We start from the raw sequence: 72089 nt of genomic DNA on the forward strand, positions 1-72089 counted from the left end.
GTACTAATTTCTCTTGCTTTTGCTGCAAGGTTATAGCAATTAAGTTTTTGTATTGAGATTCTATAGCTACACAGAATATCTGCATTATCTGGTTGATTAATTTTGAATAAAGTTAAAGACAATTTAATTGATTAGGTAACTTGGAAAGTTTACGGTCAATATAACAGGCAGGGTTTTGATTTAAATCAATTGATTTTTACATACAAAAGTTCATACAAAAACTGTTCCGAGTTTTACTGTAGCTGACAAATATTCCCGATAATATTTTTCAAAGACGCACAATGTTTTAAAATTTTCCACCAGGAAGTTTCTAACCGTTTTCAACTCTTTATTTGTGTTATGGTAGGAATTTTTGTGGTGGTCATAGTGACTTCCTGAATGAAAATGTTTGTGTAAATATTCAATATTATACTTCTTTCTTCTAACAATATTCGTCGGAAGGGTAAATGTCAAAATTTAACTTCATAAAAGAAAGAAATATACCTTTAATTCTCTACAATAAAAATACGATAAGGGATTTACAGCGATAAGACGATAGCCTCCAGATGATGACGTCTTGAATGAGCGCTGGGGCCTGAACCTCAAGATGGTCTTGGTATAACGCTCAACTCACTTTTCCTCTATGTTCAAAGAACAAAATCAACGTCAATCATTGGACGAGACAAATAGTACTTTCCTTCATATCTTGGTGCCACTTGGCTCGTACAGTCATGTTCAAAAAATCTGACGCATGGATTTTTTCTAAGTCAAACGTCTTACGAAATTATGTTGGTAGCTCTGAAACAAGGAAGTGTTGTGAAATATACGATCCTCCAATCAGAGTGAAGTTCGATTCGGAGGAGCAGGAGGCGTGACTCACGGTCTTGTCCACAAGAAGTTCAACCAATGCAGCATTTCCAAATATGAGATAACGTCCCCATTGGTTAAATATTGTTTCAATAATGCGAATCGGCAGAAAGATTGCGCAAAAGTTTACTTTGTCGTTTTAATTGCCTTTAATCGTTTCAAATTAGTATTAAATTGTCTCAATTATAGTTCACGAGCTTAATATAATGTATTCATGTATGTGTTTGGCAATCATATATATCACTCATTAGAACAATTTTCACATTGTTTTCACTACGTGAGATGACATTTCATTTACATTTACGATAAAATAGTGGTTTGGGTGTAATAACAGTTTTCATTAATTAATTTAGAGATGCATTTTTATTTGTTGAGTTAATGATTAGGTTAATTCGTTATTTCTCGCGAAAAGAGGGAACCACAGCTGAAAGAAAATACACAACTTCTATTATTGAGGTCAAGAGTTCGTTTTAACATCACTTTTTGCACACATAGGCTAATCACGACTCGGGATACATTTAAATTGGAATCTGAAACATTATGCGACCTGACTGGAACTCGGAAAAGGACACACTGATTACAAGACGTTGATACATTACCAATTGGTCTGGCGAACGCCAATAATAATGAGGGGTTGAGAGGGAGTGGGAGAGGGGTGACGGAAAGTAGAAAATAAATAGTATTTTTGGGGGTATTTAATGTTATGTTTATACACATACAAACCTAAGAAAATATTTATTTTGATACATGTGTGTGGGGGGTGAGGAAGGGGGAAAAGAGAGGGACAGAAAGATATTGGGAGAGATGGGACGAAGAGGTGATTGTGGAAAATGTTTTATTTGACGTTCAGTAATAAAAACAATCAAATCAATGATGATTATCTTATAAATACCATATTTAATGTAAATTTGTTTTGAAAATGGGGACGGGGAGCTGTTTGTTTTACGTTCAGTGCAGGATAACAAGTGGAGACACATAGTGGTTCGTATCTCACTTTAAACTGTAGGCCCAGGCCCCATTAGCCTATCTGTGTATAACGTGGATTTAGAATTAAGTAGAAAATAACGTCGATCTAGTATTTTGGATTTTAGATGCGTTGAGACCACTAAAATGTCCAATTCTTGTAATAAGAAACCTGTCCTCATATTACCATTTTGAAAGAGAGAGATAGTTAATTGTATAATCTTTCGTTGTTAGTTTCAAAGAAGACTAATTCAAATAGTAACAATGGGAACGAATAAAGCTTACGAAAAGTTTTTGCCACCGTGGGGATTTGAACCTAAGACCATTAGAGTGACAACCCAGTGCGATAACCACTACCCCACGAGCTCGTTCCTTCTTACGGCATAATTATGAGTTAAGACCAATTCGTTCAATATGCATTAGAAATATAATCCCCACCCGCCTCTTGATAAACAACAAGCAAATGAAATAAAGGTGGTATGAATGTCACAAAACATTTAAGCAAAATCTACTATAGTTACGACGCAATCGTTTTACATGGAGAGGCTACAGCTTCGAGAATTGAGGTTGTGGTTTGACTGTAATTGTAGGAAACCCTATATGTATCGATAAGGCTCTAGTGTGCACTAGATTGGTTCATTTGTAGTGACGTGCTCAGGAATTTGTAAAGAGGTATGTGAATATAAAAATGTGTTAATGCTTATTTTTTAAACAGTGAACTCATAATTTAATATCTCTCTGTCCATCTCATTATCTCACTTAGGAACTAATTACTATTGCAGGAGTCATACTGAAAAGAAATCTCACGTGACAATGACCAGAAATTAGATTTACGGAAGGAATAGTTTTCATATTTTAAAACCTCGAATGGCCATGGGCTATCTCCCGACTGTCAGTCTCCCTTCCACAATCCTACCTAGAGTTATCTTCAACTGGCAACGATGTGACGTTGATCAGCACGTCGAACCCTCAGCCGTTATAGAAGATATCTGAAACCAGGTTACACCAGTCGCTCGTAGCTCCCCAATTTCCTCACGATGGTGGGTTGCCACCGGTCCTATACAGAACTCAGGACGACTCGAATCTATGCCGTCCCGCTGCAGTCGGAGTCCAAAGCACAGTGTCTTAAACCGCACCGTTACGGAGGAGGAGAGTTTTCATATTTTGTTTCTTATAAATGTCGACAATACATTAAATATATTACGCACCAAAAATTAGTGTCAAAAAATAGCCGGTTCTATAAGAGATTCGAACCTTCGATCTTCACTCAACTAGGCCGCTATTTTTAACAATTTCCCATTTTATCACTCAATAACCTTCGTTGAACGTTTGTCTTAAGAGTCGTTAGCAATCTTGTAAACCGTATTAACCTATCTGCTGTCTATCACAAATGTATTTTACAACCTGGAGTAGATTTTGATGTCTGCAATTTAGACCTTGACTTTCGTGGTAAGTAATTCTCTAACGTCTACTATAATAAATAAATCAAAGTCTACATATCTCATATTTTGTAAATACGAAATGCCATTGTTAAATGTTACACACTATTTCTTATTCCACCGTTAGTTCCAGATTTAGCCACAGCATTCTGGAAACCAGCGTGAAACGTGTTTCCCACACTTCCAAGGTCAGGTGAACCCTTATGAGTTGTATTGAATGCCTGTGAACATGTTACTTCATACGTCATGGTACTGGTGGTGGATTTCTTCCCCTTCCCCTTTTACCTTGAACGGTAGTAATCCCTGACTGGGCACGACGAATCAATCACAGAAAAGCAGACTGTCTACTAAATCGCATGCCATGTATTATTTCGAGCTCCTAGGTTTTGGAAAGTAAAATGAAAAAAAAGAATGTAACATTAATTCATAATGGTTGACTTCTTTGGGTATTATTTCATGACTCTTTTTTACTAACTCCAATGAAACTTTTGTCTACTGTTTTCAGTAGATCAATAGGTGTTTTGAAACATCTACTGTGTTCAGATTTTCAAAAATATATAAATACAAAAAGATAATAAGGGGGTATGAAATTAATATTTACAGCCAAAATATTAAACTTAACATATTATACACTATACTGAATAAATTAATTTCACTTGCAGTTTCTCTACTGTACTGGTTTCAGTAGATCAATAGGTGTTTTGAAACATCTATGTTAAGATTTTTTTAAATTTGAATTACAATTTGTGTGCCTGAAAACTTAGGGTATTTTACACCCGTCACGCTATACGGGGTCCAGCCCCTTATCATGACAAAAATAAAAGCGTGTCTGAAAACTAAAATATCCTTACCTGAGTTAAAAGCTGAGCCTGTAAAGCGACAGACAGTCAGCACAAACAAGGACAACACACACGCAGTCCTACAAAGATTATACTAACAGTAGGTCCAGTCACCAGAGCCTCGTTAGTCTGCAAAATGCAGTTCAGGGTGTACTACATGGAAGTGAGGTTGGTTAAAATTTTAAATAGATATAAAAACAAATTGTTAGTGAGGAGGAATAAAAAGTTATATTTACAGCTAACATGCTGAGCTAAACACACTACAAGGGTGTAAGGGATGACCTTCCACGAAGTATGTACACCCTATTGTTGCTTCCACGTAGTACACCCGGTACTTCAGTTTGCAGACAAACGAGGTTCTGGCGACTGGCCCCATGGCCATTATAATTTTCTGTGTTGTCCTGTGTTTGGTCCTTGTGGGTGCTGAGTGCCTCTTTACAGCCTCAGCTTTTAACCGAATTCAGAATATTTTAATATTTCAATTACAACACGACGTTACAGTTATGTTATTTTAGTTCTGGTAAGGGGCTGGACCCCCGTATAATGTGACAGGTGCAAAATAGCCTAAGTGCTAACGCACCCAAAATTTTCAATTCAAATTCAAACACACTACATGCACTATTACATGTAGTACTGAAGAGAATATTTCACTTGTAGTTCCTCAACTGTAATTACACATTAGGCCTACTGAAAGTGTTCAGTAGGAAATCATTGATTTTGAGTAGATTTCCGAGAGACACAGTAGAGTACTACAATTGATAACAGTAGATTCTGTCTGCTGTAAACAGTAGAAATTACGTAGGTTTATAACGACGATGAGAATGAAACAGAGGTAAAAACAATGATAATGAAATGCAGAAGCGATCTGGAGCAAACAGGAACGTAGAATGTCTGGCAGCGAGACGCAACAGTTGATCAAGCGATTGTAGCTTCAAATTTAGCTTAGAGCTCATAATTGATATTTCTACATGAACTCAACATACAAGTTGCATACAATGAGAGAATTGAATTGAGTTTACATCTCACGTGATATGAGTCGAAACTATTGTTGCACGTTGAACTGTGAAGTGAATCAATATTCAATTCGATTAACTAGTGAATGGTGATGTGCTGAGATTTTGTAACGAGATGTGCCAAATGGCTGACAGTATAATAACTTATGGACACATTGATTTAATATATTTGAACAATCTTATAACGTGCGATTTTGCATGAAATTTTATTACTTGAATCTACATCATTTCATTGCAAAGGCTACAAGGCATTTTATGGGTTGTAAAATTCTGTGTTCGATTCACCGTTCGGTTAACTCTGCGATTGTTATTTCTTATCAAAACCGAAAAATTATTTATTGCATTTTACTTATTACGAAAATTCGTATATTATTTGCTTTGCTAAATGTAGAGAATATATTGTTTTTCACGCTTTTTACAAGAATACAACTATGCATGGTGAACAAAAAATAATGTAAAAAAATACTATTCACAAAAGGATGTCAATAGTATTTATTTGTTTTGTTTCTTGATAATTTTCCCTAAAATAAAAATGTATAACTTTCGCTGTACATGACATTTCGTCGAATATGACACATGGATAATTTTTATGCAAATCCTAGTAAAATGATGAGAAATTCAAAAACATATTCTGAAAAATATTTTCAAAAATAACATTGAAAAATCATTAGAAAGGAGTGTTATTTTTTTTAAAAAAATATATAACATTTTTATTTCTTTAAATTATTAATTAAATACAATACTTAGTTGCTATATATAATAATAATAGGGGTAATCGAACAGAAGTCAAACCTATAATCTTCGGCGTGTAATACTGATAGCCTATCACCGAACCACTTTACCATCATAAAAAAAAATGAAGTTTTTTTTTCTCGGAAATTATTGGCTAGTGCACACCGGAACCTTGCCATACGAATATCTACCCTACCACTACAAGAAACCACGTCACAACCTCAATTTTCGAAGCTGTAGCCTCTCCATGTAAAACGATTGCGTCGTAACTATAGTAGATTTTGCTTAAATGTTTTGTGACATTCATACCACCTTTATTTCATTTGCTTGTTGTTTATCAAGAGGCGGGTGGGGATTATATTTCTAATGCATATTGAACGAATTGGTCTTAACTCATAATTATGCCGTAAGAAGGAACGAGCTCGTGGGGTAGTGGTTATCGCACTGGGTTGTCACTCTAATGGTCTTAGGTTCAAATCCCCACGGTGGCAAAAACTTTTCGTAAGCTTTATTCGTTCCCATTGTTACTATTTGAATTAGTCTTCTTTGAAACTAACAACGAAAGATTATACAATTAACTATCTCTCTCTTTCAAAATGGTAATATGAGGACAGGTTTCTTATTACAAGAATTGGACATTTTAGTGGTCTCAACGCATCTAAAATCCAAAATACTAGATCGACGTTATTTTCTACTTAATTCTAAATCCACGTTATACACAGATAGGCTAATGGGGCCTGGGCCTACAGTTTAAAGTGAGTGAGATACGAACCACTATGTGTCTCCACTTGTTATCCTGCACTGAACGTAAAACAAACAGCTCCCCGTCCCCATTTTCAAAACAAATTTACATTAAATATGGTATTTATAAGATAATCATCATTGATTTGATTGTTTTTATTACTGAACGTCAAATAAAACATTTTCCACAATCACCTCTTCGTCCCATCTCTCCCAATATCTTTCTGTCCCTCTCTTTTCCCCCTTCCTCACCCCCCACACACATGTATCAAAATAAATATTTTCTTAGGTTTGTATGTGTATAAACATAACATTAAATACCCCCAAAAATACTATTTATTTTCTACTTTCCGTCACCCCTCTCCCACTCCCTCTCAACCCCTCATTATTATTGGCGTTCGCCAGACCAATTGGTAATGTATCAACGTCTTGTAATCAGTGTGTCCTTTTCCGAGTTCCAGTCAGGTCGCATAATGTTTCAGATTCCAATTTAAATGTATCCCGAGTCGTGATTAGCCTATGTGTGCAAAAAGTGATGTTAAAACGAACTCTTGACCTCAATAATAGAAGTTGTGTATTTTCTTTCAGCTGTGGTTCCCTCTTTTCGCGAGAAATAACGAATTAACCTAATCATTAACTCAACAAATAAAAATGCATCTCTAAATTAATTAATGAAAACTGTTATTACACCCAAACCACTATTTTATCGTAAATGTAAATGAAATGTCATCTCACGTAGTGAAAACAATGTGAAAATTGTTCTAATGAGTGATATATATGATTGCCAAACACATACATGAATACATTATATTAAGCTCGTGAACTATAATTGAGACAATTTAATACTAATTTGAAACGATTAAAGGCAATTAAAACGACAAAGTAAACTTTTGCGCAATCTTTCTGCCGATTCGCATTATTGAAACAATATTTAACCAATGGGGACGTTATCTCATATTTGGAAATGCTGCATTGGTTGAACTTCTTGTGGACAAGACCGTGAGTCACGCCTCCTGCTCCTCCGAATCGAACTTCACTCTGATTGGAGGATCGTATATTTCACAACACTTCCTTGTTTCAGAACTACCAACATAATTTCGTAAGACGTTGGACTTAGAAAAAATCCATGCGACAGTTTTTGTGAACATGACTGTACCAAACTGCTGAGAAATACGAAATTTTCTGGTTTTACCCACGAAATGTTAGTTAAATAGGATGTATTGGTTATGTACAAAATTACATTTCTTGTAATAGTGTATTTATTTAAGAAAGTGGTACAATTAAAGTACATTTTCAATTTATGACATTCAAAAATATGTTACGTCTTTTATAAAATATAAGTGTAAAAATATACAAGACGCCAAAGTTATGAGTGTTTTTTTTCGGAATCTACATCGTCCTAGTATTAAAGAACATTATAACATTACAGAATTTATTTATCTTCAACCTTAAAATGTCGTGTGTTTAGCTTACTCATATATTTTTTTTACTCGAGTTCTTTCACAAATATTTTATGAAAAGAGAAAAAAACTATTTGATGCGCTTAGACAGTCTCCTTGTTCATCACTTTTAACTTACATCCGAGGTATGTAGTGATATTTTTCTACAACTCGTTATCAAACATTAGTAGCATGGAACTTTACCATATCAAATTTCACAAAATCTGTAAGGGTTCTAAATCAATGTTCTGGCCAAGAATTGCCAAAACCACAATAAATGAACCCATTGAGAAAACTTTTAAAGAATATAATATTCCCTGCAGATGTCATTTCATAAAAACCAGTTAGCAAATTGTACAGTTCGCGCACAAAAAAAGCTCACAAAGTTCAATATTACAATGAGATTCTATTAGTTACTTTCTTAAAATTGGAAGCAAGATGGCTGGTAACAACAGAGTCAGTAGAGACATCTGGTGGTGGGATGGACCCGAGTTGCAACCATCCGTGAAACACTGACATGAAATTTCATTTCGATCCTTGTTATCATTCCTGTAGCATTCTAAACGTGGGTGCTTTTTCCAACCACACTTTCTTATCACCACCACCAGACTGTCTCGGTCCTTAACTGCAAAGAAAAAAATTAGTTTTTAAATAATGTCAAAGCATAGGCAATGATAGAATATTGTTGGATGAGCAAAAAACACTACAAGAATGTACATTCTCCAAAATTTAACTGGCTACACTGAAAACTATCACTGGAAAAGACATAGACGTAAGGGATTCACATTACTGTACGTTTCGTTAAGGTAATTTAAAATTATTAGCAAACTTCACAATATAATGAGTGATGCATAGTCTACTAAACTGAAAACTAAGTATGACGTAAGAACACCATCACTGTTGAATTAAATAATTGAAATAATATTAATATAATTAATTTAACCCTGCCTGTATTGTATGCCCAAGGCCCCCGCACCCACCTAGGACCGACTGAACTCTAGTCCACAGTGAAACACGCACGTAAGCTCACATATACGAGATATTTACAATATAATTTATAGCAGAGCTAGAATCATGCACACGTGAGGAGTTATAAAGAGAAACAAATGAAATGAAGCAAACAGAACAAAAGATAAACAAAGGGAATGAAGCAAACAGAAAAAAGATAAACAAATGGAATGAAGCAAACAGAAGAAAGAGAAATGGAATGAAATAAAAAATGGAATGAAAAACGGAAGAAAGAAAAAATGGAATGAAAAACAGAAGAAAGAAACAAATTGAATGTAAAACAGAAGAAAGAAACAAATGGAATGAAAAAACAGAAGAAAAACAAATGGAATGAAAAAAAAACAGAAGAAAGAAACAAATGGAATGAAATAACAGAAGAAAGAAACAAATGGAATGAAATAACAGAAGAAAGAAACAAATGGAATGAAAAACAGAAGAAAGAAACAAATGGAATGAAAAAACAGAAGAAAGAAACAAATGGAATGAAAAAACAGAACAAAGAGAAACAAATGAAGAAATGAACATTGAACAATGAGAATAAAGGATAAGGAATTGAAGAAATAACTGTAGGAAAGAGAAAAAGAGCAGACGATAAGAGAAAAACAGGAAAAAAGAACAAGCAAAGGAAAAGAGAATTGGAAAAGAGTGACGAGAGATAGAGAAACAGATCAAGAAAGAAATAAGAGAAAGATACAGAGATTTGGAATGTCGAGACCCTACCTATTAGTAAAAGCGAAGATATTCAAATGTATTGCTTGCAAGGAGTTTGGATAAGAGGTTAAAGCAATAATTTATCGCCATTATAGGAGTGTGCACGGGGAGGGGGGGGCAAGAGGGGGCATTTGCTCACCTAATACTCTCACTTAGAAATGTAGTGTAGAGGAATTTTATCACAGTTATTTTTTCAAAAAATATAATGCTCTTTAAAAATTAAGTATTTTCAAACTAACGAAAGTTCGAACTAACTATGTAGGGGCTGCATCATTTCCTGTGAAATTGAACTATCCAACTTCATTCTCTAGCAAATATCTTGTTATTAACTCTCCAACACACTTTATTTGTTAAGATCATGTTACCTCTGTGTGAGTTCAGAATAAATTGCACATACATTGGATTGGAAATCAATGCCAAAACTGAAAGGGGGGGGGGCAAAGGACATTTTACTTTTGTAAAAAAAAAGTGTGTTAACAGCTCCCAAAATGGCCGTAACACTTGGAAATGAATAATTATGCGTAGTTTTGAATCTGCTGTACGGAGACATGTTTACATGTAAAATATAGTCCTTGAACCAAAGAAAGGGGAAATAAAGTAGGAGGCAGAGAACATTGGTGCCATGAAGTTGGAATTCTTCTACCGAAATACAGTGATTTTCTGTGGGTCCGGACATACTCTATATACGCCCCTGTTCAGTGGCGGCGATTGGGTTCCAGAAATAGGTGGGCAAATTGCAAAAAGTGGGTGGGGGAAAAGGACAGTTTACTTTCCCTTGGTCCATAAGGTTAAGCATAGTGCAGGGGCAAAAGTGGCAAAAAGTGGGGGTCAACTGGCCTCCTCGCCCCCACCCCCTAAGCGCCGCCAATGCCCCTGTTCCATGCCCATCAATAAAATAAAACAGATGAAATGACGTTCTCCTATCTCAGATTGAATTTTCATCAAGGCTAATGTGCTCTCAATGCGCAGCACGTGGTATTTGTTTCATACTTATGTTTTTTGTATTATTAATAAACACACTACTTAATAGTACTTATGCTATTTATTACATAGCCTATTATGTAGAAGAAATACAGAACATTGATGCAAGTCGCCATGATCTCTTGATTACGTCACTAGTGTTGCCAGAATATGATACTACATGTTTATCATTAAAAAATCCATATGTTACAGTATTAACTTACTTGTTTGCACAGTTTTCCTGCAGAAAGGCTCTTCACCTTGAAAATCCCCGACGCATTCTCTCGTGAAATTCTCTCTGGTCTCATTGGCCGAAACGTCAAGGCACTCACTTTCGTACAGCGAGTTGCATTGGAGACATGAAATTGCTTCAGCTGGAAAGAAGTAAATTACGAACAAGGAATTAGTACAAAACGTTAAGAAATTAAATGAAATATTGATAACAATAATAAGAATAATCATTATGGCTAGAATTTTCATGACAGCATATTTTTTGGTAGTGATTGCTGCCACAACAGTTTTAAGCAATCCGATTGGCTGACGTGACGTCATTAATGAGGCTCTGTTAGGCTAGGTTGGGTTAGATATAAGAAAGTGTTGTAGTACTAATTCCAACCATATTTTTTTAAGGATGATGTGTTCTATAATCATATAGAAATTCATATTATGAAGAAACTAATTATATTAAGGTGCTTTCTAAGGGCATATTTTGGCATATGTGGCCATTGCTGCGTGATAGAGCATATTTTGATGGTTTTTCGGTCATATTCAGCATATTTTCGCTTTTCAAGAAATATACAGCCATTTTCGAAGTGGATTCGTTCTTACTCCCATGTTCACTCAAGGGTTATTATTACGATATTATTTTATTATTTTTTTTTTTGGACTGCAGCAAAATCTTTTTTCATTTTTATTTGAAAATGTACAGAAGTATTCATTGTCCATTGCAACTCCAGGCCAATAAATTGAACTAAAAATATTATACGTATGTGAAAATCTCAGCATATGTTAGATATTGATGTTTGAAACAGTCCAATTATAAGGGCATATTTTTCAAATTATAGTGCATATTTTGTACAATTTTAGGGTCATAAGAGCATTTTATTTTGCATATTTTGGTGATTTTAGGTCATAAAAATCCTAGCCCTAATAATCATTAATTATTAACAAGAAATTTAAAGTACAAACGACGATTTCTCTTGCACAGCTTGCTAGGCTATAGTTGAGCGAGTTCAAGAAACGGCCGCTAGATGGCAGGAAAGCACTGTCAACAGGTTTCTTGAAATGATGAACAAAATGTGCAAACTCGTTAGGCTTGTTTCATACGCAAAAAGAAACTTGATTAACTTGCAAAATAGCTTTATCTGATGACGACTTACGCCAAAGAAAAAGTTCTCAACTTACTCTCACACTACCTCTCATGGAAATCTTAAGATTGTTTGTTCTTATTATAGCACCTTGTTCTGTTGCATATCGTATTACATGCTCTTAGCATATAGGCTTACATCATTGGTTCATCCTGTTAATACTTGAAAATAATGGTTATTGAAAATTGCTTGCGTAAGGAACATGTAAATAATGGTTATTGATATATGTACAGTCGCAATATGTATGATTCTCTCTAATATTCACTTTTAGATCATATTTTCAAAGTGGGCACAAAGCAGGGTTGTTCAAGGTCCAGGAATGTTAAATAAATTCAATTCCGGTCTAGGACAGAAAATCAGCAAGCGTAAAGGGGTCCTGGACCTTAAAGAACCTTTTTATCTGTAAAGTATTTCAATTCGGTTCAGGAATCTTTTTTCCGTATGTTTAAATACGGTGCAAGAATTTTTTTTCCAAATCAATTTAAATTCGGTCCACGAACCTTTTTTCCGGAAGAATTTAAATACGGATCCGGGACCTTTTTTCCGAATAAGTTTATATAGGGTCTAGGAACCTTTTTTCCGGATAAATTTAAATTCGGTCCAGGACCTTTTTTCCAGGATCCATTTAAATACGGTCCAGGAACCTTTTTACCCTTATCAATTTAAATTCGGTCCTGGAACCTTTTTTCCAGGATCAATTTAAATATGGTCCACAAACCTTTTCTTCTGAATCAGTTTTAAAAGGGTTCAAGATCCGTATTGAAATGAAACAATACCAAACTTGGATCGAATTTTAAATTGTGCGAGAAGAAAGGTTCCCGTCCTATAGAAGAACCCAATAGAATATATGGGTTCTTGGACGTTCAACAATCCTGCTTCTCATTACGGACCTGATAAAAAACGATTACCCACTTGTGAGCATGAATTACTAATCCAGTTGCTGGCTGTCTCGAAAATCTAAGTAACAAGGCCGTTCTTAACGGTAGAAATGGGCGAAACGCAAACGCTGCAGTCAGGTTACCCCTCTCCTTGCAGCCCCATTCTCTCGCGCGTGTTCCTTCCCTTGGCTGAGACCTCTACAGTCCCTACTTGCGCAGAGATTTGTTGTTACCTTCGTTGAAAAAAACGTTTGAATATCCGTCTCATAGCGTTGCAATGTAAATCTTAGGGCAACCAAGTGACGAACGAAATTCCTTAGGGACACGGCAGGGATTGCGTCGGCAACGGAAAATTTGGCAATCAACAGCCCCATTTTCACTGAATTTCCTTGCATAAAGGACAAATTCCTTTGATGTAACAACACTGCCGTCCCTGTTGTGATAGCTGCTGGGAGAGCACAGCAGCCTCACGTTACCTCATCCACGGCTCCTATTGGCTGCTGTTCCTGGATCGGATGCCGGAGGAACAAGTGACGGGTTTGATTGAACTTAATGTGACGTCACACTAATATAGTCCATTGTATTGTGCCTCTTCGACAAGGGAGGTTTCTGAACGTGGCCCATGAGAGAACTGCAGCGTTATGATTTATTGCCTGCGCTAAGGTATCTACAACCGCAGTGTGAGATTCCAATGCAGAACGTGCTCGCGGACATTTATATCAGCAAACTTAAATGAGTTCTAGACAGTGTAGAACCTTTTCATATTTAAAGCATAGCAATTCGGTCCAGGAACCTTTCTTCCGGATCAATGTAAATACGGTCCAGGAACCTTTTCCCCCTAATGAATTTAAATTCGGTCCAGGAACCTCTTTCAATTCCGTCCAAGAACCTTCTTTCCGAAAGAATTTAAATTCGGTCCAGGAACCTTATTTTTTTTTTCAGAATCAATTATTAGAATTTATAGGTTCCTGGACCTTTAACAACCCTGGCACAAAGTGTTCCAACGTAGTAATATTTTGATTCCATGCCTACTAAACAGACTTTAAATTTTTTTAAATAGTTAAATTTGCCCTATGAACTACAACTTCTGTCAGTCCAAAATAAGTAATCAAGTGAACAATCCCTTGGTCCAAAATTAAACGGATCATACTTTAGACTTGCTAGGAAACTTTTCAAATGTTAAATATTTCTAAACGCAGTAATTCTATTCTGTTTTACACAATGAGTATCCAGAATTGAAACAACCAGTGGCGTCTCGTGAAGTAAATCGTTGGGTGTTCACACCCAGACTAGATTAAGAGAAAATCCCCCCCCCCCTGGACCAAGGTGCGCTACAAATACATAGAAGATCAATTGTTGATCACAATCAGAGAGAAGAAAACGGTAAATGTGAGTGACACTGATTAATTGAGCATACAAAAACTTAAATTTTAGAGTACAGGGAAAAAATAAGAAAAACTAAAGCAAGAAATACGAATATCATAATGCAGGTTTTGTGAAGAATACGAACCTGAGACTTTGTATTGTGCTAGCCACTACGCCCGAGCGCCCAGAGCAAATCCATTTACGAAACACAAGTCAATTTTCATTTATTGAGATGTATCGTTTCCGCCCGTCAATACCCTCAAAAACAAGGAAAAATTTCTAAGGTAAACAATGCATTTTTTCCTTTGAATTATTGAAATGTTTAACTTCTCTCCTTATTTAGTGTTGGAAATTATTTTACCTGTTCCTAAGAATTAATCCCGCCACCATTTCCACTAACCACGATACAGAAGAATATATATACACACACACACACACACACACACACTCACACAGGGTGTTTCTAAAGTTCGTTTCCAACGCGTAGGAGACAAAATTTCTGAGTTAACATGAAAAACGATTGTTGGCAACACACACAACGTTATGCAAGATAATGCGTGTTTCAGGATATAGGTGTCCCATTTTCATTGCCGGTGACTATACCTAATCAGCATTTTTCAGGAATCTTGAACTATTTTAAGTTTTTTTGAACCTACTTCAGGATTTTTCCGAGCCTAACTTAAGGTTTTTCGAACCTATTTTAGGATTTTTAGATCCTATTTTAAGAACCTAAAACCACACTTTTTAGAACCTAAATATCCGAGGACTGCACGTGGACCCCAAAGACTCTTCTTGAGGTACGCAGGCACTGACTCAACTTGAAAATATGATCAGCAATAGGTCTGCGCTAAAGTGCAACCCTACATACAGAAATTTATTAGATAAGAAACAAACAAATTAAGGTTTTCATTGACTCTTACTTGAAAATGACCGAAGATCGACCAAACTTTGCGGTAATTGCAAAGAACACAGGATATAGCTATACAGAATAAATAGCTGTAGAAGACCTTCCGAATGAATTCTCCTCTTATCTAGGGTGACCAGATATTTGTTGACCAAATAGAGTATAGTCTATAGGTTGAAGGTGCGCATGCATTTTGATCTTTCACGGAGTCCGCAAAAATCCCGCGCGACTTCTTGACAGTCTAATTATCCTGGAAATTATGCAAAATTAAAACTTCCTTTTTATTTTACACTAATTTTGCACAAAAAACTATATTTTGTGACTACATAATATCTATGTTAATATTCTGATGCAATTCTTGAATATTCTAAAGCAAATTTCTTGTTATGTTGATGCGTATAATTGGAGGAGAATATTTACACATCAATATTGATCAATATTTTGAAAACATTTTAATTATTGCAATTTTCAAGTATCGTTATCGGTGGGAATCTGTTCAAAGTGGTATCTGATCAGCCCTAATCATTATCATTAAATTCCAATGAATTCGAAATATGTTTTGCTTGTTGATGGAATATGAAAATGACACTTGAAATTGTTCATAAGAAATTCTTGAGTCAAGGAGTAAATACTTCAGTTTGTTCACATCTTGACGTTTTTCTTTCTGTGGATTTTAAGGCATTTTTACGCGTAAAATGAATGAAATTAAATAGCAAGGAAAAGAGTATATTTGGGGATTTTTGCAAATTGAAAAGAGTATAGAGTACATGAACCTCTAAAATAGTATGATACTCTTACAAAGAGTATGTCTGGTCACCCTATCTTATCCAGGGATTCACTCAGACGCGACGTCACGTGATCGAAATACAAGAGTACACACATATGGGTTAACCCTCCCCCCTCACATGTTCAGTGTCCTCAAGAGTACAAACGCACACGTGTGTTATCTCGGAATTATCTTTACAATCGATTCTTGTCAACGGGCTGAGTTTCAAATGTGCGTGAAGATAAAACGATAGAGATCTCGTGCTGGCCTCTTATGGTAGATTGGATAGCTTAACACCGTGCGTATCCAGAGGTCCCACGTTCGAATCTTTTACATCTGATTGTAATCGAAATTGGCTAAATGCACTTCCCGGTCGGTGAGCGTGAAGAAGCTTTCAGACCGAAGCGACGAGCGACACGTGTCGTTTGGAATCGAACTCCTAATCAATGCGACCTTTCGAACCGAAGAGACACGATAAGCTGCACGTGTGTTTTCTCAGGAAACTTTCAGGCTGAAGCGACACGGGCTCCTTCGGTCTACAAGCAAGCATTCACAGCGCATGCGCGAACAGACTGAGGCGACACTATACACGGTATTGAGAAAACTGCCTAGTCCGAGCAACACATGCAGTTTGTGTCGCTTCGGTTCGAAAGGTTGCATTGATTACAGAGAGTTTGCTTCCAAACGACACGTGTCGCTCGTCGCTTCGGTCTGAAAATCTCCCTGATGGATTATTTTAGTTCGTATCCGCAAATCGCACCGTAAATTAGACTCCAACTTATTTGATATTTCACTATGTACGAGCACTTGTTTTTAAAGTATGCAATCGGGGCATTACACGAAAAGTGGTCCTACTCCATGACAATAACAGAATCAATTAATGTCGAAATTATTGTTTTTAATTGCATTACGGTTTAAATGTTTGTGAATGAATATAATTTGCATATTTCGCAACAAAAATTTCCAACATCTGTATCCTACGGGCTTCACAGACAAATGAAGTCAAAATTTGTTACATTTTTAGTGTCACACACGTAAGGCACTTTTGTTAATGTTTTTCATGTATTCATTAGTTAGCAGACACCACAAAGTACTTCATAATTTTATAAAATCAGTTCACTATGAACATTTTAATCCAAACTCATGTCTAGAACCTTAAATTTTGTGTAAAATGTCAAAATAAAGCACACTGCACTTCCTACGAACCGGGGCATCTGCCTGCAACTGAATTGTAACCTTGGTGGCGCGCAATGAATTTGACACACAAGACAGCCCGCACAAACAAACTACGATTGCGGAATAAATAACGGTGCCGTGGAGTAACAATGCATTCTAAAAATAACTTGAAACAATGGTCAACACTTTCTCGCTTGGTCTGCATGTGTATTGCGACAAACCTAAAAGTTTCTCGCTAACCAACTTTTTCGTGTCACGGTTTGATGATTTATACAAAATACCCTCTCTCTCTCTCTCTCTCGCTCTCTTTATATATATATATATATACACATATATAACTCCCCTCGTAAGCAAATTAAGAAGAATATCATATCTACAAACATCATAGATCCCGTAGAAAAAAAAACTGGCGAAGTTGTTCAAGCAGTTTGATATTTATGGCTTGTGAAGTATTTACTAGAAAAAATTAAGAGTTTTGCAAAATTGCATAATTATGAAAAATTCAGATCACATGAATTTATGACAAGTTATATAATGCCGTCAGTAAATAGAGCATTAAAAACTCTACAGGATAATGGTTTCACTGAAATTTTTGACTGTACATTTTGTAAAATCTCGCAACGCAGTGGTGGTAGAGAAGGACAGAGCTATTGGCAAAACTCATGTATTAGAGAGAGAGGGAAGTACTCCATTTACTTCCATACTCACTTTTAAGGTTGAGACACTTTTTTTATATACATTTCTAAGTCTAGCGACTGACGTACTCTGTGAACCTAGTGTGAAATATTGGCCTTAGCGATCGTGACCATGTACTATCATTGCTCATCCCTATTGCAGCACTTAACGGACAAGTATGAAGCATGTTCGGAAAGAAGCAGTTCTCGCCCAGACACAATACTTCAACAAATAAGCCAGTCGATGCCAGACGAGATTTCAGAACCAACTCCCGGAAACAGTTTACGCGAAGCACCTCGTGTATTCACTATGGCCTTGGTTCTCGCTTCCTCAATCTCTTCTGTTACCACAAAGGCACGATCAAAGCAAAGCGTTAGACTAGTTATCGCATTCCGTAATACGGAAAAATCAACATACGTTTGCATTATGGCTGAAAGTATCGCTTGCATTTTGTTTACCGATACGAGAACAGGGTCGCCACTCTAGGCCGAGTTGCTAAAGGTCCAGGAATTTTAAATACATTCAATTCCGGTCCAGGAGACAAAACTAGCAAGCGTAAATGGGTTATGGACCGTAAAGAACATTTTTATCTGTAAAGTATTTCAGTTCGGTCCAGGAACTTGTTTACGGACCAATTTAAATACTGTCCAAGTTCCATATTGAAATGAAACAATATGCAACCTGGACCGAATCTACGTGCGTTCATTTCGATCTGCAGCCGAGAGATCGGGAGAAGCGTGGCGGGCGGCGCTGACGGAGATGCCGACATTTGCGGCCTGTAATGCCCGCTTATTTTTATAGACATATGCAGACATTTATATAAATATTGCAAAACGATCACTAACCTGTGTTATAACACGCAAAAGTTCTTCTGTAATTCATCCAAGTTCTGCTCTTATATACACAAAAAAATACGCTTTAGAAACGATGTTAAGAGCCACAGATAATAAAACATTTCAATCATAGTTTTGACCAGTAACGTCCTGCTTAAGTTTATATCCTTGAAAGAGTTTTGTGCCGATGGGGATCGTTTGGAGGTTTCGAATGTGCAACACTGTATCAAGATTACGCTGCAGACGAAACCGTTAAAAGTCAATGGTGTTCGTGAGCTTCCTTGCAATCCGAAATCTCCGAGCTCGAGTTTTTTGTTCCTTCGCGACTAGTTGAAGACAGTTGTAAATATAGTGGCGAGCAATGTAAACCAAGAGCGTGTTAATTTCGTACTGTGCGCAAGAGTGTTATTCTTGGTTACTTGCAGTTACTTGTTTGTGTTATTGTAGTGTGTATGTGTGACGTGTCAGTGAGACGATTGGAATGCCAGCCGCAAGATTCACGTTAGAACAAAGATTTTTTTATGTATGACACGTACCTACGTGAAAACAAACTCGTGTCGAGACGTGTGTAGGTAATTTGTACAGAAATTCCCATGTGTTTCAACTCCACACAGAGATACGGTTAGACATGTTGTCCTTAAATTACGAGAAACTGTATCGTTAAATTTTAAAACACCTAAGCAAAAACGACGGATTCTAACCGAAGCAAAACTCGATGATATTGGTGCAGCGTTAGAACGTTCTCCAAACAAACCTCTACGCCGTGTTTCACAAGAGGTGGGCGTGTCAAAATCATCGGCACATACAGTCACTAAGCTACTAAAATTAAAACCATACTCTTATAACACAGGTTAGTGCTCGTTTTGCAATATTTATATAAATGTCTGCATATGTCCATAAAAATAAGCGGGCATTTCAGGCCGCAAATGTCGGCATCTCCGCCAGCGCCGCCCGCCACGCTTCTCCCGATCTCTCGACTGCAGATCGAAATGGACGCACGGTAAATTGTGCAAGAAAAAAGGTTCCGGTCCTGTTGCGGAACTCAATAGAACCCATTAGAATTTATGGGTCTCAACCTTGAGCAACCCTGCCAAAATGTACATATTTCACACAAAATTTCATTTCAGCCACAGTAATGTGTGTTAATTATTTCAAAGGCGTTGCAGGAACATGATAACTTCAAACTGAAGCAAAGTTTTTTGAGGAGGCAACACTATTATGGGGGAAAATGTGCCTCATTGCCTCCCCCTGGGAAAAGTATTTTGCTTGCCCCTCCGTGGAGAAAATCCTGCAGACCCTGGGACCCTCACAGAAGACCGAGACCTGTGAAAAAGTATCAACTTACATTTCAACTTCCCTTTACCTGTTGTCACATACGCAATTGATAACACCATCCAAAGTTTCACTACAATGAAACGTACAGCACCGAGGCCTTGTCAACCTTCAACATTATCTGAGGCACGCAGCCCGCATGTAATTTTCGGCCTCTATCATGCGAGACACGTTGCAAGGATAACCTTTGTCTGAGTACTCGAAGCAGCGGCGTATTTAAGGCTGCAGCGGGCTTCATCCTCCTCCTCATTCATGCATTTAAGACCAAACTGCTTAGCTGAGTTGAGTTGGTGTTTTAAGTCCACTTTATGCACAGTAAGGCTAATCGGGACTGGACCTACAGTTTAAAGTGGGATCCGACCACTTGTGATTACAAGGCGGCGACGCTACCACTGTGCTATTGGGGAGGCCCACCAAACTGCTTAACAGCAACAGTCTGAAGTACAAAGTTGGTCTTACTTCTCTCCCTGGTAATTTACATTGTATTACAGAAAAAAAATATATTGCTCGCTTCGCTTGCAAGAAAAGTTTTAGATCCAAATTATTGCAAACTGAAAACGATTATTAATGTAATAGGGTGCAGCATTCTCTTTTATAACGTTTTAATTTAGATTGTGCGTCGCCCCCTACCCACGGCTATGAACTTTTACAAATTTACGAAAAAAATTACAAAATGTATTTTTATTTGCATAAAATTTGAAATCGATGATCGAAGTTTGCTTTCTGTGCCCCCACTCCCTTGCAGGTGCCCTTGGCCGTCTGGAGGAGAAAAAAAAGAATACATGAAAAATAATTCCATATTTAGTATCATATTTTGTCCTGCTACTTTTGGATTCTGCTTGCCTTGCTTTTTTTTTACTTCAATGTTTACCCCCCCCCCCATACAATTGATTTCCGAGCAAGTTTGGGGGCGGGTAATGCCCCCTGCCCCCCTGTAGTTGCGCCACTGGCTATCTTCCGTCTGCCACAGATGCTGTGCGGTGTCAAGACAAAACGCGAAGTGCCAGGCAACTTAATCTTTGTTAAAATCCCCTTCTGCCGCACCCCATCAAACGAACTTAACATTTCTTTGTGAACTTTGGGCTCCTCGACAAAGTCTGAAATAGTACTTTACTAAACACGTTAAGTGAAACGCAAAGAATGTACTAACAGGTAAATTACCCATCACGATACAACTAGCATTAAATAATAATTTCTCGAGCACGACCTGATGATATCTTGAAAGCACCTGAACTTTTTGTTGCAGTGCGATTTGGAGAAAAGAGGAACAAGAAGTAAGTGGACTATAAAACCGTTTAACAACAATGCCGAAGAAAAGAGCTGTACGCAAATATCGAAAAAACACAGGTAACCTAAAAGAAGAAACAATTCTTAACAACAATACTGACGAAAGAAAAAAACAGCGGCCTTTGATCTTTGTAGAGACTGCCGCCAGTACAGGAAAATTCATCTTCTCTTTCAATGCTTGGCTGTTGTATACAATAACAGCGGTCTCACTACAATACCACTGTAATTTACTAACATTCAGGCGTTCAATGTGACTACGACATATGACACTGTACGAGTTTTAATGTTTTCAATCTTTTTTATGAATGAATCCTGCGAATCTCGTGTATGAGTATGTAGGCTACGTATTATACCAGAGTTCTACCAGGCACGTATCTAGAAATATGTTTGGGGGGCGGCGGTCCGAACCAAGTGTCTCAGGAATAATAAATTAAAATAATAATTAAATCAAATTAATACTAATTACAATACATAAATCAATATTATATTATTATTACACGAATAGGTAAAAAGACTATCATTACGGTACAAGAATAGAGATATATCAGCGCATATTCATTGCGTAGATTACCTGTAGGTAAGATCAGAATAATTTACATAAAAAACAAGTGCCCTGGCAATGAAATTAATGTCAAATAAATGAATTATTGAATAACAAAAATGATGCTACATGTAGATGGAGAAAACTAAGTTTCTGATTAATATTTTAAGCATATTATTTTGAGTACTAGTGTACAGTCATGGAAAAAATACTTCCCCCATAGAGCCTTAATACCAGTAGGCTTATGGGGGAAGTTTTTCTTTCCACGACTGTACATAAATCATCTTCGCAATGTCATTCAAACCCGTATGCTCCCAATATAATCCTTGCCTTCTAAAAGATTGAGGAAATTAATAACCATCGATTATGCAACAAATGCTAATATTTCCATTACTTAATTTTAGTACTTTGTGAGTCTTTGGGGGTGGTTGGCACCCCTGGACCCCCCTAAATACGTCCTTCTGTCCTTCAGAACCGTATGATTCCAATATAACCATTGTCTTCAAATACGATCAGAGGTAATTATACAACAAAGGCAAAACTAATATTTTTTTTCATTATTTAATTTTAATACTTGATAAGTCTCTCGGCGGAGGGAGAGGTCCGGACCCCCTTTAAATACATCCTTGCAGAGTTCATTAAAAAGCTTGTTGAGTACTACACCTTGATTTACCACATTTTGCATTGAACCAATTTCTAGCCCATATTTTTCTTTTAATTTTAATTTTTAATAACAGCAGTAGCCATTCTCCTACGCCGTTCTTCAAATTGCTCGCCCATCTCTTTAGCTTGTCTGCCCTGCGCAATTCCTTGTGGGAACAAAAGTATACAGTGTTGATGAGAAACTAGCCAATCAGTGACAAAAATATTGAGCCCTCGGTTTACGCGCTTGTAAAATTGTATTCCGTGGGAGGAGAAAAGTCAAATATACCTCATTGGAAAGCTTCAAGTATCTACTTTTTAATAAGCGTTATCTGAAAATTAATCTTAACCTTGTTATCTTACTCTAATTAAAAAATCACTGAAAAGTGTAGTTTTTTCTTCCAATTTTCACGAACGGAGAACTTAACACAATACAGTTCATAATCGACTGTACATATCATTGTAAGATTTTGTGTACTTGAAGTTCGATTACTTTTGCACCTCTGTAGACAAAATCAAATTCATATTTTTACTACATGCTTCAAAAATTAGCGTTTTAGGGAAACGTGCAAACTTGAAACGCATAATTACAAATTCAATGAAATTGCAAGAAAATGTTGATATAACGCATATGATCAAATTCCAGAAGTTTGGAGTGTGTACCTCAAATATGGTTCCAGATATTAATTATTCTATCGCACTCCTAATATGGTAAAGGAGTGCATGACGTGGGCAGGGTGCGGCCAATCTCAGACTCCGCGGGCTGCAGGCAACTTCCTACAGCGTTGCCGTTTCGCTGCACTTCGCTTCCGTGTAGCCGATCCAAAGTACTGTCGCAGCATAAAATAATGAAGGAAATATTTATCATATTACAAATGGAGTACTGCTGTACTGCAGTTTTTTTTTTTTTTGGGGGGGGGGATTTCTTCTAGCTGTTAACTTCATATGAACGTCGTCTCCTTCGATGCCCGGTGGAGGCACATAGTGGTTCGGATCCCACTTTAAACTGAAAGTCCTGTCCTGATTAGCCTACCGGTGCATAAAGTGAACTTAAAGAGAGAAAACAACTCCACTCAGCTTTATATGAACGTCATTTTCCCAGTATTATTTTATGTCGCACATTTAAACAGATATATTGAGTGCAACGATGTTCGATGAGAGATCCAGTCTTCTCTGTAATACAATAATAACGCACCTGCTGTGTTCAGCGATTTCATAAGCAAGGGAAACAGAGCGAGGTGCGTACTAGCGATAGCAACGCAAAAAAATTATATTTAAAAATTTGAAGCCTTCATGCAGGAGGGCAGGCCCAGATGTGACTATACATGTAGACAATGTAATCTATGTAATAATGTAAACAATTAGGCGTTCCAAGGAAGGCTAAAAGGGCAGGTTTCTTTAGAAGCAGAATTGAATTTTCCTTCGTTTTGACTTTCTGAATAGGTGTGCTATACGAGCATCATGTTAAGTATCACATACATATTATTCTCATTAATGGAGGCAGACAACGTTTGTCGCATGAATACAACCTGTATTTACTGGACATTGATTTTTGCACGAAGAGTTTATGCTCACGAAAATTGTAACTTCTTTCACCTTAATTTTAACTTCTTAGTTTTAATTTAGGCTATGAGAAGCTAATCTGGATTTGATTCAGACGTACATAGTTTAGTGTAATGCACATCAGCGAAATGTGCTCCCACCGTGACTTCGAACCCAGGCGTAATTATACTATATTTCGTATTATTTCCTAACAGCAATAGACAAAACATGTTAAAGGTTGAAACTAAGAATATGGCAGGCTAATACAATTTTCTAAAATTTATTTTCCACCTTTGATAATATTTTATTGCAAAACTGAGTGTGTTCGATATCACCCCCTAAAGCGACAGAAGTCTCCGCTATTATTTTACCTGTCAAAGTGTCGTTTTAATATCATAACCAATAACAGGCTATCATAATTTTCTTTTGTTTACTTTGCATTGAATTTTCACGCTGTTGTGATTGATTGATTGATTTGCTATATTTTACTTCGATTTTATGAAACTTTTAGGTTAATTGCAACGATTGAGATAAGTGATAATATGATGAAATTGACACTCTCAAACATCCATGCCAAGCTGGGTTTGAACCCGGGACCCCTGGCGTCGTAGCGCGATGTGCTAAGCACTCCGCCACGGGGGTCAACTTGACGCTGCTGTGAAACACACTTTCATGTAAAATAGTATTGTCACTTTATGGTTTCATTCTATAAATAAACGAATAGTGCACATTAACAACTTTTTATTAAAATATTTCAAGACGCATTTTATGTAGTTCTTTGTTAGAATATAATTTCAGAAATTTAGGATATATTTCAATCTGTGATAACAAGCATTGAAGTCAAGAGAAATGAGAACTTGAATATTTGGAAGCACTACAAACTCGTAAGAACTGGCACGTAAACAATTATTTTATTTCGCGCAGGGTTCGAGTTCTCCCCCCTACCACCCCCCCCCCCCCACACACACATATGGTAATATATGATAATATACTGCAGTTACATATTTGTCGGGACCTTGTTGAATAAGCACAAACTGAGAAATTCTTTAATTCTAAGCTATTTTGTGTCACGAAGGGGCTATCTTTCTTTGCAAAAGAAGAAAGTTCTGCGAGGCAATATGCGTGCAAATTTTGTATTATCAGCTTATACAGCTCTAACTTTTCTCTAGAAAAGGTAAACAACTCCTCTGCACAAAAGCAGAATTCGTTTATAATACGTAAGTATTACTTGTTAAGTTCCAAGTGAGTTGTAATGCACAGGTTACGGCTTGTTAACGTCCGCGCTACCATCAGCTGTAGCTCAAATTGTTTCAAAGATGGCTGCTTCCTCTCTTCTAGTGTTTATATATATAGCTCGTTGGTTGCTACACATTCCACCTGAAATATTGTTTTTATATTTTGGTCTGTTACACAGCTGCAACTGTTGTAATAAACAAGGAGTTGTGGGTTTATTTAGAGAGACAGAAGGACTAAAAACTAATAAATTTTCAATAAATATAATGAGTGAAAGGTAAAAGTATAAAATGCTGTTTCTTTACATACCTTTTCACTGTGCTGAGACGTAACCCCCCCCCCCCCCCAAACACTCCGCCGTGCACTTGACACCTTGGATGCGCCCATTCGTTTCTCCTGGTAGAAATCTCTCTTGGCATTGACTATCATTTCTTTTGCACCATTATGATATTATCGTCTTGCCATTATCGTGCAACAAAAAAAATCACTTCACAGAACCGCGATCGCTCAATACTGTGCGTACGAACAAACACGCGAACTTGTGAGAGACCGACTGCCTGGACAGAATGCACGTAAGAATTATTATGGCTATGTGGGTATTCAGGCAATATTCATAGCAGGAATGTAAACATAGAAGTCACTAAAGAAACTTTCGGCATTTCTACAATGCTTTCCTTTGAGCAACACATTGTTTCGGCTGATTTCCCGTGTCAAAGATGCTTGAACGCTGAGTTTAAAGCGCAAGCGGAAACGCTTGGCAACAAAGCTCACGCGTTCTTAGCAACGATGTGAAAAACGCGGGAACCGGTTGCCAAGAAAAACAATTCTCTCTGATGTTTTCAATTCGCACAGTGAGAAAGAATGAGATATGGAAATTGGATTTTTATTCCACGGCCATCATTTTGATATGCATTTCATGACCACTGCACTGACCATTTCCGAGATTGCACCATCATAATTAATCATTAATTGTGAATGTTCCACAGATGATACTACCATTATATTTGGCTGAGATATTTCCACATAAACAAGCTTCAATCGCATTTTTACTACGGTTTTACACGAAGCTACACACAATTGAATTAGACTAATGTAAAAATTACACGAAAAAAACACACTCTTACAAACATTTTTGTCTGAATAGAAAAAAAAAGAGTTAAAAATCACTTTATCTTCCTTTTTTCTAAAAGCAGACACTTTTAGCTTTCCAATGAGGTATATTTGACTTTTTTCCTCCCACGGAGTATAGTTTTACAAGCACGCAAACCAAGGACTCAATATTTTTGTCAGGGATAGTAGTCCAAGTCCAACTTGAAAATCCAGGAGGAAATCTAGCCTCGTGTCAAGGGCATATCCAGGGGGTGGGTCCTGAGGGGTCCGGAACCCCTCCAAAATTCCTATATTTCTTGTGGATACTAACATCCACTAAAAGTCGACTTCAGTGAGAAACTGTTTTGGTACAGTAAGTGAAATTGACGTGTTTTATTAAAAATAATATATGAAGAGTTGAAATACTAAAACCAAATAGGGCCTCCCCTATGGCGCAGTGGCAGCGTCATTGCCTTGTAATCAAGGGGTCCCGGGTTCGATACCCGGTGGAGGCACATAGTGGTTCGGATCCCACTTTAAACTGTAGGTCCAGTCCCGATTAGCCTTACTGTGCATAAAGTGGACTTAAGACAACTCAAACCAAACCAAAACTAAAACCAAATACATTGCATTATGTACCAGGCATTAAAAAAACTATTGTCAATGTGTGAAACTATTACTAAAAAAAATACGATTCACTTCACGTTCTTGTTAAATTTCTTGAACTCAGTTAAGCGGAGCTATCCGAGTTAACCATCCCAAGCAAGTGATCTTCTAGCCGCTGGTTTCAAAGGGCATTTTCTTAATTGTACTCTATCTGTGAAAAGTGAAAAGGTTTTCAGTTTCACTGTACAGTTGTGAAAGTATTTAGAGCCCTCATCACAATTTAGCATCCGCTCTCTCTTAGCCAAGAGAAGACACAGAACTGCTTCAGAGACTTCCGGGAGATTTCGAATGAAGAGCTCACTCAAATATTTCATACTGCTTCTGAAAAGTGTCAACAGGCATTCAATGCTGAAATTACGATTCCAAGAATAACAAAACACAATAATAATAATAAACTAGATAACTATCATCGTATTGTTATAGAGGGGGACGTGCCATTGGCCTTGGAGGATGGGTACCCCTGGCTGTTCCCCCCTCCCAAATATTCTTTCTGGATACGCCCCTGCCTCATGTGTTTCGGGCATAAGTAAAATGAAGATTTACCTCCGTTCAGTACAGAACTACCCATGACCGTCAGTATCGCCAAAATCACAGACGCTAAGTAGACGCCATCCATTTTGTTGGACATCTGAAAGGATACAAGAAACAAAATACAATGAGTTGAAAGTTTAAAACAATCGTAAACAACAACAAAACATTTTTAGTGTCTCCTAACTTAACATTTCTCAAGGGGCTTATTTTAACCTCCCCCTTTTCTGAATTAGGTCAAGAGTTTTTTAGATAAGGGGCAGGCACGTATCTAGAAATATATTTCGGGGTGGGGGTCCGAACGAAGTGTTCCAGAAAAAATAATAAAATTAAAAATTATAACTAAAATAAATAATTAAAATATGCAAATTTATTGAATTTTTATTATTACATGAATACTTAAAAAGACAGTATAAGAATATAAATATCACATATTTATTATATAGTTTGCGTGTACTTAAGATCGCCAAATGTGTATAAAAACAAGGAAATTAATTTCAAATAGATAAAGAGTTGAATATTTATTGAATAATATAAAAATGATGTTCCTGATTAATAATTTATGCATATTTTCACGAGTAGTTGTGTGCATAAATCTTCTTAGGTAGAGGGAGATTATTTCCGTAACATCTTTGTCAGTTATGCATTTGAAGCTTCGGAACGAGTCACAACTCTCGAAGCAGCCAGTTAACCAAGCGAGCCGCTGACGTCATCTCAACCCAGAACCTATCGCTAAGCCCCTTACTCAGGTTCTACACGCCCACTAGGCTCTCTAGACAGACTCGCGTAGACCGCTGGAGATGTTCCGAAAGTAAGTCGACTCTACTATCCTTCAGAGCAGTATGATCCCAATATAATACAATATTTATAAGGAACATCCTTTTTTTTATTATTCAATAAATAATCCTTGCCTTCCAAGTTCATAGGAAGTAACATCGATTGCAGTACAACAAATGCTAAAAAGTATATTTTCATTATTTTATTTTAATGCTTGGTAAATCTTTCAAGGGGGGGGGGGGAGTCCGGACCCCCTGGACACTCCCCTAAATACGTCCTTGATAAGAGGATTTTCCCCGTGTACTTTGAAGGGTGCAAAATGGCCACGTGCTGACGCATTCAAACAATTTTAGCCCATTGATTGATTGATTTAGTTTATTTACTTGACTTTTCTGGCCCTCTTGGCTAATCGCGAAAATGAGGAGGAATGGTGGTAAGATAAGATGGATGTAGGGACAATCACAAACGCATATGGACAGCACACAACACGAGCCCCCACAGGGGATTGTACTGGCTGCGAGGCCAGGCACCAGAGCCTCGCTAGTGTGCAGAATACAGTCCAGTGTGTACTACGTGGAAGAGACATATTTGGGTGTCTTCGAAAATGGTCACCTCCCACACCCCTCATTCATTCATTTGATACCAATCAAGATGAGGGCCAGTAAGGTGGGTGCTATTGATGCTACAGCATTAGGCCAATTCCTGAAATAGGCCCAGATGAAAACAGACGAGAATTTTTCCGAAAGCTGAACAGTTTTCTTTTGCTATATTAACCTGAAAATAAATCTTAGAATGAAATTTGCAGCCCCAATTTCGGACGCCTAGGCCCAGCGTTACTTATTATAGTGGAACCACAAGCAAAACAACCTGCGCAGACCCGCGACTCCTGTGCACCGTACTCCCGCGTGGAGGGGCGGGGGGAGAGTGGAGCATGCTTCCTTATGACCCCAGCTGAAGGAAAGATGGGAAAGTTGCGCGGGGACTTTTCGTCCTTGTGGTCGATCTATATACAGCTACTATTATTCTTTGCGCTGTGACGTAACTATAACGTCGTTGTGTTTATTGTTCACAGAAGATTTCAAGCATCAGGCCTAATTTCGTCTTAATCCGGCCCTGATCAGGATGGGGGCGATTACTTGCCAATAAATTGTATTTTTAACTCAAAGGTTTCGTACGATTTGGTTTTGTTTTAAGTCCACTTTGTGCACAGTAAAGCTAATCGGGACTGGACCTACAGTTTATAGTGGGATCCGAACCACTATGTGCCTCCACCGGGTATCGAACGCGGGACCCCTAGCTTACAATGCAACGACGAGTTTTCGTAAGAGCTCTTACGCGAAATAAAATCGTAAATACGACATGATATCAAAAGTTCCAGTTTATTTTCTTATGAACGAAGAAAGGAAATTAATTTTTGATGACCCTTTTTGAAGACACCCGAAAGTCAACTTCTTTCACACGTAGTACACCCTGGGACTGAATTATTTCAGACTAACGCGTTACTGGCGTGGGGACTCGCAGCCACTATAATCCGCCGCGTGGCTGGTGTTGTGTAACGCCCATGTGCGTTTGTGATTATTTTTCCTATCAATTTCATCATATCACCTTTCATCCCTATCGTCACGATTAGCCAAGTGGCGGAAAAGCGAAATAAAACAAATCGATCAATCGATATAAGGGCACGAGCTCTTTCCATTCGAATCTCAGTGAATCAGAATATACTGACCTCCCCGTTCCTCCACATCGACTGAAATTGGATTCCATGTTTTGTGGCTTACTGTTTGAACAGCAAGTCCAGAGAAACAAGACAGAACTGCACTGTCACGAGTAAACAATAAACGTTATCGACAAGGTTAGCATTTCTGCCGAGCGCTCCGAGTAGAAGAGGACCTGCTGTGATAAGGGCACGGTTTAGCAACTGTCCGCAAGACTGTCTTGCTTGAACTCTCCGTACTACGTGAACCCACTGAGGCTTAGACCGTACGCTGAATGAAAAATACAACTCGGGGCGGCTTTACACCAAAGCAGCTTGGACAAGGTGGATTTTAAGATGTAGCACCTTTCCAAAAAACATAGCTGTTTTCATACCGGTCGTTTGTGACATGTATTTTAGGACATGAAATCAAGTCAAATGAACACACTTTGTTGCACCTTTTCGTCAGATTAGCTCATTTATCCCGTTTTTACCACCTCTTTGATGCTTTGGGCAACTTTATCCTTCCTTTTCTTTCATGTTTTGTTAAAACATTGGACAGAAAAATAAATGGTTTTCACTCTTCTTGACCAGCTACATAAAATCTTATAGTCTCACTTGTAGAGCAGAACGAGAGCTATAGAATGGTATATTATAATAATTGCAGCCCCAATAATTGAATTGAATTGACTTTATTGCTGGGCGAGTTTCAGCTGTTGCTGGTCTACCACCAAACTCCAAAAAGTACAGATTAAAATAAAAATAAAATAAAATTCAAGATTACAAAGAAAATGAACAAGAAAGTACAATAAAATACAAATGGAATAAAATCTCATACAATAGAACAGATAAAAATAAAAATTAAAATGAAATTCAGATAAGAAATTGATCAAGAACGTACAATAAAATACAATAGGAATAAAATCATATACACATTGGAACAATATTAGCAGTGAATTAGTTAATAAAGTAACTGAAGTAAGAAAAGAAACCAAACCCGCGAGAAAAAAAAAACTTCAACAAAACCTATTCTGAATATGCAAACTAATTACTAATTATGTTTTTTTTTAGTGTTGAATAAAGAATGTTAATGTAACTGGTTTAGATCTGAATAAAGCCATTTAATCAGCACCTTTTTGAATACATTTTCAGAATCTTCCCCCCCGCTTTTCGACCATAATTTTGCACCTTTAAATCCATTCTCTACTCATCACCAAGGACGTGTTTAGGAGGGGTCCCAGAGGTCTGCCCCCCCGAAGGACTTACCTAGTATTAAAATTGAATAATTAAAATATAACTTAATAGTGTTCGCATTTGTTGCATAATCCATGCTGGCAAGGATTAGAATGGGATAATAGAACATTGATATTCAGCTTTGAAGGGCAGTAACAAAGAAGAGTTAGGCGCATTACTACTTATATTAATATGCATAAAATAATAATCAGGAACTGTATTTTCGTCAACTGGATCTAACATCCTTTTTTGTTATTCAATAAATATTTAATTCGTTATGTATTTGATATTAATTTGCTTGCCAGGGCAGGTTTATGCAAATTTTGGCGTTCTTAGCTACACGTAAGCTAGGTAATGAATATATGTGCTGTTTAGTGGCGTGCCAAAGGGGGGGTTGATGCGGGTTATAACCCCCCCCCCCCTTTCGCCCAGTATTCCTAAAAAAATCTTCAAAGGTAGGAAAATATGACAAAATGAGGGCCGACTACCAAGAAAAAGTATGCATAATCCGTCCCTTTCTAAAATCATGGGCACGTCACTGGTGCTGTTAAATATATTCTTATACAGTCTTTTACCTATTCATGTACTAAAAACATTCCAATATTAATTGATTTACATATTTTAATTAATATTTTAATTTAGCTTGATATCATTATTTTAATGAAAACGTTTATATTTAATATTATTTCTAAGACACTTGTTTCGGATGCCCCCCCAGGAATATATTTCTAGATACGTGCCTGCTCATCACATTTTTTTTTCGGATCTTGATGTGATTGGTGGACCTCGAATACCATAAGACACACGTTCTCGCCCTTACACATACACATCATATGCACGCACGCGCATATAAGCAAATACATGACGTTACGCTTAAACAGTCTAAAACGGTATGCATTATAGATAATCCGTCTTAAATATAATCGTTTTTGTGTCTTACTTTCTTTTGTTATTCTCTGCACCTGCTACTTAGTTTGGAAAGTGAAACATTTAATTTTCATTATTTCATATATGGAATTTTAACAGTTTTCTGAACGTCAGAACTGAGAAAGAGGCAACTTGTACCATAGATGGGCTAATCGGGATTGGACCTACAGTTTAAAGTGTCCCTACCCAGTATCGAACCCGGGACCCATTGATTACAATGCGACGATGTTGCCACTGGGGAGGTATCGACCAAATTCTTGGGTGCGACCCACCTAACGTGACGCAAGCAGTGACGTGTGACTTGTTGAAGGTCAACAGTTGCTCCCAGTCGCCTTCATCGTGGTGTCCCTGCCAGGGAAACCAAAAACGCCACCAAGAAAAAAGCTTTTACACCAAAATTACAATACAAGATATAAACGAGTGATGCGTAACGTAAAAATAAAAAAACAGAAAATGCAAATAATGTAAATACTGTCAAAACTTCAACATGAAGCGTCTTCAAAGAGAATACAATGGAATTTTCGTCGGGTTGGAAACCCTGGAGGAAGTTTTGTTATCTGGCAAATCTCCCTGTCGAGTTTGGATACAAGTGAATAGCAGAGGAGTTTACAGAAGCGGTAACAGTTTCCAGAAAGCCTATTGATACCCATGATCTCCTCTACCCTCTAGAAATTGAACTGTTTTGCATGGCTTGTTAATATTGAAAGTTTATGAACATTTACTGGTGTTTTTAGCTCGATGAGATATGCCATGGTGACGTAACGTAGTACCTCGTTACCTTAGCCTGAAGCAGCCCAGGCTTCACGCGTAAGTGAATATAGCGTCACACACGACAAGCCTAGAGGTAGACCATTGTTTACATGTAGTCGCATCATAGGTAACTCCATAAAACACCTTCTGGGACACGCCACTGATAGACATGGGGTTGAAATTCTCAGGTGGAAATGAGAGAACATTATATTGGGACCATTGACGACTGTCCCCCCCCCCCCCCTCGAGAATTACGTTGATTTTAGTTGTATATTAATCAATAGATTTCAATGTTTTACGTAATGTAAAATGTGATTCAGGGCTGAAAACCACAAATAAGATATTGGATCCCAAAGTACGGGCCGCGTGAGTAATCAACTTCATATCTCTGTAACTTTGCCGTCTTATGTTCATAAAAACCGGTTGTATACGGACTCAAATAGCGGGAAAAAAACAACGTGCGAATGATATCGCCACCAAACTTAGCACTCCTAACCAGGCACGTATCTAGAAAAATTAATTGTGTATTAATTGATATTGTATTTTTATTACACGAGTAAGTAAAAAAGACTGCATAAGAATACATACAACAGCAAGTTTCAATATCTAGCTTACATATAGTTCAGATCGCCAAAATTAAGGAAATTAATGTCAAATACATAAATACACAAAGCATGTTAGATTCATTTGACGAAAAGTAAAGTTCATGATTAATATTTTATTATTGGTGTGCATAATTCTGTGGTACTGCCATTCAAAGTTATGATCCCAATATTTATGTATTTATTTACAAGGCATTATCCTCCACTTAACCAATATAATCCTTGCCTTCCAATAAGTTCAGCGGAATTAATCGACTAAACAAGTGGTAAATAAGTATGTTATTATTTAATTTTAGTACTTGGTAAATCTTTCGGGAAGGGGAGTAAGGACCCCCCCCCCCCGGACCCTTCTAAATACGTCCTTGCTATTAACTTAACGTATGATGTGCGAATTAACGGGGGGATTTCGGTGATCTCCCCTCATAAAAAAATATATCCTCGTCAAGAGAAAATAATATATATCCCTGCCAGGAATGTTTTTATCCCCCTCAAAGAAAACTGAATTGAAAGTATACCCAGTGGCGTGCCCAAGAGGGGGTTGGTGGGGGTTATAACCCTCCGGTCCAGTATTCCTAAAAAAAGAACGTCAAAGGTAGCAAAATTACAAAATGAGGGTTGACTACAGAGGAAAAGCATACATAACCCCTCCCTTTCGAAAATCCTGGGCACGCCACTGAGTATACCATTTCTTAACTACGTATGTAACAAACACAACTGAAAGATCATTCGAACCAATAATGGTCCAGTCGTGGGACTTCCCTGCCGAAAAGTATGCAGCCTTGTGGATTAAAGGACATCATTGTGCAACTGACCAACCTCTGAGTCGAGACAACAGCAGCCTGTTTTCATGGCATAGTGCTGATATTTCACAAGTATTCACGTGTTCACAGGAAGTTTGTAGGTAGATTAAACGGGACATTAATTTTGAACGTGTCAACTGTTAATAGAAATTTGGTCAACTTTTCGGTTTTAATTACAGTAGTTCGATAGCTTTTTTGTGTATTAGTTTGGGTTTTCTTAGAATGCAAGTAAACTAAGCGTTTCTAAATTACGTTAAAATGTTTATAAGGTTTAATGATCTAGGTTAGAATCAATGTTATAAGGTGCTTAGAACCGCAAGTTAATGGTTTCGTTTACTGGCTGGTAACATGGGCAGTAAACGGCAAAGATAATAGTAGGCAAATTGTCCATCACTGATTTCATTACTCTTTATTCCACACCCTGTGTTGTTTTAAGGAATGAATTTCTGTTGATACATAGCAGATGTTGTCCTCTGCCTATTGATGTTATTACTTCAATTCATGATCATCACATTGTGGAAAACTGACTGAATGAAAATGGTGATGGACAATTTGCCTACCATTTCTTTCGCCGTTGGGTGTACAAATTTGCATGTAAGTAACCGTGTAGCCTATTTAAACGCCTTGATTAATCGGAATTATGAAGATGAATGACGATCGTATGAAATAGATCGGAACCTGCCTCCCCCCCCCCCTTTTCATACACAAGTCACCCTACCACTAAGCCAGACAGACAGGTTTGACTTCACTACTTTCACTTACGTGCATTATTGTGCCACATTTTAACCTTAACAATGCCATACAATAGCGTTTTACAACACTATTATCATAGGCGAACCGAAAGCGGTTATGAAGGGCTTTAATTTTCTTGAAGGAAACAGAAAAATCTAATCATTTCACCCCATTTTCCTACACGCAAATGTATTCGAGACATAGGCGCAGACTTTGGGGGGGGGGGGGGAGCAAGGTATTTTCTGCTGCCGCCACCCCCCCCCCCCCCAAATTCACGTAGGACACATTTTTTTAGCAGCTGACCCACCATAACTTTCTCGGCACATCTTTAACCAGGGCGGTATTTGAAAAATGTCCAGTAGGAGGTAAATTCCAGCAACTAGTCTTAAATCACCATATGTTACAAATTACACCGTCAAAAGGCTCACGAATATTGTAATTGTAGAATGGAAAGAAATACTAGTGAAACGTGCAAGCAGAATTTATCCAGAATTTTCCTTCTGGGGCGAGTGTCGCGTGTACTTAGTGAGGTGGTAAATGTACATAAATGCTAAAATAAAGAAATTGGACCCCAGTGACAAATGAAAGGAGGGGGTGTTGCAGAAAATAATAAATCACTAGAACAGAGGAACTGAAACAGGCTTCAACTGAAGATCCAATTCGCAGCGGCGGCGTCAGGATTAATCATCTATTGGGGGTGTTGAGGGGGTGCGATGTTGAAAACAAAGAAAACCTGCATGCATGCTTTTACCATTGCATCAAATGCCAATCAAGGCTTCTATGGAAATATGCCAATGAAACAACACTACCAGTGTTTGCTTTGACCACAACAACCACGTGTTTTGTAATTTGAAACGATCAAAACTTGCTTGAGTTTTATTTTAAGTCCACTTTTATTCAGATTGTTGAATTGGGACTGGACCTACAGTGGGAAGTGAGATCGGAACCGCTTGTGCCTCCATCGGGAGGCCTTAACTATGAGGCGACGTCGTTACCACTACGCCATCGGAAAGACAATACTGGATCTTACAAAGGAAGAAACAATTCTTAACAATAATGACGAAAGAAAGACAACAGCCGCTGGCCATTGTAGAGAGTCTCCCAGTGCATGGAAGTAAATGCGGCTTCTCTTTCAGATAAGGGCTTTTGTATACAACAGGAGTCTCATTTCAAAAAATACAAGACGTTCAACGCACAATGTAATTAGATGGTTTTAATAAGATAAAATATTATGACAATGCAAGAGTTAGTATTTTCGGTGAATAATAGGTTTTGAAAAGAGGCTGCTGAAGGGGGCGTGGAAGACAATTAAGGCCCTTCATACTCCCCTGGCGCCGCCCATGCCAATGCGAGACAGCTGGAATAGTCGAGACTAAATTTGATTCGTATTTGTTATCTTACGTTGCTTTTCTGTCACTTTCGCTAATCACAACAAACGGATAACAATTACTCAAATTGTGCCATCAAGACTTTAAAGTAATTGTTAAAGCACAGATGTGATAAACAAATGAAATACTATGCAAATCTTGTTTTGCTCCGGTTTTACTATATAGAGCATTTCGGTTGCAACGCAGTGATGCATTACGAATCGTTTCCTCCGATTGGAAATCCATTGTGTGGGGGAAAGTTACCATTACGAAACGGCTTCCTCCTGCTGGTCAATGACCGGCGTGTAACTTTCGAACTGGAGGGCCACACTCCACGACGTTGCGCCTGAAGAACAAGCGCTACAGAGCTAAAACATTAAAAACAGCCATGCCACTTCCATTCGTAAAGAAAACCAAACACACGAACAGCTTACCTTGCGTTTCTGTTGAACTTCCACTAATCTCCGCCAGCTGTTGACTGCGAGTGAAGAGGGACAGACACAGATCCACTGATAGCGTGATTCGTGAAGCTCTGGATTGGAGCAAACTGGTATGCGCTTTCGCTTCCACGATAATTTCCAGTTTTCCTCCGCGCAGGAAAAAGGCTCAAGGTAAACAGTGTTGGTGGCGCCAACTAATGGTCAGCGGAGGAAGCACAAAGTAGCTATGAAGCTTTTCGCGCCTTCTGTTCTGATAGGTTAACCGCGACAAACGTGAATTGTTTTAACAATGTGGGTGGAAGGAATATGAGACTTCTTTATCGTACAGCAGTGGCTTTGACAGAGAATTGAGTTTGGGTTGGTTCAACAGGCAGGTACGGAGTCTCGGGGATTACAACGCTCTTGAGGCCCCTCTAGAGTTTGTAATATGCTATATCAGTTATAACTAGATATTACGCAGAGTTATGTCCGAGAAACAGTTCTTACAACTTTCTACCTTTCAAATCTCTCATTTGTCCAATATTGTGGCCCTCTTCAAAGCATTTCTTTCCTGTGGAAGTCCATTTGCATATCGAAGCCCGAAGCTGTAGCTCCCATGGAACTCGCCCCCCTCTAAATCTGGGCTTCCCTTCTGAATGCATACTCTGTTCCTTTTGATTTCTTTCCCTTTCATTGTCTCTCTCTTTCTGTCTCTTTTTCATTGCATTTTCTCTTTCTGTTTATTTTAATATCTTTGCTTCTCTTTGTTCTTTTTCATTTCCATCTTTCACTCTCTTTTTCTGTTTCCTCCTTCTCTCTCTCTCTCTATTTTTATCTCCCTCTATCTCTCTTTCTCCATTTTTCTTCATTCATTCCCACTCCCTCCCTCTCCCTTTGTTTCTTATTTCCATATCTCTCTTTATTTTCTTCATTCTCCCGTTTCATTGTATTTTCTGTTTCTGCACTTTTTCATCTCCTTTTCTCTCCCCTTTAATTTCCTTGCATCTCTATCTGTTTCTTTCCTTATTTCTCCTTCTGTCTCTGCCAACTCCTTTCTCTCTCTCTCTCTCTCTCCTTCTGTCTCTCACTTCACTTCCTTTTTCTGTCGATATTTTCCCAACTCCTTTCCTATTTCCCTTTCTCCTTTCATTTCCTTTTCTCTCTTTTCCCACTTTCTCTTTGGCAATCGACGTGTTGAAATGCTTAGAGGTCGTTTCTCATATGGGCTATTTAAGCGCGCTTGCACCAACCCTCGACTATCAGGTGGCGACTTCAGACAACTGGCTTCATTTGAAGAGCTATAGTTTTGCACAGACTCTCGCTGCCCGGCAGTAATTTGAGATGTTAGAGTATAAAGTGACGAGGTATATTAACAAAGACAGACTATATATATTTATGGCGAAGTGGGAAGGTGAAACAGTCGAAGAGAAATTGATTCAAGTTTTTCGTATATTTTCTGGAGTAAAGACTGAATGACTCGAAGAGATGTCCAATGTAACTTCCCTCTCTCTCGTTCACTCTTTACATCATTTTCTATTTCTCTGTCCCCGCTCTTTCTTTCTTTCTTTCTCTCCCCCCGCTCTCTCTTAGTTGTTCGTCTACTCTCTTCGATTTACCTCTCTCTTTCTCTCTAGTTCAGATATTATCAAATTCTTTTAACCATTTTGGGGGTCTGGACCCCCTTGGCTCACCGCCTGGATACGATCTTGGACACGACCAAATTTTGTCATGAATTATAACTCCCGAATATGAAATCATACGTAGGAAACAGGGCATTTTTGCAGTTGGTTGCACGTGCGTTCGTGTCTACATCATGCACAAATGCTTTCACATTCATAATAATAAAATGATTTGCCAATTGCTTACTAATAACGTCCCTACAAGGCGTAAAAATGCTCTCTTCAATTATTTTACGACTTCCTAATATGGAAGCTTCCAAATGACCTTGAGATAGACCTAAAACGTAACATCTACCGATCCGGAAGTTCACGATTTCGCCACAATGTCGCTAGTATACGAACTTTTATTACAGTTTCACTTCTTATGCGTGACAGGGGCTTCCTGAAGTAGAAATTAAATGTCGAGACCTTGGAAATTAACTGCAGCCACCTTGACACACTCATCCTACATGAAGGAAGTGCGACATGCACACTTCGAACACAAAGGAACAAGTTTGAAAGAGAAAACAAATTTAATAATGTTCAGCCTCTTGCACTTTTACTTTCTTGTTCATTTGTGTCGATTCTCATACAATAACAAGAGTGGGCATGCAAATTGTCAATCACATGTTTATACTATTATGTTTTATGCAATGAGAACTTCAAGAATTGAAACTAAACGCCAAACAGGTTTCTTACAATCTCTGCACATACAATCGGATGAATGACCTCAACACTTGTATAGTGGGATCTACTAGTATTGCTCGGCAAATTGTCCGTGACTATCTTTAATTAATTTTTCTCTTACATCCTATGTTTTTTTAAGCGATAGATTCTTATGTATGCTGGTGCAGAAGTTCTCAACAGCTTGTTTTGAGTTTTCTCTTAATTCTTGAAGCTCTTATTGATTCAAATAAAGTGCATGGACATGGTGATGGACAATTTGCACGGTAATACTCATGGATCCCACTGACACCCCACCGTACAAGTTTTTTTTTTTTAACAGAAATACTAGATGCTTCCAAAATCTTATTTTTTACAATTTGTATTGCAGACATTGCTTACTACCGCTATATTCTTCTAAACAAGGGGTAATGGGTTAGATTACCTGAGGAGCCACATCCCATAGTGGTTCGAGTCCCACTTTCAACTATTAGACTCGCCTTGTAAGCCTTGTAATTAATAATGTCGTAGCGCGCTGTGGTAGCCACTCCACCATGAGAACCGGCATTCTCCAATTACAGAAGGCGAACATATACATAATAATAACAATAGTAATATACATACAGATATTGTACTAATTTTACATTCATTTAACTTATTTATTCATTAGATATTACATTAATTATCCCAATGTATAATTTCTATGTATATAACAACATATTTGACAATTTATTGCCATATTTATACTGTACATAATCAGCAGTTTAATATCGTATTTTTATAAATTATTGTGTGAAGTTAAGATTTGGCTCTAAACTTCTGTGTAGAACACAGTTTACATAAGGGAGAGTGTTTGATTTTTCCTGTTCTAGAAGGTTCAATAATTGTCTCGACAGTAAATTTCATTTCATAATTAAATTGTACTTGTTGAAGAAATACCAATTACTTCCCCATGTAAAAATGCTTCTTGCAAGTTTTGAAGGACACGAGAGTTTCGAGCAGTTAGTCTCGGTTTCGTCTCGAATTCCAAGCCTGATTGTGGTTTCAGGTAGTAAGGAACTCTCCTGGTGTCGCTGTTCACCAACGACCTTTAGCTTTTTAAGAGTTTTCAGTAGCGTAAACAAGAGAGCTTGGAAATATTTGCATGCAGACGCCATTAATGTAAATGCAAGTGGGAGACTTTACTGGAAAGAAAATATGAATTGCAAATTGGATACCTCACCTGCAGCTCACATTTCTGGTGGAGTGAGTTGGGAAATTTGTCCTTGACAATGCCTTTATTTGATGTTGGATAAAAACAAAGAAATAAACACCGTCAACCAGAGCCGGCCTTAGAGAGGGGCAACTGGGGCATTCACCCGAGGTAGTGTTGCTCACGGGACGGGACAAGCCTTTTGAAATTCGAGACGGGACGAGACGGAATGCCTTTCTCGTCTCGTTTTCGAGACGAGACACGAGACGGGACGGGACGGCTTTTGAAAAGTCTCGTCTCGTCTCGAATGTCTCGAAAAAATAAAAGCAAAATATTTAATCAGTTGCAAATACTTGTTTGCTTGGAATAAAGTATTTCAATTAGAAACGTTGATAAACGTGTATTAAGTCAAAAGAAGACTATTCTAGAGAGGGGAAAGAATGAATACTTAAACTTATTTTCAATACTCTTTCGAAACACAGAATACTCCCCATTTTTGTTTTTCAATTTATTCCAGGTTAATAACTTTATGTAACGATAGTACTCCAGATACTAATACAATTCTGAATAACATCAAGTAAAAGGGCAGGTAGAGAAGGTGGAAGGAGGGGCCAAAAGATCGTGGAGTCTGCGTCCGAGGTTTATCTTGTAAAAATAGTCTCAGCTCTATAGGTTGGAAAGATAAACGGACCGACGGATAGGGTTTATTATTATTATTTAATTTTTACATCAAAGGGTGTACAGAAGTGAATGTTATTAGGAAGTAGGAAAAACATTGTGGGAAACATGGCAGTACAAATTGATAAGGAGTTGTTGGGAAAGTTATTAAGGAGTTCAAGATATTAGCAAGACTAAGAGAAGGAGATAATTAGGAACACATAATCTTGCATTATCCCACTCCGAACAGCTGAGAGCTAAAGAGGAGGAGAAAATACGGGAAATATGGAAAGAAGTAATTTGGTGATTTTAGTGTTTACAGGGAACCATGACAAGATTTTACCACATGATTATTTGCACGGGTTGCGAAATTATTAGAATGTTATGGAAATTTCGGATATGTCTTTGTTGAGAAAATTCTTGTTGTTTCCCTCAGGCATTCTACAGGTGGTTGGATTCGATTTTTTTACATCCGTCTGAAGATTATTTCCAATGCTTTTTTTTATTTATGTATTTCTTATTTAAGGAGAATACTATTCCTTGGATTGTAATAACGAAATACTGAGCCTGATATAGAATAGATTTCAAATGAAGGAATGCACTAAGTTCTGTATAATCGTCGTAGAAGGAAACTTTGTTCTATGGGGACTCCCCGATGGTACAGTGGTAGCGTCGTCACCTTGTAATCAAGAGGTGCCGGGTTCGATACCCGGTGAAGGAACATAGTGATTTGAATCCCACTTTAAACTGTGGGTCCAGTCCCGATTAGCCTTTCTGTAAATCAGATGAATGAATGTTGTAGCTGTTCTTTTTATTCTGTAAATTTAGCCTTCAAGTTTATGAGCAAAATACATGTAGTATCTGCTGTCTACATTTTCACTCGTTACTAAACACATTTCACAAAGTAGTTTTATCGAACTTCAGAGGAAAGCTGAGAGCAATGTCAGGGTGGCGGGAGCTTGTTTACGACCAGGGTGTATTCCGAGACTACTTTTCGCCGTTCCCCACTGACAGAGGTTTCGCTTTGAACAATGGACACCGTTGCTTCAGGGGGCAAACACCAAACATAGGGCGAGGTTGACCTGCAGTAGCGGGTACGTGCCATAAATCCAGGCCTAAAGTAGGAATGGAAGTTGATGCAAGGGAGGGGCAATAAAAATTCTGTAATTTGGTTTGCTTGCTGACAGGAAGTTTTGCAGGGAAAGCTGAAAAGGAAAACGGCAGACTTTGAATGAAAGAGGGACAGTGAACACAAGTTATTTGTATTATTCGCAGACACACAACCTTTCATTTCGAAGGTGAGGCTATCGGCAGCGAAGTTATTAGAGGGTTGGAAGCAGTGACGACGCCAGAGGATGCAGGGGGACGCCCCATGTCAGACACTTTGCCCCCCCGGGCCCTCCAACTGAAGTTAATTAAATATCGAATAATAAGAGAGTTCATTTATAAGAATATGACGATTTTCACCTTTTCAAAGTGGTGTATTCTGCATGATATCACTTTCCTGCTTATAATACCAACTTGATTAACAAATATTAATTTGTTTAGTATATATATAGAGCCATGTGTAATGACTTTCGTTCAAGATTCGAGCGCCGACCCGGGCATAGGTGATTTCTCATTCATTTATGTCCTGTAATAGCCGAGATTAACCTAAGTTTTACCCAGTCTTAAGAACTGGGGAAAAGTGTGAATGTGGATGGGTTTAAAACATCACGAATACTTTCAGGACCACAAGACATCATCTGTAGTACGCGCAAATTATTCTAATCGTGGTCGTTAGTGACAACGCTAATTATTAAAAGACATTGAAAGTTGATTCAAGATTTGGTTGGTTGGTTGATTTGGTGTTTTAAGTCCACTTTATGCACAGAAAAGCCAATCCGAATTGGACTAATAGTTTAAAGTGCCTCCACTGGGTATCGAACCCAGGACCAAAGGTGATCGAAGAAAACCCGTCACTACATGTCAGTTGTTGTGGATTCATCACGGTTTCTTACTATTCAGGGACTTGAATTTCGAGATGATGAGTCTGAGGAAACCTTAACAAAGTGAATTTCTTCAATAGTCTTGAAGTTAATGAAGGGATATTATTTGGAAATGTATTGAACGTGACCTTAAAATGCAAATTACACTTAAAATTCGATTCAAAACATATCGCGGGCAGGTAAAAGAACGCTTATTAGGATTTGCCACTCTTCAATCATTGGATGCAGGTTCGCTCTTTCTCGTACATATCAAAATCGAAGAACAACTTCCCACGAACTCCATAGGTGCCTGTAATTGTGTAGCACAGACATACGTTGGAGTGATAGAGTAAGAGTAAGTAATGCCAGGGTCAGAATATTTCTTAAATTATGAGATAACTGTAACCTTTGTCTGATTTTTTATCCTGTGATAACATTTTCCTGAAAGGTGAAACACAAATTTTGCCCAAAACTCTTCAGCATTACGAAGATGGTTGTCCTTAAAATCTTTTAAAAGGCTTGCTCGAAACAGGATTCTGGATGCAAACTGCCTCATTTGACTGTTCTTGCCATTGAGAAGAAATGTCAAGTCCTGGACGTACCAAAGGTGGGCAACGTGTTCTCCAAAGCACATAGAGCAGAATTCTCCTACAGGAGAAGTGCCTCACATTGTTTCTAATACTAAAGAAGATTAATTTCTTCCAACGTCACGTTTATTTTGCAAGAAAATTAAACTCTTCGAAGCATTTTTTCGTCATTTATATTATTATCTTATAACTTAAATATTTATATCAGTAGTTTCATCTCAAGAAAGACGATGAATTATAAAATTATGAATGTCTTCCAATACTGAAATAGGCCACTAGAGACAACGCAACTTACCTATAAAAAATAATTAATGTCTTTATTAAAAGAAATCATGTGGACATAAACTCGTAATCAAGAAGTAAATTAAGGCAGTAAACGTCCACTCTAAATAAAAGACAAACACAAAACACCATACATGAATATAATAATAATAATAATAATTATTATTATTATTATAAGTATTATATATGTATATGTGTGTGTGTGTGTGTGTGGGTGTGTGTGGGTGTGTGTGTGTGTGTGTGTGTGTGTGTGTGTGTGTGTGTGTAGTGTTTTCGGGCATTTTAATGTGACTGCCCCCTTACAATATTCTGTTGCCCCTCTTCCGCCCCTCCCCATCACATTTCCCTGGCACCGTCACTGGTTGTAAGTAAATTTATTAGGATGAGGAAAGTAACATTAGCTGTTGACAGTGTTGCAATAAAGGACGTGATATGTGCTACTGTTTGTATAAATTATAGGAAATTTAAGCAAAAAATTATAATTGTTGAGACTTGTTTCCTTCATTTGATCGTAGGAAGAGGTTTTCTGAGACAGATTGGGATTATTTTGCACATGCATGAGAAAGGGTGGTTGTTTAAAGATAGAGACGTATTTTGCACATTTTTTAAAAGTTCAGATAAAACGAGAATTTAGCCTTACTGTTATGAAAAGAAATAACGCAGTACAGGGAAAGAATAACTTTACATTTCTCGCACCTGCTGGGATGCAACATACATGCACAAGAATATTGCAGGAAGTCTATGAACGAGGATGAAAAGGGATATGTGAAATTTGACTTAGGTGCGGGTGAATTAGTGGATTCTAATATTCTTAAGGTTGATATTGTTTATTTAAGTCCACTTGATTCACAAATAGGCTAAATCGTGAACCTACCTACAGTTTAAAGTGCGATCCGATCCGCTTTGTGCCTCCATTGGGTATCGAACGCGGGGACCCTTGATTACAAGACCTCGACGTTATTACAACGCCATCGGGGGGCATCCATTTACACAAGTTTTTGATTTCAATAACACGTTATATGCATAATCTGATAATGATGCACTTTTGGTGCATCTAAACATATTTTTTTTTCAACTATAGCATGTCTAAAAGAATCATTGAAGTTGGGATTTTTATAACTTCAGGAGGCACGGCTCTGTAAACGTGCGATATAAAATATATGCAGGTTTGCCTTCCATACGTGGTGGTTTTGTCACGTTTCTTCGCTTCGTACAACATACACTTTTGCAGGAACGGCTTCTTGCATCCTCCTGGGGCCTTGCTCTAGCTAAACAAGAAAATACATTTGTTTAGCATAATCGAGGGTTACTTTTTCCTGCCGAACAAGGATTTTATTGCGATCATACGGCTTTGAATGACAGGATCAATGAAGATTTATGTACACTACTACTTATAATAATGAGCATAAAATATTAATCAGGAACTTTATTTTTCGTCAACTGGATGTAACATCCTTTTTTGTTATTCAGCAAATATTCAATTCATCACCTTTTTTGACATTAAACTTCTTGCCAGGACAGCTGTTTTTATGCAAATTTTGGCGATCTTAACTACACGTAAGCTAGATATTAGCTAATATTCGTGCTGTTATATTACTATTCTTCTACAATCTTTGTAACATTTCATGTAATAATAATAATAGAATTGATTAATTTACATATTCAAATGAATAGACCTATGAATTATATTAATGTATTAATTTACACATTTGCTTAATTGTTGTCGTTAATGTTATTATTATAATTTTTTCTGAAACACTTGGCTCGGACACCCTCCCCCGACATATATTTCTAGATGCGTGTCTGCCGAAGGATAAATTAGATCAAGCGGTGGTGGTACCAGACTTAGAGGCTAAAGAGAAAACAAAGAAGTATGTGCGTCATAAGCTCAGCATAAGAAACAGCACAATATCACAAAGAAACACTTTTTGAAACTTATGTCATAGAAGATGTTTAACAATGTTAAGAACAATAAATGTTATATACTAAGTATTGAAATTTTAAATAGTCTTTTGTGTTCGTACTACACATTTAAAAACTTTTTTGTTGCTCCCGAGTGCCAAGCTTAGAATTTAAAGAAGAAATGTACATTTTCATAGTGCACGGAAGTTCGACATTCAGAAAGAAAGAAGGTCTAGTGGAAAACATTTCAAAACTTCCAAAAGGTATAGCAGTAATGAAAAGAGCACTCTTGTATGGAAGCCAGAAAAACCACAAGGTAGATTTTATAAGATACCTAGCAATCAGTAACCAACAAACTGCATTTTTAATATTAATGTCCTCACTATTAACGAACCTTATTTGTTCTCACCACGCAATGGGTAAAATATTTGGAGCTTTATCCCACATTCCGGAAAAATATTTCGTGTTTCTACTTCTTTTGACTTTTGTTGGCATGATATCCCGGATCACCTTTTCGAGACGAGACGAGACGGGACGAGACGGGACGAGACGAGACGAGACAGAACCCTTCGAGACGGGACACGAGACGGGACAAACGAATATTTTCGAGACGAGACGAGACACGAGACGAGACAGCATTTTCACGAGACGGGACGGGACAGACCAAAGTCTCGTCTCGTCTCGTCTCGTCTCGTGGGCAACACTAACCCGAGGCCCTGTGGCTGATAATTTATTTATTTATTTGCATGCGGTTTATGAGCATGGATTCTTTCTGAGTGTCCCTTCACCAATTTCATCGGTCATCCTTCGTGATTAGCCGAAAGTGGCAGAAAATCGAAGGAAAATAATCCAAATCAAATACATATCAGTCAGCAAATAATATATCAGTATCTATGCCTTTTGATTTACAATGGAATGCATAGTTATTCTATTTTGAAAGATTTTTTTAAGTCCACTTTATGCAAAAAAAATGCTAATCGGGACTGGACCTACAGTTTGAAGTGGAATACGAATGACTGTGTCATGTTCCTCCATCGGGTATTGAACCCGGGACCCTATTTTGAAAGAAAGAAAGTAGGGAAGGACAAGATGAAGATGTTCACAGATAATACTTCCATGAAGCTCAACTATTGTTTAGCGTTACAATAAAACTCCGCAGTGCAACAGCCGTTTGAGGGCCAGGTCCTACCAATCGGCTTTTACGTAGCTGGGTGTCGAGTGGTCAGCGCGTTGGGTCCCATCGCCGCTGTTTTCTGGGTTTCGAAGGCGGTGGTCTCAATTGTATGGTTAATTGATTTTTCTTTTCATGGAATTATGCATGTTCATACTTAGTTTATTAAAAAGGTAGTTTTACTTCAAAAATACATTTTGGAAATAAATTGCACTTAAACTTCAATACACCATGGTGGGCGCAATGTGGGCGTACCACTACTGTCGACACTACGATGGTGGTTGAATGCTTGATATGTACACATACCGGATGGTTGAAGACAGTAGCGTGCCCAGGAGTTTCGAAAGGGAGGGGTTATGATACTTTTTCTTGGTAGTCAGCCGTCATTTTGTCATATTTCCTACCTTTGACGTTCTTTTCTTTAGGAATACTGGGCGAAAGGGGGTGGTTAACCCCATCAACCCCCTTTTGGGCACGCCACTGGTTGAAGAGTCAGGAACAGTTCTGCGCCATGTTATAGCAAATGTTTTGCTTGCGTCAAGGCATCTTTCACAACTATTGCGTTGTGCGATGTCGGTTATTTCAAATTATCCCCCCCCCCCCCAGGTGAGATACTTCTTGGAGGCCACGCAATGGGAGCTGGGTAATCTTCAGAATATCTTCCAATCCGCCGTCCGGGAAAGGTCTAAGGCCCACTTTAGACGAAAGCATTATCCTTGCACTTTTCTTAACATTTACGCCATGACCATAAAGCTACCGTGTAAAGTGAAAAATCTTATGGCATATTTCATGGCATTTCTCAAGGATATCATCCGTCCTATTTCCGTAGCATAACCAATCAGAAGCGACCTCTAGGTCACGAGTGCAGATGTAATGGCGGCCGAGTGAGATGTAAACAATGTATCACTTCAGACTTTTAAAAGCCGATAACTATTCAACCGAGATGAATAACGTTTCCTACAAAACGGTATTAGGTACAGTGGGATCCATTGAGTATTACCGTGCAAATTGTCCATCACCATGTTCGTGCACTTCATTTGACCCAATAAGAGCTCCAAAAATTAAAAGACAACTCAAAACAGGCTGTTGACAACTTATGCACCAGCATACATAAAAATCCATCGCCTAAAAACACGCAGGATGTAAGAGAAAAATTAATGAAAATAGTCATGTACAATTTGCATGGTAATACTAATAGATCCCACTGTACAAAACAATGGCGCTGCTTAAATACATATTTTACAACGTATATAGTGCACGTATGGAAGAATATTTTATTTGTTTCAATTGTAAACACCGTGCACTCCCCCACGGTGTAACTCGAGGTGCCTTTCGTGCTGTATATAACTATACATTGTGATTGTAATCGCAAAAACTAACCGAGAAGTAACATGAAATCCTTCCGTGTAAAGTGCTGTCTCCTGTAGGATTTTTGGAAGCATTTACATAGCATTTATGCTAGCAAAAATGTTAAAGGAAATACTTCCGTGTAAAGCGGCCCTCATTCATGCAATGACACTCATGCAACGCGAAGTGTGCCAGAATATGGTGGACAATTCGGCTGTGCTACGAAAATGACCTCCAGAGCGATATTCTGGACTCTTAAACCATCAGGCATGTGTCCATACCAAGCATTCAACCATATCCATCGCAGTATCGAAAATATAAGGGGGTACGCCTACTTTGTGACCACCCTGTATCGGTACTTAAAATTGTTCCCTAATCATAGAATCACTCAAATGCGCGATACAAGTCTCGCGCCATCTGTTGTAGAAAAGTGGATTCGACGTTCTCTCTTGTAGGTCGAGGTCAAGTCAACGTGCGTGCATTACGTAAGAGTCCCGTGGAACACAAGTGAAGTCTCTGTTATCATGGCGATGAAAAGAGTGAACGGGCTGAAACTAAATTCCAGCCAAGTGAAGATTAAGCCTACGTCACACGAAATACCAGTTCCTGCTGCGAAATTAAACATCCATTTTATTTATTTAATACGCTACACACCTTCTTACATTAAATATTGTAAAGAATAGATCAAGAGGAAAGGAGAAAGTTATTGTACTAAATTTGTCTCCTGTCTGTGGGTGGTCGGGAAATTTAGAAGAAAACAAAGGAATACATTTCGGTCAGTGTTATGAGAACCTAATTTCCTGAAATGACAGACGTCATAGATCTTGTGTTTATATAGCCTACGTACTTTAGATATAATAATAATTATAATAATCATCTGTGCTTATTCCTAACGGTACGCCGTATCGGGGTCTTTATTTGGGTGAAAATAAAACTAAAACATTTTATTTTAAAGATATATATATATATATATATATATATATATATATATATATATATATATATATATATATGTGTGTGTGTGTGTGTGTGTGTGTGTGTGTGTGTGTGTATAATAAACATACTACAATATTTGGAGTAGTTCTTATGATGAACACAATAAAAAAAGGTAAACTTCCCCGTGCAAATAGCACCGTGCCATAAAAGCACATTAGGGGATGTGAGAATAGGGCCCCACGCATTCTCGATCTCTGCCATTTAGGAGATGCTGCGATCAGCACCACGCTCCGGCCGCCTTTACCCCACCAGGTACCCATTGATTTGAGGCTGGGTGAGCCCCGGAGTCGATTTAAGTAGGGACAAGGCCTGAAAAATGCCGACCCCACCCCGGGAATCGAACCCGGGTCTCCCGCGCGGCAGTCAGACGCCATTAGCAAATAATAATAACAAAAAACCAACTTCAAGTGTGCCGAAAGCTTTCTTCCCAAAAAGAGCACTAATAATAATGATAATAATAATAATAAATACCACTGTTATTTTAATAAGCATTTAGTAATAGTAGTAGTACTTGTGTCTAATCATTTGTGGCTGCTAGCGATCCGGCTATTGGCTGAAATCACTTTAAAAGCACTGGTTGGTTGTAAGTAATGGAGTGGATAATGAAAGGAAATGTATATTTGAGAAGTTATTGTCAAAAGTCGCAGGTCAACAATTATTACATGAGTCGAAAGGCGTGTATACGTATAATGATTGTGACGAAGACTTGTGACGTAGGCAGACGTAAATCATGTGCTGCGTTTGCATGTTGTGCCCAGTGAACTGATTCGGTGCCAAGCAGTTACGGACAGGCAATCTCCCTCGATGACGACAAGTACTCTAATGAGAACATATTGCAAGTGAGAACCAGTAGAAAGTTAATAGAAACGATGGTCTGGACGATGGGTCTGGTGCGGGACACAGCCAGCTGCGGGACGCATGCATCAATTGTGAGAAAAGAATTGTTACTTTCTTTCACTTCAGATCCAAGAAATATAATATAAGCTTAGTTCAGCGCTCTCGTGTAAAATAAATACTTCTCCTATATAAAGAAATTAGAATGTAGAAATGCTCGTGAATGTCGTCGCAGAGCAAGCTGTCCTTTTTCCCACAATTGACGCATGCGCATTATGCACCGCATGCGTTCACGAGACGCCTCTGATGCAACGTAAGGCTTCATTGATTGATTTTCATGTTATAGGCATATCACCACATAGGCTATTTCCCCCCTCACACAATACAGGGGAACCCTTAACTAAAACAAATTTGGGGACAGGCCCCTAACATGAAAATAAAATATGTCTATTCAAATCTTCTCCACTCAATTTTAAAAACCCATTCATTCCTTAACAATATCTACTCTTTCCGAGGATAAAAATATCTGTACAGCTGGGGCTGTAAAGAGGAACCCAGCACATGTATGGACAAAAGAGTTATACAGAGGATTCTATTGGCCGTGGAGCTGCGGTGGTCTAGTCGGTAAGGTGTTCTGATTGCCACGCGGGCGACCCGGATTCGATTCCCGCGGTGGATGATCTAAGGTCGGAATAGTCACCCAGCTCGAAATCAATAGGTACCTGGGGCAACCCTGTGGGGTAGGCCGGTAAAGGCGGCCGGAGCGTGGTGCTGATCACATCACCTCCAAAATAGCCATGATCGAGAATGTGTGAGGCCGTACGTACAAAAGTAAATTACTAAATATTTAAATAATATATATTATTAAATATACGTAAAGGAATTTATTAGTTACTTTTATGTAAAGCAGATGTTTATAAAGTGGAAAACTAATTCCTTTACCACCCTGTGGCCGAATGGTTAGCACATCGCGATGCAACGCCAAGGGTTCCGGGTTCGAATCCCGGGTTCGAATCCCGGTCGGGCTTGGTTGTTTGTGAATGTCCATTCATCAATTTCATCATTTCATCACTCATCCCCATCTTCGCAAATTAGCCAAGAGGCACAAAACGCGAAGTAAAATAAACTAAATCAAATCAAATCAAAAATCAAATATGTGAATAAATTGCAAAATAGTTGAGATTGTTTCACTGTGTTTAAGTTTTCGTTTCATTTTTGCTCTTTATTAATGTAAATCAATTATATTTCATAATTGTGTTTGTCTATCATTGTTGCATGCAACATTCACTAACACACAGAACATTTGATTATTTCATACTGAAGTATATTTGAAGTTAAAGCTAATTATTTATCTTGTTCCTTGTAACAGTAACTCTTCCCCCTCCCGGAAATTTTGGGTGGGGGGGATTTTTAGGACAAGATTTTGATGGGGAAATCCCCCTTGTCCCCCCAGGATTTCGCACCTTCATTAACGCAAAATCTATCTGAAGAAATCCAAGTAGGAATGAGGCATGTGCAATTTCAGACATGGTTGATATCGTTTAAAGAGTGCAACATATTCATGAGTTGCATTTTGCACAAGAAATCAAGACAGCGACATTTCATATGTCTCCCAAGTTCTTTCTTGCAAGTCTATATTTTTTCAGTTCATCTCGAAGCATCATACGAAAGTGTGGCGTCGCATTTTTTCCCCCTGTGGCAAACTAGGTTACATCTGCAAGAACAAGAGCGCCTGCGGCATTCTTTCTCAGGGATGGGGGGGGGGGGAGGAGAGTAAGATTTCACATCTTGCCCTTCAGTCGTAGAATCTTACATTTTACTGTTCATTATTACTATTATTACAGTAAAACCTGTCTATCCCGGAACATGATGGTTCCGAGCAAAATTTTCCGTCTTAACAGTTTTCCTTCTTATACAGGGTTGACTTTAAATACAGTATAGAGCGCTGCAGGAAATAATGGAAAGACAGATTTACATTTCGCATTACTTATAATGTAGAGTACTAATGCATGTACGTACATGAATAAAAATGCGATACAGTCGCAATAAGCATAGCAGAGGTTACAATTATGTAACTACACAACATGTTGGTACACTTGAGTATTGTAGCTCATTCTGTCATATCGACAATGTTACCGATAAGCGAGTGGCAACAGAGGCGTGTTCCACTTACAGTATTGCATTGTTTTCTTGCGAGGGAAAAAATAAAGGAAGAAATTTCCGTCTTACTGAGAATAAAAACATCTCGTTGGTCTTTAAATTGTGTTCCGTTTCCGCGTTAAGGAGGTTTCCGCCTTAAGCAGGTCATTTTCAGGTATAAAATCGGTCCGTTCTGGGGACTTTTTTTCCGTATTTACAGGTTTCCTTCTTATAGAGGTTCCGGGATATGCAGTTTTACTGTATAATACTCGTACAAATCATAAAATTGAAAATACTTTGGCGTGGTTGATAAGTTCAGAGTTGAGTTCACTATTTAAATAGAAACTGGTTTCGGTTTGCTTACTTCCCATCCATAAGTCCTCCTCCGTGGCCCTGCGATCTAAGGCGCTGTACTTTGGGCTGCTACTGCAGGACGGCATGGGTGTGAGTCCGCCTAGGTTCAGTCTCTGGGTTCTCGGCCTGTGTATAGTACCGGTGGCAACCCACCATCGTGAGGAAATCGGGGAGCTACGAGTGAATAGCGTAATCCGGTCTCGGAAATCGCCTATAACGGCTGAGGGTTCGACGTGTACACCACAAGTCACCCTATTGCTGGTTGAAGACCTCCACTTCTCTAGGTAGGATTGTGGGAGATCGGCCTAGCCCTTCAAGGGCTGTCGAGCCCCGGGCTATTTTTTATTATTATTATTACTTTTTATTTATAAATTGTTTATGAAAAATTATTTGTCTTTTTGTAGTTTTTCATGATACACAGATATCAAACAGACACACCAGTTACTCTGTTGTCCTTCTTTTCGGGATGCCGAAGTGAAGAAATTCCAAAGAATAGTATTTAAGTGGTTAATTCTTGCTATTTTCTGCACTCTAAGTGTCTGAAATTTCTTGGAATTAACAGTTTTTATTCTAGTCCAAAAAGGAGGAAATAACCCTGGGGGGTAAAGGCGGTCAGGGGCGTGATGCTGATCACATCACCCTACTCACGACCGGATCAAGAAAGTATGGGGCGTTACCTCAACACCGCCTATACGCCTTCATGACGTGGTGCTATTCACAGGGGAGCACTTTACTTATTTTACTTTTTAAAGGAGGAAATTGTGTGTAGAATTCGAAATTTTCACCACATCGGGAAATTGCGAATTTTTAGAGCCCCGGACGTCGAGATTCTATCCCACACACCAGGTGGGACAAAAATCATGATTTTTATTTAAAAAATCATTTTTGATGATTTTTTTTTATAAGAATCGGATTTTTTTATTTCAATCGATTTTTTTTATTTTAAAAGAAAAACACGCTTAAAATTGCAGGAAGGGTTTTGGCACCATACGTATAGATATTTTTTTTTTTTTATAGAAAGGCTTTTTCTAGTAAACGGCTCAGTAAAATATGTGAACAGTTTGATTAAAGCGAATAAAATTATATGTAAATAATATACATTTTTCTGTTTCTGATACTATATATGAACCTACTATGGAAATGTTTGTTGAATGTGTTAAAAAAAAAAATAATACATAACTCCAGTAACTTGTCTTCCAGTGAAAATAGAGCATTCTGGATGTACACTCTAATTGTTACTTAAAGTATCTTTTTGAGTGTTTGTAGCTGAATTTTTGTATTTTTTTAAATTATAGTTTGCAAGATATAAACCACTCAAAATATAAATAGTGACCCTCGTACACACTGTAAGTATACCTCACAACTATGTGTCTCCCCAAAACTGTAATGATGTACTACAAACATATACAAGTTATTTGTACTTTTGTTAACCTTCTTGGACCTGAGAAACAAAGTTAGTTCTCAAGTTATACCCATGATAACAACTTTTCTTCTGAGATTTTGTGAGGGAACTGGGGAGCTACAAATGAGTAGCATAACCTGGTCGTGGAAACTAACAATGACCGGTGGTTCGTCGTTGTGACAACTTTTTTTTTTTTTATTAAAGGAGGGGGGGACTCCTGAAGTAAGCCTGCCTCCACCCTCACCCTCGAGGGTATGCGCTTAATGTCCTGGTACCTTTAAATAAACCAGAAGGTCAGTTTCCTGAATTTAACGCCTTTTTCCTCCTTTACATCTTTATTTTCAATTTAATACACAAGTACAAAAATAAGAAAATAAAAACTAGATAAAGTATAGTATTCTAAATTTTGTTAACTTGTGTAGTCTTTTGTCTTGTGTAGTAGTTGTGCTGTCTAGTGTGTTTGTGTTTATCTTATGTAGTAGTTATGCTGTCTAATGTATTTCTATTTGTCTTGTGTAATATCGGTGATATGTATGTATGTGTCTTGTGTTGTAGTTGTGCTGTCTAATATGTTTGTGTAGTAGTTGTGCTGTCTAGTATGTTTGTTTTGTCTTGCGTAGTAGTTGTGCTGTCTAATTTGTTTGTGTTTGTCTTGTGTAGTAGTTGTGGTGTGTTTATGTTTATATTATGTAGTAGTTGTGGTGTGTTTATGTTTATATTATAGTTGTGGTGTGTTTGTGTTTATATTGTGTTATAGTTGCGATGTGTTTGTGTGTGTCTTGTGTAATAGTTGTGCTGTCTAATGTGTTTGTGTTCGTCTTTTGTAGTAATTGTGCTGTCTAATGTGTTTGTGTTTATCTTGTGTAGTAGTTCCTCCATTCATATTGAGAGTTAGGCGTAGAGCTGACAACTCTGCACTGTAAAAACACATGTCAAGAAACAGCAATATAAGGCCATGGATGTTCCCAAGGTAAAATATTCCGGAGGTAAAATAGTCCCCCGTTCGGATCTCCGGGTGGGGAACACTTTGGGAGGTCCCTGGACTAAGGATAAGATCTACGTTAGGAATAAGGATATTAAATTAGGCACCTGGAATGTTCTGAGCCTTTACCGGCCTGGGGCATTTCAGTGTACAGTTAATGAGATAGTTAAGTATAAATTAGATGTAGTAGCTGTCCAGGAAGTTAGGTGGCCAGGAGAAGGAAATTGTAAAACTAAAAATTATACTTTTTTCTATGGTGGTACTGAAAATCATAATTTTGGAACAGGCTTTTTCATAAATAATAGAAATATATCGGCTCTTAAAACAGTAGAATTTATTAATGATAGGATATCATATGCAGTTTTACAGGGTAGGTGGTGTAAAATTATTTTAATAAACATACATGCACCAACGGAAGATAAAGATGATAATACTAAAGATGATTTTTATACAGAGTTAGAACAGGTCTTTGATAAATTTTCTCAGTATGATATGAAAATTCTGTTAGGTGACTGTAATGCACAGATTGGCAAAGAAGAGACATTTAAACCCACGATTGGTAAAGAAAGTCTTCATGAATTAAGTAATGATAATGGTATAAGATTGATTACTTTTGCAACCTCAAAGAATTTAATTGTGAAAAGTACCACTTTTAAACATAAAGATATCCATAAATATACCTGGTCTTCTCCAGATGGTAAAACTCATAATCAGATAGATCATATTCTCATTGATAAGAGAAGGCATACTAGTATAATTGACGTTCGTACACATAGAGGTGCTGACTGTGCCAGTGACCATTATTTAGTAATTGCTAAATTAAGAGAAAGAGTCTCAGTGATAAATCATAAGCAACAAAATCTAAAAGTTATAAAATTTGATACAGGAAAGTTTACTGAAGAAAGAATTAAGAAAGATTACCAAATTAAACTGTCAAATAGATTTGATGTTTTGCAGGATTTAAATGATGATGAAAATATAAATGAAACAGACGTAAATAAGAATTGGGAGCACATACGTAATGCAATAGAATCAGCAGCTAAAGAAAGTATAGGATACCATAAACCGAGAAAAAGTAAGCCATGGTTTGATAATGAATGTCATAATCTAATAGAAATAAGAAATCAGGCTAGACTTAGGTGGTTAAATAACTCTGATGATACAAATCTAAACAATTATAATAGAATAAAGCGAGAAGTTAACCGCACGTTTAGAAGTAAAAAAAGAGATTACTTGAAAAGCAAAATTAACGAAATTGAAACAAACAGCAAAAATAAAAATATCAGAGATTTATATAAAGGTGTAAATGAGTTTAGAAAGGGGTGGCAACCTAAAGTAAACTTGATAAAAGATAAAGACGGTGATTTTCTAGCTGACACAAGCGATATTCTAAATAGATGGAAGAACTACTTTAAGGACCTTTTAAATGTCCATGTAGGAGATAAATCAGAAGTAAATGAAGTCCACACAGCAGAACCTTTAGTTCCAGAACCTAACTTGACTGAAGTTAAAGATGCTATTAAAAGGCTAAAGAATAACAAAGCACCTGGCATTGATTTAATACCAGCTGAGTTAATTAAATATGGTGGAAATTCATTAATATGTCAAATTCATAAATTAATTTGTTTAATATGGAATAAAGAAGAAATCCCTCAACAGTGGAAAGAATCCATAATTGTTCCTGTGTTTAAAAAAGGTGATAAAATGAACTGCAATAATTACCGTGAAATTTCTCTACTCTCAACAACATATAAAATATTATCTAACATTCTTTTAACAAGACTAACCCCATATGCTAATGAAATTATAGGTGATTATCAATGTGGATTTAAACGTAACAGATCAACTACAGATCAAATTTTTCACATCAGACAGACACTTGAAAAAAAGTGGGAATATAATCAAAATGTCCATCAGCTATTCATTGATTTCAAAAAAGCATATGATTCGGTCAAAAGAGATAAATTATATAATATATTAGTAGAGTTTGGAATACCTAAGAAGCTTGTTAGTATGATAAAAATTTGCACCAGTGAAACAGAAAGTAAAATTCGTGTGGGTATTAATATGTCTGATAAATTTACAATTCATGATGGGTTAAAACAAGGAGATGCATTATCTCCATTGCTGTTTAATTTTGCCTTAGAATATGCTGTTAGGAAGGTAAAAGAAACTAAAAAAGGACTAAAATTAAATGGTGTGACTCAGTTGTTAGCATATGCAGATGATGTAGACTTACTGGGGGATGATGTGAATACAATTAAGAATAATGCTAAAATATTTTTCAAAACTGCTAAAGAGATAGGTTTGGAAGTTAACAAAGAGAAAACTAAATATATGCTTACAGGCCGAAACCAAGTGTTAGGTAATAATCAAAATCTAATTATTGATAACAACTCGTTTGAACCAGTTTCCTAATTCAAATACTTAGGAGTAATATTAACAAATGAAAATTATATTAAAGAGGAAATAAAAAGTAGGCTTAATTCAGGAAATGCATGTTACTTCTCTTCTCTTCTCGTTTAATATCTAAGAAACTAAAAGTTAAAATATACAAAACAGTAATTTTGCCTGTAATATTATATGGATGTGAAACTTGGTCCCTTACATCGAAAGAGGAACATAAATTGAGAGTATTTGAAAATAAGATCCTTAGGAAAATCTTTGGACCTAAAAGGGATGAGGAGACAGGTGAGTGGAGAAGGTTACATAATTTAGAACTACATAATTTGTATTCATGTCCAGATATTATTCGAATAATTAAATCAAGAAGACTTAGGTGGGCAGGCCATGTGGCACGAATGGGAGAGGAAAGAGGAGTTTACAGGATTCTTGTTGGGAAACCTGATGGTAAGAGACCAGTAGGAAGGCCAAGACGAAGATGGAGGGACAACGTTGAGATGGACCTAAGGGAAATCGGTAGGGATGGAATAGAGTATATAGAACTTGCTCAAGATAGGGAAAGATGGAAGGCCTGTGTTGCTGCAGCCATGAACCTTCGGGTTTAAGAAGGCTAGGGAGGGAGGGAGGGAAGATATAAACCAAAGGCGAGGCGTCCGGTCATCGGGAGATGCGGCGATGACAAAGGAAAATAATAAAAATATTGCTTTTCAAATATTTTAGAGAAGAAGTAAAAAATGAGTCAGAATATTCGCATATTTGAGCGAAATTTGTCAAGTGACACGATGAGAAACAGTTAGAAATTCGCAAAGTTTGGAACATGGAAGAAGAGCCCAGTTATACCCCCCCCCCCACACACACACACCGGTGTCCAATTGTCCCGCTACGTTTCCTGTTGACTGCAATGGTATCAGGCGGGCCAAGTCATCGCAGCAGGTCTGCGAATCCAAGGTCCTTCGACCGGTTTTTCCCCGCTCTTGAAGGTCTGGTCATAAGATACCTTTTTTTTCAGCCCCCTTGTTTACAAACACGGTAGGGTTTTTGTGACGTCATCAAGATGAAACTTCTCAGTATGTCCAGTACTGTAGAGCATGCAAGGCTCTTGTTTTTAGGAGAAAAACACATATTGAAGAGAATCGCAACGCAAATTACACAGAATACATGAAAGTAATGGTGCGTAGAAAAAAACAACAACATATAAGTAAGCAAGAGCACATATTTCCCCACGTTTAGTGCTAGAAAGAACTGAAAAAAAAGCAGTTCTTGATTCATTGTATTTGCTTCATAATATTTCTCCTTTTATTTTTTTTGGATCCTGCGGTTCAAATATCGATTTCGGAAAAAAATATTCTTCCTTTACAAAACACGAAGTACTTCCTGTTGTTTTGTGTTTACTATGCTTACAAATGACAAGACTGATCAAGATTTTTGTTCTCGAGGTGACAGACATACTTACTCAGACATAATCTTTTTCCTAACATATTTTACTTTTACACCAGGGATGGCTAATAGTGTTGCCCACGAGACGAGACTTTGGCCTGTCTCGTCTCGTGGAAATGCTGTGAAATGCTGTCTCGTCTCGAAAATATTCGTTTGTCTCGGGACACATGATCAATCTCGTCTCGTCTCGAATTTTTAAAAGCCTGTCCCGTCTCGTCCCGTGGGCAACATCTAATGGCTAAAAATACCAGGATTCCGGAAAATTTTAAATCCGAAATTTTACTGTCCGGATTTCGGAGGCAATCCGAATTTTGAAGAGGGAGGTTTAACAATTTTTCAATTTTTTCGAGTCGAATTTATTAAGAAAGTTTTGTCTTCCTTATTTTACTATCATATACTCCGCAGAAAAAATGGATTTGGCCATCTCTACTTCACACGTCATGTACGAACACTGTTATCATGTTATCATCATTATCGATCCCCCCCCCCGCCCCGGTTGAAAGATTGACCCTAACGTTTGGCAAGTCCTGCGATGACTAAGTAAAAATGTCACTCTTCGCCGCTGATATTAACTGCCATGTTTATTTACATTTTAATGATATTGACACTAATGGTTTAGCATGAATAGTATTTGTATATTTTTCTACAAAAAAAAATAATATATTTTTGCCTATAAAAATTATTGAATTTTAAATCAAAAGGATTTAAGTGTGTTTACAGTTTACATATTACATTTCCTTTAAAGAGAGCTTCACCCTATCAGTACATATATTTTGTTTCCTTTCTTAGAGTCCAATGAACACCATTCAAAAATGTACTTTTACCAAAAGTGATTCTGATATCTACAAAATCCTTATGCACCTAGTTCCTGAAGACACACACCATCCCTCGCTGCTAGTAGATATTAATTATGTCAAAGAAACCCGCGACAAAACTTGTCGTAAGCTACAGTACAACTTTAGTAAAGCCGACTTTCCATCCATCTATCACAAGCTGCTTAACACGAACTGGGATGTATTGAAAACAAAGAATGACGTTGATCAAGCTACAGACGTGTTTTATGAAATTATATATAAAATATTCGATGAATGTATCCCCTTAAAGAAAAGCCGCAAAAGACAGTATCCGTGTTGGTTTACGAGCAGCATTATTAAAAATATAAGTAGGAAACATTATCACCACAAGAAGTGGAAAAAACAGGCGGGAGACTTTCGATACCACTACAATAAATTTAGCGAATTTCGAACAATAGTTAGTAAGGAAATTATTGATGCATACAACAGTTATGTTGCCAATTCGGAAATAAATATTGCAAAAGATAGCACCCAGTTTTGGTCGTTTGTTACAAATAAACGCAGCAAAAGTAACAAAGATCCTGTACTTTTCAAAGATAAAGTGTTGTCAGACCGAAATTCAGTAGTCGAAGCTTTTGCACTACATTTTCATTCGGTGTATAAAAAAGATCCCCCTAGATATGACATGAAAGTATTGCCTAACCATAAACAATATGAAACTTTGGATAATCTTAATATTACAGAGATACGAATTGAGGACGTAGAAAAAGCAATTAAAAACTTAAAACCTAAGAAATCAGCCGGACCGGACAAGATACCTCCCTATGTAGTTAAAGGTTGCAGTGATGTGTTGAAATACCCATTATATCTAATTTTCAATTTAATTCTTGCAAAACACAAATTTCCTGAAAAATGGAAAGCCACGGCAATTTGTCCACTTCCCAAAAGCAATAACACTAATGACGTACAAAACTACCGACCAATAAGTATATTATCAGCCCCAGCAAAAATATTCGAAAAAATCATGCACTGTTACATATTTACCCACGTAAAACCTGTAATATCATCGCTTTAGCATGGCTTTCTACCACGTAGTTCGGTGTTGACCAATCTCTCCGATATTACCAATTTTATTAGTTCAACATTGGACGAAGGAGGTCAGGTTGACGTAATATATACCGACTTTTGCAAAGCGTTCGACTTGGTTAACCACGATATTCTATTAAGTAAATTAGCATGCTTCAATATTTCTGAACCACTGCGTGAACTGTTCGCTTCCTATTTGCAGAACCGTAAGCAGTACGTGACGTATAAAGGCCACACATCCGACGAGATAAGAGTCACCTCAGGAGTACCTCAGGGGTCTAACCTTGGGCCACTTCTTTTCACATTACTTATTAACGATTTGAGGGATTCATTTGAAAACTCACACAAATTGCTGTTTGCAGATTTCCGGTCAAGGATTTAGGGCTTATTTTTTTATTCAAATCTTACTTTTAATAAACACGTAGAACAAATAATTAGTGAAGCGTTCAAGAACCTTGGGTTTATTCTTAGAATGGGGAGGGATTTCAAGAGTATAGAGACACTAAAAGTTTTGTATTATTCATATGTAAGACCCAAACTCGAATATGCATCTGTTATATGGAATACAGACACAGCAAAGTACAGTGTAGCAATTGAAAGAGTCCAATCGATATTTCTTAGATTTTTAAAATACAAATTTCAGAAAGTTTACCCCACATTTGAACACTACGACAACCTAATATATGAATGTCGGTTTACAAAACTGTGTCACAGAAGGAGGTTACATGAAATAGTATTCTTGTGGAAATTGTTAAATCACGAAATAGATGCTGAACATCTACTCTGCCAGATTAATTTTCGAATCCCGTCGTCGAAAACTAGACTAAAGAATGAAGTTTTTTTTATAAAGAAGGCTAGATCCGAAATTAAAAAGAAATCTCCATTGTGCAGAATGTGCACCAGTTACAATAACTTGCTAATCAAGAATAACACCATTGACATCTTTTCTATGAACCTAAGGGACTTCAGTAAAGCCACTATTAACACAATGGCCTAAGCTTAAACACATAAGTTCGTATTGAAATTGTGTGATAAAGTATATATATATATATATAAATACATATTTTTAATATATTTTTATATATATATGTGTCTGTGTATATATATATATATAATTTCTATCTCTATATTACAGAAATATATGTAATTGTAATGACTATGTATCCTTCATATGGGCTCTGTAATTAGGTATGTACCTGTTGAGTTCAATAAATAAATAAATTATTTATTTAAATCGCGATTTTAATCAACACACCCCTAGCAATGGCACTCCACATGATTCTAATATTTCCATAAAAATGTTCTCTCGTTATTTTGTTGGACATGACAGTTAATTCCTGTAACTTACAACCTGCAAATCACATAAAACTATATATTTTTTACTAAATATCTTTACAGTTTCAGCATTCGAATGACATTAACTTCTTCCAGATATCTCAGGGGGCAAGTGCCCCTCTACCTCCCTCTTGCGGGTGTCCTTGTGCAAGACTCACCAACCCAATTTGATATGCAGTGTTGGCAGTAGTACGCAATAATGAGCCTTGTTTATCACATTTTGTTGTGTGTGTGGTAAATCACTTAGATGTTGCATTATGATCCATCATATACAAAAGTACATACTTTTAGGCACGAATCTTTTATGTCAAATGAAATGCAATAATTTTATTGTTTTCTTTTCCCGAGCCATTATTGAGTGAAATAATATGACAGACTTACTATTCATGTGAACAGTAGTACAAAATGGGTCTAGGACATTTTGGTGCGGACATTTTGGTGCAACATATAACTTCATGCACACACAAAAATAATGTTCTTTTGAATTGACCTCTTTTTATTGTGTCCCTTCATACAAGCAATTTTACATGGAAACGTTACGAGCAACATCTCGTAGGTAGCTAACGATGTCCGTCCTATCATATGCAGCAACCAGTGTTTCAAGTCGAACACAACAGTCTTTGTATTTCTTTCTTGGCCGCTCGACGATTCCACTGATTATAATCAGATAATTATCTGTCCATAGCGAGTTTCGTTCAGAGCTACTTCTCGTCGAAGAAACTCCAAGAACCGCCAAATCGTGGGATGGTCGGTGCAAACATGCGACTGGAATCCTCGATGTCAGCCCTCCACAGCATTGTTTGTTTTGCCATCTCCATTTAGGACGAAATGCGTTTGATACTGCCACTTCCATGACCAAAATGCCCTAGCACCAAAATGATCTGGCACCAAAATGTCCGGCTCCCGTACAAAATATGCCATACTAACTACACTCATTATCAACTCGCTGGATATTCGCAAAAATACTACACGTAACAACATTTATATGTAAAGAAGAGTAAGTCCATTCATTTTTGGTAGAATGGGAAAATTAACCACAGCAAGAAACTACGATAAAATGCGTCTGTTTTCACGAGCAGGTACAACCTAGTTTAAATCCAAAGATTTTTGCAAGCTCCTTCTCAAAGGACAGAATAGATAGATCAATCAATCTGTCGTTACCAATTCGATTACGAAGATAATACTTGATTTGCCGCAAGCAGCCGTTCAATAACACAAACCTTATAAAGTTCGTAAAAGGCAATTTTGAATGTTTCAACCATTGCAAGCAGCTGCTGAAGTGTCTTCATTTTGAGTACCTTTCTGGCTCATAGTGTGCCATAACTCTAGATTGTAGCTTTTTGTGCTTCAGAAAAGCGTCACTAACTTAATACAATACGCATCAAATATACAATACCACCCTTGAATAACAAGTGTGTTAATGATACCACTTTCTCTGCCATGATGAAATATACATTTTCTTATTGAACGACTGGAATTCAGAACTTACGGCTAAAAATGGTGAGGATGCGAGAAATGAGGTGCCACACTCAAGGAACGAAAATATTTTCACTAGAAATTAACCTTCACTAGGAGACAAATACATCAACATAAAAGCAATGAATAGAATTGCAACTCTTGCACTGGGCATTTTGATTTGTGAAAATAACTGCTGAAGATTATACATTTATTTTAGAATATATATTACACATACGTACTGATCAGAATTGGATCAATAGTTTTAGATGTGCTTTAAAGATTGATTCTCTTGCATGAAATCAAATTGGCTACTATGGTGACACTGCATCAATTATTTTCTAACCTCACAAATGATAATTAATTAACTAGGACTGGGAGCAATACAATTGCCCAAGCGTTCTCTGATTTTCGCACCATACTGCAATGATTGGCTGATTGGATTTGTATTAAGGTCCACTATATGCACAGAGGCTAATGGAAACGAAAGCTACAGCTTCTAGTGGAATCCGAACCGCTTAATGAAATGAGACCTCCATCGGGGATCAAATGCGAGGCTTCTTGATATTAAGGCAGCAGTTGTAGCTTTTGCTAGACTATTGGGGCTGGGAGCCCTTTTTTAATCTTTCCAATTCGCATTTAAGGATTAGGTAACTTCATTGTTTAAGATCGCATTTCTCCCAGTTCAATGTATTTTGCAGCCGCAGTGATAAGGATAGGTGTAACAATGAAACCAACAAGAGAACATCGCTTACACTCATGCAATTGTCGATACTTGAATGAGGAACTAACAAACAGAAAGAAACTTGACGTCTCTAGATTTTGAACGTTGTCCAACTTATAAAAAATAATTTGTCACACCTGTTGGACCAATTCAGAAATATAGTGATACGATTTATAGAGGCTGATTAATAATGGTACACATTTAGCTGTATATGCCAACAATCAAAGATTAATTTGCTTTATTTTACTTCGCTTTTTGTGCCACTTTTGGCTAATTTGCGAAGATGGGGATGAGTGATGATATGTTGAAATTGATGAATGGACACTCACAAATATCCATGCCCAGGCCGGGATTCGAACCCTGGACCCCTGGTGTCGTAGCGCGATGTGCTAACCACTCCGCCACGTGGGCCGGCGGCAATCAAAGAACAAACTCGCAGCCACTGAATACATCTACCTACCAGACTTCGTAGCAAGTTCGGCGACTCACGATTGGCCAATTACTTAGTATCAAATTATAATGGCCGGTGTTATCCAGCCAAATCTCCAGCTTTCCCCTTTGATTGTTTGATTTGGTGTTTTAAGTCCACTTTATACACAGTAAGGCTAATCGGGACTGGACCTACAGCTTAAAGTGGGATCCGAACCACTATGTGCCTCCACAGCCCCCCGACTTTAGAACACGTCGTAATAAATTAACCTTGTGATCTAACCGAACTACAAAATGTACTTGAACATTGTATTTGTCCCAATTGAAGTTTTACAATGGAAAATGGAAACTTCTACTTTTGAAGTTCTCGGTCGAAATGCATCCACCGTACTACAAAAATCTAGGGCGCTACAGGGGTGGATGAGACCTGTTTTGGGGAGGCTTCAGCCCCCCTTGCATATCTGTGCGAACATTGTTGTACGTTTTCTAGCACATCCGACAGATGGCATAGCGTAACGTTTCTTGGCACATTAGCGCCACTGTACTCCCGCGGAAATTTCACCAACTTCTTCCAGTACGGAACGGGTGTAAATGCCTTTATGCTTAGGCTATGGTACAGCCGACGCTTGTGAGAAGAGAGACACGCGACGTTCTACGAAAGTGAAAGTGCCCAATATGGCTTAGGTTCCATGGACAGTCTATGGAAGTGACCAGTAATTTATTAGTCGGTTACAAGCCAGGTTGCATATTTCCCCAAGAACATTCGCACATTTCTCAAAATGGTTTCCATGGATACGTATTAACTGATTTATTTCTGAATGTGACAGCCCATTGCAATGTCGATAGTTACATGTAAACATGCGAATAATGGTAAATAAATCACATGTAAATATAAATTGAACACCTAAAATACAAATTTAGGGCTGGTTTTACAATGTGCAGTTAATATTTATGTTAATTATCTGCAAGTTGGAGATAATCGCCAGTCAATTCGATACATCAGTTCGCTGTGCGCATTACGCTTTTTGCTTTTGGGGGAATGCCTACCCAGTGCCGTCCTTGTGATTTCATTTTGGGAGCAGTTTGTTTTGAATGCATATATCTTACCAGTCAGTTAACTAAACAATTGCCTTGCGGTTCTAAGTAACTAGAACATTGGTTCTAAACCAGGTCATTAAATATTGTGGTAACATCTACACATAATTTTGAAAACAAAATAGCAGATTTACATTCTAAGGAGACCCAAATTCATACACAAAAAGAGCTATCGAACCGAAAACTTGATCAAATTCCTACTGCCAAGTTCTAACTTAATGTCCATTTAACTCTTGTGAACACTTTAATAATACAATACTTATACAAATAAAATATCAGCACAATGCCATGAAAACAGCCTGCTGTCGGCTCGGTAAGGTTTGTCAGTTGCAGAATGCTGTCCTCCTTGAATCCACAAGGCTGCATACTTTTCGGCAGGGAAATCTTTGATTACTGGAGCATTAATGGACACGAACGATTTATCAATTCTTTATTTGTTACATAATTAAAACATTATGTTTCAATTCCATTTTCTTTGAGGATAAAAACAAATTCCTGGCAGGGAAAAAAATAATTTTCTTTAGCCAGGTATATTTTTTTTTTGTGGGGGGAAATCTCCGGCATCCCCCATTAATTCGCACACTGTATCAGTTAAAACATGGCTCAGTGTAAGAGGTGACCGTTTTCGATTGCACTCTTGCAGACTAGCGAAGCTCTGGCGTCTGGACTCACAGCCAGTATATTCCTCTTTGGGTGTGTTGTGTCGTCCATATACATTTGTGATTGTCCATTCATCCTCATCGTCGTGATTGACCAGAAGTGGCAGAAAAGCGACGCTAAATAACAAAAGGCAAACAAAATATAGAATCCCAACTCATCTCATCGTCGCAATTAACCTAAGAAATAACAACTAACTCTCTAGCCTTCTTGAACCCGAAGGTTCATGGCTGCAGCAACACAGGCCTTCCATCCGTCCCTATCCTGAGCAAGATCTATATACTCTTTTCCATCTCTACGGATTTCCTTTAGGTCCCTCCATCTTCGTCTTCCTATAGGTCTCTTACCATCAGGTTTCCCAACAAGAATCCTGTGAACTCCTCTTTCCTCTCCCATTCGTGCCACATCGCCTGCCCACCTAAGTCTTCTTGATTTAATCATTCTAATAATATCTGGACATGAATACAAATTATGCAGTTCTAAATTGTGTAACCTTCTCCACTCACCTGTCTCCTCATCCCTTTTAGGCCCAAATATTTTCCTAAGAATCTTATTTTCAAATGCTCTCAATTTATGTTCCTCTTTCAATGTAAGGGACCTAGTTTCGCATCCAAATAAAAATTACTGTTTTGGACGTTACATAATTAGAAGTTTAATTGCTAATCTTCCTGCGGGGTGTAAGAATATTTTAAGTGATTCTGCAAAGGTTAGAACCAAACGACCCAAAAGTAAGCAACGCAAAAAAAAAGTGGGACGGCGCGGATAAAAAATCGCTGCTCTTCACCCAACAGAAGCAACGATACCAAGTTCTAGGGTCTACTAGATGCCCGTGCTTGGAACAACCGCCCGTTTTTACAAAGAGCTTTCTGTTCTGAATCCTAATGATTACTGCGGCTGCTATTGAGGTCGATTAGTCACGTGATGGCCATAAGGGTCAGCAGCGAGCCGTGTGTCGCAAGGCCCCTGACAAAGATGGTCGGTCATCCGCTGAGCTTTCGGTGGTGATCATTGATGTGCGTCTACCCGTAAACAACGATAGTCTACATTCTACACGTAGATTATTTTATACACGTAGATGACGTAATCTATGTAAACAACATGGCGAGAGGTGATAACTAGAGACCGGATGTTAGGCAAAATGCCTATTCTATCCTGTTACAGATATGATGAAAACGAATGTTGCGAAGGCCAGGGGGGAGGGATTAGCTTCATTTAAAGGCAATTTAATTTTGCCTATTTTGCCTATTTCATACGATATTGCCTATATTATTTCATAAATGCCAGATATTGCCTATTTTAGGCATTTTCTTTAAAATTGGGACATGACTGAACTCTGTCTATACAATTTCCTGTTCCCAGGATTAGTTTCCGATGCTTCCAAGAAATTTAAAAATAACAGTTAGCGAGTTATTGCAGCTAATAAGGACTTGGACAAGTTAAGGACAATTCAACAAGTTCTGAAAGCTGAAAATATACAAACTGAGTTAGATCTACATGCTCCGGTAACATCTGTGGAGGTTGAAACATCTTTTTCAATTCTAAAAAATGTGTTGTCCGATCGCAGACATAACTTGTCGGTTGATCACCTGAAGAAATACTTTGTTGTGATGTGCAACACAATTAGTGCTTCTTATTCAGAGGCTGCCAAACCGTACAGTACAAACTTGAAATGCATTTAAACAGATTCTTAGTTCGAACTGCTGTGTGGAATATATAGTGTAAATTTTTAACTGAAATAACCCTGTGTGCAGTGATAAAGTGTATATTTAAATAATTTGTGTACTGGTTGGAAGTAGCCAACAATTTCTTTTGTCAGACTATTGTGTGTAGCCATTATGCAATGGAAAATTTTGGGCTGACGTGACTCCTGTTTGAAGTGATTTATTAAGTATAATATTGGACTCATGTATCTAATGATGAGCTCCTGGTTTATTTTAAGCAGCTATTAAGAATGTACAGGTATGTTTCTATATTTTTTAAACACCTATTTCTTTTTGTATGTCTATCTTCATTATTTTGAGTTAAATTTCATTGGCTTTTTTATTGCCTATTTGTATTTTAATGCCTATTTTACTGCCTATTTTGAAAATTATAAGTGCTTATTTGCCTGCCCATTTTATAAGTTTTTAGTGCCTAAACATCCGGTCTCTAGTGATAACTTAGCAAAGGGCGCCGTGAAATTGAAACAAAATTATACTGTGTATTAGTTGCTGATGTGTGAGGAGAACTTTTCATACTCTTTCTTCCAAATTCGAACAATTTCTCACCTAGGAAAAAACTTAACATAAAATATTCTAGTGTTTTATGGGAAAAAGACTAGTTTTGCCTCAGGACTGCCATCTGTTGTCTTTCTTGCATACTATTTATCTTCTTCCATAGTTGATGATAGAAGAGAAGAGACATTTTGTTGTAAATACGATTCTTGTTAGTTCGTTAGGAACTAACATAGTTGAAAATGTCACTTTCGTTTCATGAAAGCCTTGAAAATTAATTTTAATGCACTTTAGATTGTCTACGTAGTCTATGTAAACTATAACCCAATCTACGCGTAGATTACGTGTAGACAACGCATGTATACGTAAACTTATAGTGTACGGCACATCACTGGCGGTGCTACACTTTCTTTTCCTGTGGAGCATGGTGCGAAATCCCCCCCACCAACAATGTTGACTTAAAAAATCCCCCCCACCAAAAATTTTCGTGGGGGAGATTTTTCCTTATAGCATCAAAATGTAAGCAATTGGTTCATAAGGATTTTGTAGATATCAGAAACACTTTTGGTGAAAGTATGTTAATCTCGTAATCATTTAATGGTGATAATTAGGTTCTAAGATAGAAAAATAAAGGAAATAAAGTATATATACTGATGGTGTGAAGCTCATACGAAAGGAAATGTAAACATAGGATTTTTCTTGATTTAAAATTCAATAATTTTATATTTTTTATAGGCAAAAATAGCAAACATTTTGTGTAGAAAAGTAAAGAAGATACTAATCATGTTAAACCATAAATAGTGTCAATATCATTAAACTGTAAATAAACAAGGCAGCTGATATTTTTTCAAACTTTCATTAAAAAATCTCGAAAATTCAGCTACAAAGACTATAAAAATGTTTAAGTTAATATTTTAAGTTACAATTATATAGAACATCCAGAATGTTTTATTTTCACTGGAAGAAAAGTTACTGAAATTATTATTAGTTTCATTAACAAACTCAACGAACATTTCAATAGTAGTTACAGTATCAGAAACAGAAAAATGTATGTTTACGTATATTTTTTATTTGCTTTAATCAAACTGTTCAAATACTTTACAGGGCCGTCTACTATAAAAGCCTTTTCTATATAAAAAAACATATCTATGTGCATGGTGCCAGAAACCATACAAACAATTTTAAGCGTGTTTTTTTTTAAAAAAAACATCGATATAAATAAAAAATCAACAAAAATGTTTTCTTTAAAAAAATCATGTTTTTATCCACCCTGTGTACTTTACTAAGGATAATATCAAAAACACACTCAAAATAGTGCAAAATGTTTTCTCTCCTTCCTTTTGTCTCCCACCTCTTTCAATAAGAGATCATTAAAAGATGTACTATACTCCAATAACAATATGCAAACAAGAAAAGTACAACAAGAATGCAAGTCAAATATAAGTATAAATTCTAATTTATTTATTATAATACAAAACAAAAACTAAACAAAAGCTTATACATAATAGTGTATATATATATATATATATATATATATATATATATATATAATTAATTTCTATATTACAGAAATATATGTAACTGTATTCACTTGGAATCCTTTATATGGGCTCTGTAATAGGTATGTACCTGTTGATTGATTAATTGATTTGTTGTTGTAAGTCCACTTTATGCACAGTAAGGCTAATCGGGACTGGACCTACAGTTTAAAGTGGGATCCGAACCACTTGTGCCTCCACCGTGTATCGAACCTGGGACCCCTTGATTACAAGGCGGCGACGCTAATATGTACCTGCTGAGTTGAATAAATAAATAAATAAATGATAAAAAACAATTTAAACTATTTTGTTATTGATTGACATCTTTAAAAAGTTACTAAAGTAAATAGTTTGCTACTTTATCTGTTATGTATTTATAAGTAACACATTAATTCCTTTATGTGTATTTAATACTAATGTTTAATTTTTAGTAATTAATTGTCTTTTATATTTTATAACATTATAAATATCCATGTAATAATTTATTTGTGTGTTTAGATTAAGATCTTCCTACCCCCCCACCAACAGTCTTGAATGATTTCGCACACTGCCAGGGAGCGCAAGAATCTTCAAGGGTTTTTGCAGAATTTTACATCTCGGGGATGTAAGGTTGTTTTCAAGGGGGTGAAAAGGTAAATTCAGGGCCAAAATAATCATAAATTGGGCCAATGGAAAATATTTTAGGGGTGTTTTGGGGAAGTCTTTGGGGTGTGTGAATAAACCACTGGCTTGCTCACCCCTTGTATTAAAGTCAGCACCCACTTCAACACCCCCAGTTCTTCCCTCAACAGTACTAAAAATAAAAATAATAAATTAATGTATATATGAAAGTAAGTTTATTAGTTTATTATAGTACATTCGGGGTGACCGTCCAGCAAGCACACAAAAGTCAGCGTCTCTCCTATGTAGTACACCTTGACTGCATTTTGCAGACTAATGAGGCTCTGGCGTCAGGACCTATATAGTCTGTATAATCTAATTCTCTATCTTGCTATCTTCCTATCTGTTTCACTATTCCCTCTTTCTCCATTGCTTTTCCTCTCTAGTTCTCTCTCTTCATCTCATTCTCCTTCCTTACCCCCCGCAGTGTGTGATTAGCAGAACCCGGATTTGAATGTAATTACACATTCTATTCCTAGATACATACCTTGAACAGGAAAATGTCAACGAATTATAGAACTGACATGATTTTGCATAAGTTTTATGTTACATATTTTTACATATTTGCTAGGATATTACATATTTTACATATTTGCTCATTTGCTTTACATAAATATACATATGTTAGTAATACTTTCCTATCTTCATCCTGTTTCCTATATTTTCGATCTCTGAAACACGATGAAGAAAATTTGTTGCTCATGTGATGTCATATTTTCTAATCAATGAGATGCATAGTGCTTACGGTCGAAAGACAGGCTGAAGACAACAAAATAAGATATGAGAACTGTTATTTATCGAAAGATGCTGAAGTTTCCCTCCCCCCCTTTCTGTTTACATATTTCCGTTTCACTTTTATGTTTAGGCAAAGCACCTAGAAACTTGGCATCGGTGGACAACAAAGCTACTTTCCTGTACGTAGCGAGTTACACAATATGTTCCCTTGTACAAAAAGTACAAAGTAGCTATGTATTTTCACTCGATTGTTCTTTCTGTAGACGCTTTAATTTTACAATGTGTTCCGAAAGTTACAAAGAGCTCTCTTTACAATAACTGCGATGTGAAAAGTAATTAATAGTTGAAAAAAATGGTTTCTTAAATACGTACACGTTGCTGTGCTTTTTTGAGTTTATAAATTTGATACAAATTATAATTTGAACAACTTATGTCCTTAATATTATGTTAAATATGTTCAAATAAAATTAATATCTAGCAGAATTCTTGACATTGCTTGGATACTCGATTATTATTAATATTACATATTCTATAATACTACATATTTAGCTACATATCCTTTTGATAATACATACTTAGG

At 37.3% G+C, this 72089-nt stretch overlaps 1 protein-coding gene across 1 annotated transcript; it reads right to left on the reverse strand.

The window, feature by feature from the left end:
* Window positions 1-7821: 7821 nt before the first annotated feature.
* Window positions 7822-37018, reverse strand: LOC146003319 (uncharacterized). Its single transcript, XM_083141583.1, has 4 exons — window positions 36831-37018; window positions 27531-27615; window positions 10916-11065; window positions 7822-8637 (listed from the first exon to the last, which is right to left on the reverse strand). The coding sequence occupies exons 2-4, from the start codon at window positions 27613-27615 to the stop codon at window positions 8426-8428; spliced, it is 447 nt and encodes a 148-aa protein (XP_082997709.1). The 5' UTR covers window positions 36831-37018; the 3' UTR covers window positions 7822-8425.
* Window positions 37019-72089: the final 35071 nt, after the last annotated feature.

This window comes from Lepisma saccharinum, chromosome 20 (assembly GCF_977018435.1).
Source record: "Lepisma saccharinum chromosome 20, izLepSacc3.1, whole genome shotgun sequence".
Taxonomy (NCBI): Eukaryota; Metazoa; Arthropoda; class Insecta; order Zygentoma; family Lepismatidae; genus Lepisma; species Lepisma saccharinum.

Bases quoted from the DNA above. Each gene is read 5' to 3' on its own strand.
- LOC146003319 (XM_083141583.1), bottom strand. From the start codon at position 27,615: ATGTCCAACAAAATGGATGGCGTCTACTTAGCGTCTGTGATTTTGGCG. The intron at 11,066-27,530 runs GTAAATCTTCAT...ACTTCTTTCCAG, and splicing joins TAGTTCTGTACTGAACGGAG to CTGAAGCAATTTCATGTCTC. The intron at 8,638-10,915 runs GTAAGTTAATAC...TTTTCTTTGCAG, and splicing joins CAGGAAAACTGTGCAAACAA to TTAAGGACCGAGACAGTCTG.